Source organism: Coregonus lavaretus (genome assembly GCF_964263955.1).
Source record: "Coregonus lavaretus genome assembly, contig: HAP1_SCAFFOLD_1249, whole genome shotgun sequence".
NCBI classification, from domain to species: domain Eukaryota; kingdom Metazoa; phylum Chordata; class Actinopteri; order Salmoniformes; family Salmonidae; genus Coregonus; species Coregonus lavaretus.
Genome location: NW_028165089.1, coordinates 51075 through 123163, shown reverse-complemented (window position 1 = coordinate 123163; position 72089 = coordinate 51075). Strand labels below are relative to the sequence as shown.

Here is a 72089-nt window from a genome sequence, read left to right as displayed (position 1 = left end):
CAACGCTCAGGGAGGATTTAGAAAGGGACCAAACACACCTCCTGAAGATGAGCTATTCTCTCACTGTGCTAACCTACAACCTGGACACTGCTGTAGAGCAGGCCATGCATATCGATACACACAGACTAAAACACACACAACTGTGTGCACACTGTCAAACACACAGGCCATAGTAGTGGACACAAACTCACAAGTACAGAAAGACACATACATAAATGGAGTGAGAGACACACACGTTCATCTCTCTCAGCATAGCAAAACAGCAGTGATAATCTCATGGCATTAACTTGTCAGCTGGGGCAGAGGCAGGCTCAAACTGACAGATGATATTATATTAATTCCTCAGAATAAAACATCAGTAATCAAATGAGCCTAGCAACCATGATTAATGTATGACATTGTAATTAACACCTTATTTTCAATATAATTATATGCAGGGATAGCGCGTCTGTGTGTGTGTGTGGTGTGTGTGTGCATGTGCCTGTGACAAGCTCAGTCTCACTGCAGAATTAGACGTTCATCCAAGTTCTCCAAACGTCAAATTTCAAAGTGTTTTTGTTGCTCCTGCTGCTCGTTCCATTTCTCCAAATGTTAAGGGTTAAGTTTAAGCACTCATTCAGAATGGTTAAGATAAGGGTTACCACTGGGCAATCAGGGTCCTGGGCGGGACCCAAGCGCTTGATGTGTGAGACCGAGGCAGGAAGACCCGGTTCAGACTGGGGGGAAGGTCTCTGAATGTCCTTGAGTGGCCCAGCCAGAGCTCAGACTTAAACCCGATCGAACATCTCTGGAGAGACCTGAAAATAGTTGTGCAGAGACTCGCCCCATCCAACCTGACAGAGTTTGAGAGGATCTGCAGAGAAGAATGGTAGAAACTCCCCAAATACAGGTGTGCCAAGCTTGTAGCGTCATACCCAAGAAGACTTGAGGCTGTAATCGCTGCCAAAGCTGCTTCAACAAAGTACTGAGTAAAGGGTCTGAATACTTATGTAAATGTGATTTTTCTAAAAAACTGTTTTTGCTTTGTCATTATGGGGTATTGTGTGTAGGGAAAAAAACAATTTAATCAATTTTAGAATAAGGCTGTAACCTAACAAAATATGGAAAAAGTCAAGGGGTCTGAATACCGAAGGCACTGTATCTACACACTCTCCTCCTCTCACCTTTTCCCTTCGCACAACACATCAGCTGTCTGTGACCAGGTGAAAAAACCTTCCCAAGCCAAACCTTAATATCATGACCGCTAACCACTACACACAGCCTACATCATTGTCACCTCATAGACAACATAGCTACTAGAACTAACGTGTTAGTAAACCCGCTACAATCATGCAGTACAATGTGCAGTAAGCAACAAGCAGTTTTGCAGTTACACCGGCGGGCCCAGGTGGCAATACATTTATAAAACCAAAAGTGTTGGAAGAGTTCGAGTGTTGGACAGCCATAGCCAGCAGGCTAACATAGCATCCCTCTTTGTTTGAGCTGGGTGTTTGAGTAGGCTAAACTAACCTAGCTGCATTAGAATCTAGCTAAGTAAGTGAAAAGATATACAGTATACTACGAAATATAGCTAGCTCTCGCTTTCTTGCTTCTCCTTAATTTTGGAAGAAATTAATTTGTTCAAAACTGTTTAACTATTGTCTTTCTCTCTTTTTGAGTCAACTATTCACCACATTTTATGCACTGCAGTCCTAGCTAGCTGTAGCTTATGCTTTCAGTACTAGATTCATTCTCTGATCCTTTGATTGGGTGGACAACATGTCAGTTCATACTGCAAGAGCTCTGATAGGTTGGAGGAGGTCCTCCGGAAGTTGTCGTAATTACTTTGTAAGTCTATTGAAGGGGGTGAGAACCATTTATTTTGTATTGAAGTCAATGTACCCAGAGGAGGACAGAAGCTAGCTGTCCTTCGGCTACACCATGGTGCTACTCTACAGAGTGCTGCTGAGGCTACTGTAGACCTTCGTTGCAAAACAGTGTGTTTAAATTAATTATTTGGTGATGTGAATATATTTAGTATAGTTTTATCTAAAAAGGATAACTTTAATGTTTCACTATTTTTATGAAATTTACTGAGGAAAATGGTCCTCCCCTTCCTCCTCTGAGGAGCCTCCACTACTCAGATTACTGTGTCTGCACAGTTTCTAGCCATAGGCTGTAAAAAGAAGCCTCGAGCGCACAGCAAAGTTGATACATGACTAGAGAGAGACTGAATACAGCAAAGAGCTGATGTTTTTATAAGTAAGACCATGTTTAAGTTGTTATTCAGCACTGTCAACACTTTGTTCAACACTTTTATAAGCCATAAAATGTGTGTTCTTCCTACTTCCACACACGCTAAAACCAGCAATTCAGCTGCAATGAATGAGTATAGCAAAGTGTTTCAATAAGCTTGCGTTGTTATTATTAGTGGCTTGTGTCTTTTTTAAGAGAGGAATATTTCACTTTCTCTGGTCATAGGAGTAACAACATGATTTGGTGCATGAGGCAGAAATAATGCAGTGCAACTTGAGTTTCACCATCAGCTGGAAGACTGTGTCCCCTTTTCTCAGCGGAGGGAGAGCAGAGGGACGGAGGGAGAGCAGAGGGACGGAGGGAGAGCAGAGGGACGGAGGGAGAGCAGAGGGACGGAGGGAGAGCAGAGGGACGGTGAGTCAGGTGAGAGGCAGCCTCACCCCTGCTCTTTCCCTCCACTCAGACTCAAAATGTTTAAAAACAAATTATTATGCTCACTCAGCTGTGCCTCACAAGTAATACAACAAATGATATATTACCAGTGTGATAATATACCTACAATTATTTAGAAATATAATTTCAAAGTGGTCTGAGAAGAACATTGGCAGGGCAATTCAAGCATAGCCAATATGCAGTGATAATGTATTGGGCCTATAGTCTACTGCACAAACCTCATTGCGACAGAACTGTTTTTAATAGGTTAATGTTGCATAGGTTTATGTTATTTTTTTATCTGAGCGGTAGATCTCGGCTTGCTTTTGGACTCAGATAGTGATCTTGTCTCAGAAAAGGTTGGTGACCACTGCTCAAGCAAAACCCAAGCCTGTGTGTGTGTGTGTGTGTGTGTGTGTGTGTGTGTGTGTGTGTGTGTGTGTGTGTGTGTGTGTGTGTGTGTGTGTATATATGTGTCAGACAGTAGCATGGTAAGTACATGCAGATGATAGTTAGCAGGCTGTAACCTTTCAGGTCCTATTTAAATGTAAATCAATGGATTAATTGGAGCTCCCTCGTTAAGACTTCAGAGTCGTCAACACCACCTACACCAATTACCCTGTCAACGAGCTGTCACCATCACAACGCAATATGACATGAGACAAGAACACACACACACCACGATAGGTACACACACCAGTACACACAAGAGGAGCTACGGTGCGGCAGGAATGAAAAGGTCTAGTAGTTCATATAAAAGGAGTGAAGTGGGGAAGAGAGGAACTGTTAGACCAGTGTGTGGCCTACACTTCTCTCCCTTTGACAAATGCCTCCCACCCTGGACTTGAACAGGCAGTGGTGAAAATGCATCTGGGGGTGGAAGAATTCCTCTTGGACACCCTCAGTTGTGTGTGTGTCGTATGGACCCATCTCACATACAATATCCTCTGTTAAAGGTGAGTTCTCATCTGTGCATCATCTCAACCTTTAAAGGTTGGCTCCTATGTTCCTCTACAGGTGTGTATGACTGTGTGAGAGAAAAGGTATAGATTTCAGCGTCAGTCGTGGGGTGATAGACACAAAGGCAGAGCTGCTGTAAAGAGCCATGTCACAACTTCATCCTCTAGGTCCAGGAGAGATCGAGAGATGGAAGGAGGGTTAGGAGGAAGAGGTGAAAGGAAGGAAGAAAGAAAGGGAGGACTGAATAGGGAGGGATGCCATGGGGTCTGTGAAACTGAAGAAGAACTACCAAGAAATAGATCTAAAATAACTACTAAATCTCTCCTTAGAAGACCTCTAGTCCAGGGTTATGTTCATTAGGTGATGATACCTGAACTTATCCAGAACATTCCGTTTTATTTTCAGTTTCAAAGCTTTGTTTCTCATTTATTCTTACTGAACACAGTTATGGTTTTTCTGACTCAGAGAGAGAGAGTGTGGTTCTTGTCTTCCTCAGGTCTTTCCTCCACCATCCCTCCATCCCCTCTCCCCCAGATCTCTCCTCCTCCATCCCCTCTTCCCCAGATCTCTCCTCCTCCATCCCCTCTTCCCCAGATCTCTCCTCCTCCTCCTCCTCCTCCTCCTCCCCCTCTTCTCCAGATCTCTCCTCCTCTATCTCCTCTTCCCCAGATCTCTCCTTCTCCATCTCCTCTTCCCCAGATCTCTCCTCCTCCATCCCCTCTTCCCCAGATCTCTCCTCCTCCATCTCCTCTTCCCCAGATCTCTCCTCCTCCATCTCTTCTTCCCCAGATCTCTCCTGCTCCTCCCCCTCTTCCCCAGATCTCTCCTCCTCCATCCCCTCTTCCCCAGATCTCTCCTCCTCCATCTCCTCTTCCCCAGATCTCTCCCCCTCCATCTCCTCTTCCCCAGATCTCTCCTCCTCCATCCCCTCTTCCCCAGATCTCTCCTCCTCCATCCCTTTTTCCCCAGGTCTCTCAGGTTGACCAGTCTCCACACATGGCTGGTCTGGGCATGCTCTGTTGTGTTTGGCATTCAGACTGGAGAGACGGCTAAAGGCCTGATCACTGAGGCTTGACCGGCTTTAATCAGCTGAGGACACACACACTGCTCACCCCAGAGTGATGCATGTACTGAGGAACTAACTGCATCCTTGGGTCCTACTTGTTTTCCGGCTGGTGGAGACAAAAGGAAAGGTCTCTCCTCTTGTTCATTCTGTGATCTGTCCCTTCCGCCACAATTCAGCGTGACGGTGACATTTTCCCCCGTCTGCTGATTGGACAGAGTGGGGTGTGTGGAGAGGCGCGTCCTCTCACCATGGAGGTCATCATCTCTTTCTCCCTCTCTCCACCTCACTGCCTGTTCTTTTCACACATAGATCCCAGTGGAGCGTTACCTACAGACCTCATTTTAAGATGTAGAAGACAAACAATGCAACCAGCACACATCTCACAGCAAGGTCAAGGACACACACACACACACACACACACACACACAGTTGGAAGTGGAGGTTGACAGTGTCAGCTGAGGGATACAGTACTGTAGAATGTTACTTCTCCATCTGTAACCCTGCTGCACATTCTGATTAATGGTTGTTGAAGCGTCAACCTAAAACGGACATCGCTCTGCAACATTTCTTGCTGGTTGCTTACCTCAACATTTCTCTATAAACCACAGACATCCACATCGCTGTTCCAGGAACATGTGAAAGCTAAACACAGGCAACACATAGCAGCCACACAGGCCTCAAAGGGGCAATACAGGCAGAGGAGGATACACAAGCCCTGCAGCCTCAATGGACTACTAATGAATAACAGTTTTGTCAGAAATCACACAACAGACAATCAGAGCTACAAAGGCCTCCCTTGTCTACCCCTTACCTCCCCCTGTCTCCCACTTACCTCCCCTGTGTTTGTCAGATAGAGCCGGTCTCCCCCTGTTCTGGGTGAGTGTGAGGTTGTGTCCTGCTGTCATAGCTACACCACTCTCATCCATCTCTGTCACACCCCCCTCTACCCTGCACCCCACCCAGCACTGGGGGTCCCCCCAAACAAACACCACTACATTTCTATCTCGAACCCCTCCATCCCTCTCGTTCTACCTTCCACTCCCCCTTCCAGCCTTCTCCTTCTCCCCCCTCCATCAACCCTCTCCTGTGTTGGGGCTGCATTCCTTGCCTGTGGTTAGCAGCTTTGAAGTCAGCAGCACCAGAGCAGCAGAGCCTGCTGTAGAGAGGTAGTGCTTGGCCTGCTGTCTAGCACCAAGCCTAGCCCCAAGCCCTGTCAGCCTCCTCTGGAAGATCACCTGATAAAAGATCAGTTGGAAAGCTAACAGGCTTTGGTGAAGTGAATAGGCGCTCCTGTGGTTTACGAGGCCCATGCAGGATCTGGAGACAGACAGCACTGGGGCAGGGGGCCAGGGGCCCTCACACACACACACACGCTGGTGTGGTCTGGAGACGATTGTTCTCTTTTCTCTTCCCAGTGGTGTATTCCTGGGTTAGACTGGCTGAATGGACTCTTTAATAAAATCTCTATGTTTTGGATCTGAACTCTGTGTTATGTACTGTAGATGGCTTCTCTCTCCCTCTGGAGCCCCCCAGCCACTGCAGACTGGAGACAGTGTTGTTGCTGTGGGCTGCAAACGCTTTAATTAGTTTGCTTCAGTAGAATGGGGTTGAGAGCATTCTGAAAAGTCAAATATCTCTGGAGGGGTATTTATATTCCTCTGTGCCTGTTGTTTATTTCTGTGTTTTTGGGCTTCTTGCCATCTGCATTCCCCTCAAAAGCACACACACACACACAGCAGAATACATTCATATTTAGTCTACAGTCACTGAGAGGGATTTATCTGAACTCTGTCTCAACACAACAGTCGGAGTTCTACAAATGTGATGGCTGGAGGAGAGTTATCGATCTGACACAGATCACTATCAATCAATCTCCTTTACTTATGCCATGGAGAGTTGCCCTGGGGCATCAGACATTGTAGGTTCAAGGTATCCTAAATGTACGGGGCTCAGAGTATACCTAAAGCTCTTAAGGCTACTATAATGGTACCAGGCTCAGAGTATGTGAAAAGCCTTGCCTGTTAGGTGGTTGTGAGAGAGTATTTGACAGGAGACTTGACCTTGTGGAACCCTGAGCTGTAGAAAACTGCTGCTCTGATCCAGGCTCATGCTGGAGTAATCTAGGTATATTATATGTGATCAGGCCCATGGCAGTAATCTAGGTATATTATATGTGATCAGGCCCATGGCAGTAATCTAGGTATATTCTGTGTGATCAGGCCCATGGCAGTAATCTAGGATATTCTGTGTGATCAGGCCTATGGCAGTAATCTAGGTATATTCTGTGTGATCAGGCCCATGGCAGTAATCTAGGTATATTCTGTGTGATCAGGTCCATGGCAGTAATCTAGGTATATTCTGTGTGATCAGGCCCATGGCAGTAATCTAGATATATTCTGTGTGATCAGGCCCATGGCAGTAATCTAGATATATTCTGTGTGATCAGGCCCATGGCAGTAATCTAGATATATTCTGTGTGATCAGGCCCATGGCAGTAATCTAGATATATTCTGTGTGATCAGGCCCATGGCAGTAATCTAGATATATTCTGTGTGATCAGGCCCATGGCAGTAATCTAGATATATTCTGTGTGATCAGGCCCATGGCAGTATCTATGTATATTCTGTGTGATCAGGCCCATGGTGCAGTAATCTAGGTCCATAGAAACATTCAAACTGGGGTTTTACGACGGAAACAACCCTGGGTCAGGTACATACGTGGAGGAGAACCAGTGTCCTCGTCACTGATCGAGAAACCATAAACTGGCATGCACAGGGTGTGTCACAGGCTTTCTGATAGCTTCCATGTGGGAGCTGAGCTGACCTCCCTTTAGGAACAATATAATTCCAGGATGAAAGGGCTTTGACAAACCTGGGAATGGCAGAAGTCCCAGGGGGGTAAGCCGTGTGTCTGTGTGTTATTGTAGGTGAGAGTGATATTCGCCCCTTGCTAAGGTGTCAAACCATAACCAGTCCAGGTTATATAGGCTAACAAATCCCAAGAACAAACGTCCACTCTGCTCCTGACTAGAAAAGCCTTAGTGAAAAGTTATGTTGGCTAAGGAGACCCTGCGAGACTAAACTGAAGGATCCTCAGAATTATAACTGCCTCCAATGGCAAAATGCTCTCTCCAGCTCTGGGCCTGACAGGTTGGGTAAATGCCAGCCAACACAGAACCCAGAGGCAGTGGAGGTTAGACACACACACACTTACACAAGAAAACACACCGGGGAGTGAAGGTTAGGGGGAGATGGACCCAACACTAAGCCAGGGTGACAGAGGAGGTTAGAGGCGCTAGCAAGAACCACAAAGACACTCTACTGCAAGCAAAAACTGTGCTGAAGTTCAATCTAGAGGAACTTTATCACTGGTGTTAACATGCGCATGCCTGTGCTTCTAGAGGTTCTGCCACTTATATAACCAGGACCAACAAACACAGTGATTGAGGGAGTAGAGTAGGACTGTGTGTGTGCGTGCGTGCATGCTTGTTGATTGAATGCCACATTTGTTCTATCACTCCCCACCCAATCACTAATCATTTTCCCCTTTGGTCTCTGATCTCTCTCTCTCTCTCTCACACACACACACACACACACACACACACAAAGAGAAAGACACACGCACACTGATTCAGGCACGCATGTTAGGCTTTGATTCCATAGGACCATGAGCTATTGGGCCAGGCCTGCGTCATTCAGACCGCTACAGACTATTTGGTCACTCCAGACTGCTTCAGTCCACTACTAGACTGCCAAAGATCACCGCAGAGCATTAACTGTGAGTCCATTATAATCTATTTCTGACCACTTTAGGCTACGACTGGGACGATACCAGTATTGCGATACTCGTTACTAGTATCATGGCAAGAAAACAAAACATGAAGTGGATTTCACTTATTTAGGAAAACAGCCCTAATGTTGGAAACAAACATCATTATGTTGTTGTCCAGAGTCACATATATTTTATATCACATATTATTTTCCAAGCTATAGCACACAATATTTTACATACAGCAGGTTTTTAAAGGACCAAAAAATCTGTTACGCGTTTTCATTTTTGTCATGGAATAAATATTGCGCTACTGGTATCGTCACAGCCCTACTTTAGACCAATTCAGAAACCGCTTCAGTCCACCTCAGCGCTCATCGATGAGGAGAGAAGAAGCACCAGTAGCTCTGGGCTCTGACAGGGTCTGTGTCAGTGTGTTTACGTGTATTTTCTCAGAGGCAATCAGTAACCCTTTCTGTTTGAGTGCGTGTACGTCCAATGCAACACAAACATGTCAGAGCCTGTATCCTTCAAACTAAAGGCCACGTGTATGAGTAAAGCCAGTGTATGAGTAAAGCCAGTGTATGAGTAAAGCCAGTGTATGAGTAAAGCCAGTGTATGAGTAAAGCCAGTGTATGAGTAAGGCCAGTGTATGAGTAAAGCCAGTGTATGAGTAAAGCTAGTGTATGAGTAAGGCCAGTGTATGAGTAAAGCCAGTGTATGAGTAAGGCCAGTCTAAGGCACTGCATCGCAGTGCTAACTGTGCCACTAGAGATCCTGGTTCGAATCCAGGCTCTGTCGCAGCCGGCCGCGACCGGGAGACTCATGGGCGGCGCACAATTGGCCCAGCGTCGTCCAGGGTAGGGGAGGGAATGGCCGGCAGGGATGTAGCTCAGTTGATAGAGCATGGCGTTTGCAACGCCAGGGTTGTGGGTTCGATTCCCACGGGGGGCCAGTATAAAAAAATTATAATATGTATTCACTAACTGTAAGTCGCTCTGGATAAGAGCGTCTGCTAAATGACTAAAATGTAAATGTATGAGTAAAGCCAGTGTATGAGTAAAGCCAGTGTATGAGTAAGGCCAGTGTATGAGTAAAGCTAGTGTATGAGTAAAGCCAGTGTATGAGTAAAGCCAGTGTATGAGTAAAGCCAGTGTATGAGTAAAGCCAGTGTATGAGTAAAGCCAGTGTATGAGTAAGGCCAGTGTATGAGTAAAGCCAGTGTATGAGTAAAGCTAGTGTATGAGTAAGGCCAGTGTATGAGTAAAGCCAGTGTATGAGTAAGGCCAGTCTAAGGCACTGCATCGCAGTGCTAACTGTGCCACTAGAGATCCTGGTTCGAATCCAGGCTCTGTCGCAGCCGGCCGCGACCGGGAGACTCATGGGCGGCGCACAATTGGCCCAGCGTCGTCCAGGGTAGGGGAGGGAATGGCCGGCAGGGATGTAGCTCAGTTGATAGAGCATGGCGTTTGCAACGCCAGGGTTGTGGGTTCGATTCCCACGGGGGGCCAGTATAAAAAAATTATAATATGTATTCACTAACTGTAAGTCGCTCTGGATAAGAGCGTCTGCTAAATGACTAAAATGTAAATGTATGAGTAAAGCCAGTGTATGAGTAAAGCCAGTGTATGAGTAAAGCTAGTGTATGGGTAAGGCCAGTGTATGAGTAAAGCCAGTGTATGAGTAAAGCCAGTGTATGAGTAAGGCCAGTGTATGAGTAAAGCTAGTGTATGGGTAAGGCCAGTGTATGAGTAAGGCCAGTGTATGAGTAAGGCCAGTGTATGAGTAAGGTCAGTGTATGAGTAAAGCCAGTGTGAGACCTCTTTGTGTGCTCATGTGTATATTTTCTCTCTTTGTGTCCGCTGTGTAAGGCATGAACTCACCTGAGCTGGCATTCTGAGAGACCCAAACTGCTCAATGCACACTCACACACACACACAGACACACACACACAGACAGACACACTAGTGCTGAGCGATTAACCAAAATTGTTATTTTTCGTTTTTTAAACAGCTCATTGACCGACGTCCTTTCAATTCTTTTTATTCCATTTCTGGGTTTTTTCTTTCTGTGAGCTCGATGTACAGTTTCTCTAGAGATAAATCAGATCAAGCCTGAACTGTGCGATGTAGTAGGGAGCTGTATTTTCCAACAGGCTAATATTCTACATAGTTTAGAGCAGAAAGCGTGGTAATTTACTACTAATTCATTGTGCGCGCGCCTACTTGTCCGGTCTGTGTGGAGGCTGTATTCAAGAGCATCAAAAGAACTGCAGGCGACAGCCGACTGACTAATCTACAAATCACCTTGCATCATAAATAACACTCATTATTTGTAGATCAGTCAGTCACAATTGACCCATGATACATTGTGGTTTTGATCCTCTCGAACGCGGCCGGAGAAAGAACTTGCGATCAAGAGGGATAGAAAGCAGTTGCTTCGATAGGTATCTCTACCTGAAAATACATGATCTAAGACGTTAAAATAAAATATGCCTTATTTATTTTGAAGAACTACTACAATAGTGAATTTGTCAGAGAGCATATGCAGCAGCTCTATAGAGATGAGATGACTTGGAATGAAATAATCATCAAATAAAAAAATGTTTTTATTAAAGTAAATTAATGTGAATAAATAATGGTAAATAAGTGATAAGCAGTAATGGGCAGTCACTACTGGGGCTGTTACGGTGACCGTATTACCGCCACACCAGCGGTCACGAGTCATGACCGCAGTCAAATTCTACGTGACCATTTAGTCACGGTAATTAGGCTTCTCCAAGCTCTGATGCTGCTGATGGTCATTAGTAGCCTACCAAACTTGCTAACTGCCTGGAACTCAGCACTCTATTGTCCCTCTAATCACTCTGACATCAATGCAAATTTAATCGAAAATCTAATCAAACACTTCATGAGAGCCCATGAACTCATGTTGCACAACATTTCTATAGGCTATGCAATTGCGTGAGAAAACAGAGTTTTGATGGCCTCTATTAAAAAGAGGAGGATCCCATCAACTTTCTATAAGCAGCTCGTGAGTTTCAAGTTTGGGGAAGATAATTTTCACCATAAAAATGCACCTTTATAATAAAAGCATTACATGCATAACCGCATTTGTGGTAACTCTTGAGAATGGTGTTTTCCTGCTAATGGAACATTCGCGCTTATAGCCTACTGCCGTGTGCACATTGCTGCGCTTATAATGTGAAGAAATAGCCTAATAGTTGATCAACATTTTAAGCTAAATGTTCTGATCTGTTGCATCAGCCTCATTGCTTAAAACATTTTTTGGGGATCTATCGCATCCCACAACTGTCCCAAAGTATGTTTGCAATATTTGTTTTCGCACAGAATAGAATAGGTCAACTTTTGTACTATGGGGGATATTAGATTGAAATAGGCTAGTGCTTTTACTGTTCATTAGGCCTACTCCTCTTGTTGGCTGACGAAAAGTAAATGTGGACAGTTCTTCCAATATCTTCAATATGCGCCTCGGAATTGGATAAGGATGCGCACAGTTGCATCCCCGATGTGTCTGTCTTCACTTGTAGTCTGTGAGAAAGACCCGATCACATGACAGAGAGTCATGTGAGTGAGAGGTGCTTCGCAAGCAGCCGGGAGAAGGGAATGATAATTATTACAGTGGGGGAAAAAGTATTTAGTCAGCCACCAATTGTGCAAGTTCTCCCACTTAAAAAGATGAGAGAGGCCTGTAATTTTCATCATAGGTACACGTCAACTATGACAGACAAAATGAGATTTTTTTTCTCCAGAAAATCACATTGTAGGATTTTTAATGAATTTATTTGCAAATTATGGTGGAAAATAAGTATTTGGTCAATAACAAAAGTTTCTCAATACTTTGTTATATACCCTTTGTTGGCAATGACACAGGTCAAACGTTTTCTGTAAGTCTTCACAAGGTTTTCACATACTGTTGCTGGTATTTTGGCCCATTCCTCCATGCAGATCTCCTCTAGAGCAGTGATGTTTTGGGGCTGTCGCTGGGCAACACGGACTTTCAACTCCCTCCAAAGATGTTCTATGGGGTTGAGATCTGGAGACTGGCTAGGCCACTCCAGGACCTTGAAATGCTTCTTACGAAGCCACTCCTTCGTTGCCCGGGCGGTGTGTTTGGGATCATTGTCATGCTGAAAGACCCAGCCACGTTTCATCTTCAATGCCCTTGCTGATGGAAGGAGGTTTTCACTCAAAATCTCACGATACATGGCCCCATTCATTCTTTCCTTTACACGGATCAGTCGTCCTGGTCCCTTTGCAGAAAAACAGCCCCAAAGCATGATGATTCCACCCCCATGATTCACAGTAGGTATGGTGTTCTTTGGATGCAACTCAGCATTCTTTGTCCTCCAAACATGACGAGTTGAGTTTTTACCAAAAAGTTATATTTTGGTTTCATCTGACCATATGACATTCTCCCAATCCTCTTCTGGATCATCCAAATGCACTCTAGCAAACTTCAGACGGGCCTGGACATGTACTGGCTTAAGCAGGGGGACACGTCTTGCACTGCAGGATTTGAGTCCCTGGTGGCGTAGTGTGTTACTGATGGTAGGCTTTGTTACTTTGGTCCCAGCTCTCTGCAGGTCATTCACTAGGTCCCCCCGTGTGGTTCTGGAATTTTTTCTCACCGTTCTTGTGATCATTTTGACCCCACGGGGTGAGATCTTGCGTGGAGCCCCAGATCGAGGGAGATTATCAGTGGTCTTGTATGTCTTCCATTTCCTAATAATTGCTCCCACAGTTGATTTCTTCAAACCAAGCTGCTTACCTATTGCAGATTCAGTCTTCCCAGCCTGGTGCAGGTCTACAATTTTGTTTCTGGTGTCCTTTGACAGCTCTTTGGTCTTGGCCATAGTGGAGTTTGGAGTGTGACTGTTTGAGGTTGTGGACAGGTGTCTTTTATACTGATAACAAGTTCAAACAGGTGCCATTAATACAGGTAACGAGTGGAGGACAGAGGAGCCTCTTAAAGAAGAAGTTACAGGTCTGTGAGAGCCAGAAATCTTGCTTGTTTGTAGGTGACCAAATACTTATTTTCCACCATCATTTGCAAATAAATTCATAAAAAATCCTACAATGTGATTTTCTGGAGAAAAAAAATCTCAATTTGTCTGTCATAGTTGACGTGTACCGCTGATGAAAATTACAGGCCTCTCTCATCTTTTTAAGTGGGAGAACTTGTACAATTGGTGGCTGACTAAATACTTTTTTCCCCCACTGTGTATTCAGCCCAAGGGCACAACGGCCACTGGCCGCAAAAGGCATGGATTGTTTTAGGGGGCATTACGGCCACACAAAGGGGATGCAGCCGGGAAATTCGAGGCATTATCAAGTGCTTGTCAAATTGTGAATGAGAGACTGATGAAGTGTGTAGAGCCTGCGAAAAAAACAAAGCAGACCTCATGCCTTTCATGCAACTTTTTTCAAATCATCATTAGAGTTGCATCATGCAGCCTTAGAATGTATTAAAAATCAAAACATATAGCCCAACGTTTGTATCATAACTAAAGTTACATAAATAACTCTAAATTAAGCATATAGGAATACCTGTTTCTTTGCTAAACGCCACAGCCCTAGTCACTACCATCATGGGACTTGTATTAATTGTTTTATTCTGTGTTACAGCATTCAACCCACATAATGCATAGTGCATTTAATGTTCCCCAAAAAAATTGAAACCGAAAACCATGTTTAAAATGTGTATAATCAAACCGAAATTACCTCAAAAAGCACTATTCGCTCAGCAATGTATGAGCAGTATTGAGCAGTCCTGCCGTTTCCCTCCACAGCTAAAACCGTCAACAAACCGAGACCCATTCCCTGCTCGCACCCGGGCTACCACCAACCCCCCAGTCCTGCTGTTTGCCTCCCATCCAAGCCCCCCTCCCATCCCATCCAACCCCCAACTCAATATTAACTCAATATTACACAACACTGCATCATTAGCTATACTACTGCTCCCAAAACAACCACAGCCTAAAAAAAGACCCAAAACATGCGCAAATATCTACACATCAAAAAGTGACACAGTTACAACTCCATAATGACCAGAGCCCATATTGACAGAGACCCAGTACTGGCCCGTCGTTGTGTTACAGATGATCAGGCTAATGAACATCAGTGTTTAGTTGAAGGGACCAATTTGTCTCTCTACGCTAGTCTAAACCACTTCCAAAGCCAATGTCCGCCTTGAAAGGGGAATCAATGTGTACTTTAAGAGAAAGTAGAGTGCTCTATCTCACATAAACCAAGACAGGGCATTCACAGCTGCAGAAACTAGAGATAACATCACATGAGCCGATAGATCAGCATCGCTCAGAACTGCCAACAGTGTGTATGTGTGTGTGTGTGTGTGTGTGTGTGTGTGTGTGTGTGTGTGTGTGTGTGTGTGTGTGTGTGTGTTCATGCCAGGCAGAATTAAAGTTACTCCTCAGCTTAACTGGCGGCTTGTTAAAATACCCCACTGCACTCTGGCTTTAATAAAATGTGCTAAGTAATCAGGGTGTGTGTGTGTGTGTGTGTGTGTGTGTGTGTGTGTGTGTGTGTGTGTGTGTGTGTGTGTGTGTGTGTGTGTGTGTGTGTGTGTGTGTGTGTGTGTGCGTGTGTGTGTGTGTTAAGTAATAAGGGCTAGTGTGTGTGGGGATTGTGTGTCTTGGTAAATCCAACAGGAATGTAAACCCTTGTCTGTCTCAGAGGAACTGGCGAACAGCTGCTAACACACACACACACACAAACACACACACACACACACAAACTGTGACACACATCCGGCTGGCTGCTGAGCGCCCTGTGTTTGCTGTTTTAAGCTCAAATTAAGGTTGTAGGAATTTCACACTGATGGTAGATATCAACTACATCACCTGCTTCAGTCCAATGTAACACCAGAGGACAGTGTCACTCCACCAGTGGACTCCTATAGTGTCATTTTCTGTCCTCAAAACTGCACAGAACTCCCTTATGAAAATGTGAAGTGTCTCATCATCTCTCTGGCTGAGGCAGATACAGTCTATTAGATGATCTAGATCCACCTGGATGAAGTGACCTTCACTGATCAGACAATGTTATATTACTGACAAAGAATTTAAAGTCCTTTTATGTCTATTGAACTTTGCTTCTAATGCAGAAATGCATCCATGCACACACACCAGAGGGATCACTCCAGATACAAGGCGAAATTCGATGTTTGTGCAGATCCCCAGGACGGAAACGTTGTCAAAATTGGCCACACATATTTGTTTTATTTGATAAATGCCCCGCACTGAGATTGAACCCACTGGGATTGAACCCACTGGGATTAAATCCACTGGGATTAAACCCACGGTCTATGGAGCTGGAGCTCACGGCTTATACCACACCGCCATCCGTCCACAACAATTTAGCAAGCCCAGTCGGAATTAATGCCTAAAGTTTTAACCCTATCTCGAACCTTAATCCTTCAATTAACCAGTCAGAATGAATGCATAAACTTAACCCTAGAGTTGTTTCTGTTGTAAGCCTAACCCAAAACCTTAACCCAGTCGGAAGACTGTTTCTTTGTGCCTAAATGTAACACGTTTGTCACCGAACGTCGGCAGATTAAGTCAGATTACTCATCAAAAACAGACGTTTGTCCAAGGACGTCGGGACATGAAGTCAGACTGATATCTTGTGCACACACACACACACACACACACACACACACACACACAAACACACACCAGGCGGCAGTATGCTAAAGCCCTTGTAGTCGGACGAAACTCATATTTTATTTTGAAGCCTCACTATGAAAACAATCCCTCAGCTTCACACACATCTCTGAACAAACACACAGAGCTATAGCACGAGATAATTATGACAGTTAAATACAACACCCCACATAATCTGGTACAGACCATTTGGTACAGAACATCGTCACGTGTTGTACACGGAACGAGGGATAGCTCGGTCTGTTGTTTTGAAAGTGTTCTATTCAAAAGGTTTGGTTACTAGCTATCTTTTGAATTTGGAATCTGCGATGCGGTTAGCATCAGTTGCTGGGACTGCTACATCTGTCTAGGGAGAGCTGAGTAGCAGCTAGCCTAAATGCTAACTAGCTATCAAGCTAGCAAGGTTTCCTTGACTGGGACCGCGGATTGTCCTGGGCTTGTGCCTGTCTAAATCCCTGCTGAATGTTGCTGTTTAAATCTGCCCTGCGACCTGCCCTGTCTGGAACTGCATGGAGTACCAGCGTTAGCCTACGTTGCTACCATGGCATCCAAAACCAAAGGTGGGAGTCATGGAGAGGACAGTGTTTCTCTATCACAGGTGAAATATATTTGAATTGAACAAAAAGTGTTTTACAAGCAGTTGTTACAACAGGAAAATAGCTTCCAGAGCTTTGTCCAAATACTGATGGACTCAACTAACAAAATAATGGACCATCTGACCAGAGAGATCCAGGACCTTAAGAACAGTTTGCAGTTCTCCCAAGGAGAGGTGGATGTCCTGAAAGAGACTTGCAGCAAGATGACAACAAACTGTAAGTCCTCTCGAGATGACATCAGCACTGTCTGTGAATCATTATTAACAATGACTGGGAAAACAGACTAGAGGGACAATCAAGGAGGAATAACATCGTTGTGGATGGCATACCAGAGTCTTCGCATGAGAACTGGGCCGAGTCTGAGGAGAAAGTAAGACAAAATATCATTGAAAAGCTGCAGATGGATCATATGAAGATTGAGGTGAAGCTGCACTCCCAATGGAGGAATGAGAGAGCCTAGCTTCCAAGTCAGTAGCTTCAGCCCAACATCACACACACACATGTATTTATTTAGTCTCCATATTATCTCCGATAAGCTACCAAGGAAAGGGCTAAAAATAGCCCATATTAATACATGTAGCCTTAGAAATAAGGTTAATGATATCAATAACTTGCTAACTTCGGATAACATTCATATACTGGCCATCTCTGAAACTCACTTAGATAATTCCTTTGATGATACAGCAGTAGCAATACAGGGATATAACATCTACAGAAGAGACAGGAATGCCTATGGGGGAGGTGTTGCTGTATATGTTCAGAGCCATATTCCTGTAAATCTTAGAGAGGATCTCATGTCAAATGTTGTTAAGTGTTGTGGTTGCAAGTTCACCTGCCTCATCTATAGCCTCTTCTTTTGGGGTGCTGCTATAGGCCACCAAGTGCTAACAGTCAGTATTTGCCAATAATTTCAATGACTATTTCACTAGTAAAGTGGAAAAACTCAGAAGTGAAATGACAACATTGAACAGTGAACCATCATATTTTTGTATAAAATATCTAATAATGAAAGAGAAGAATTGTTGTTTTGAATTTGGTCAAGTTAGTGTTGGAGAGGTGGAAAGACTATTGTTATCCATCAATAATGATAAGCCACCAGGTATAGACAACCTTGATGGGAAACTATTGATAATGGTAGGAAACTGTATTGCTACCCCTATATCTTTAACCAAAGCCTAAAGGAGTGTGTGTCCACCTTTGTGGAAGGAAGCTAAAGTAATTCCACTGCCTAAAAATAGTAAAGCACCCTTTGCTCTAACAGCTGCCTAATCAGTTTGCTGCCTGTTCTTAGTAAACTGATGGAGAGGATTGTGCTTGATCAAATACAATGCTATTTTTCAGGGAACAAGTTAACTCATAACTTTCAGCATGCATATAGAGAAGGGAACTCAACTTGTACTGCACTGACTCAGATGACTGATGATTGGTTAAAATAAATGGATAATAAGAAGATATTTGTAACTGTATTGTTAGATTGCAGTGCAGCTTTTGATGTTATTGATCATAAATTGTTATTGAAAAACTCACTTGCTATGGCTTTACATCACCTGCCATCACATGGTTGGAGAGTTATTTATCCAATAGAACCCAGAGAGTGTTCTTCAATGGAAGCTTCTCTAAAATCAGATATGTACATTGCGGTGTCCCTCAGAGTGGTTAACTTGGGTGTTGCTCTTCTCTATTTTTACAAATAATTTGAAACTGGTCTTACACAAAGCTAGAATGACTATGTAGGCCGACTACATGTCAGCACCCAAAGCCAGTGAGTTCACTGAAATTCTAAATAAGGAGTTACAGTCAGTATCAGAATGGATTATTAATAATAACTGGTCTTAAATACATCTAAAACTAAAAGCATTGTATTTGGCTCAAAACATTCTCTAAGAGCTAAATCTCAACTGGAGTTGTACATAAAGGGTGTGACCATTGAGTAAATTGAGGAAGCTAAACTCCTAGGTATAACATCGGATGGTCAATTGTCATGGGCAACTCATATTGACAAAGTTGTTGTGAAGATGGGGAGGGGTATGTCTGTTATAAAATGAATGCACAAAAATCAACTGTACTAGTTGTTCAGGCTCTGGTCTTTTCCCATCTTAATTACTGTCCAGTAATATGGTCAAGTGCAGCAAAGAAAGACCTAGCAAAGCTGCAGCTAGCTCAAAACAGAGTAGCGTGCCTTTAACTGCACATGCAGAACTAACATCAACAACATGCATGCCAGTCTTTCCTGGTTGAGGGTTGACAAAAGATTAACTGCTTCTCCTAGTTTTTATGATAAATATTATTGTGACAAAAATTCCCGATTGTCTGCATAATCAAATAACATTCAGCTCAGACACCCATTCACAGTCCCCAAGTCCGAAACAAATTCATGGCAACGCACAGTTTTATACAGAGCCATGATCGCATGGAACGCCCATCTCCAATTACTCAACCAAACAGCAAAATTACCTTTAAAAAACAACTCATGGAATGGCGGGGACTGTTACGGGACACACACAAACACACACAGACACACATTATTTTTTAATTGTATTTTTTAAAATCTTTTTTTAGTTGCATTGTTTGTACAGTTGAAGTCGGAAGTTTACATATACTTAGGTTGGAGTCATTAAAACTCGTTTTTCAAACACACAAATTTCTTGTTAACAAACTATAGTTTTGGCAATCTACTTTGTGCATGACACAAGTAATGTTTCCAACAATTGTTTACAGACAGATTATTTCACTTATAATTCACTGTATCACAATTCTAGTGGGTCAGAAGTTTACATACACTAAGTTGACTGTGCCTTTAAACAGCTTGGAAAATTCCAGAAAATGATGTCATGACTTTAGAAGCTTCTGATAGGCTAATTGACATCATTTGAGTCAATTGGAGGTGTACCTGTGGATGTATTTCAAGGCCTACCTTCAAACTCAGTGCCTCTTTGCTTGACATCATGGGAAAATCAAAATAAATCAGCCAAGACCTCAGAAAACAAATTGTAGACCTCCACAAGTCTGGTTCATCCTTGGGAGCAATTTCCAAACGCCTGAAGGTACCACGTTCATCTGTACAAACAATAGTAAGCAAGTATAAACACCATGGGACCACGTAGCTGTCATACCGCTCAGGAAGGAGACGCGTTCTGTCTCCTAGAGATGAACGTACTTTGATGCGAAAAGTGCAAATCAATCCCAGAACAACAGCAAATGACCTTGTGAAGATGCTGGAGAAAACAGGTACAAAAGTATCTATATCCACAGTAAAACGAGTCCTATATCGACATAACCTGAAAGGCCGCTCAGCAAGGAAGAAGCCACTGCTCCAAAACCGCCATAAAAAAGACAGACTACGGTTTGCAACTGCACATGGGGACAAAGATCTTACTTTTTGGAGAAATGTCCTCTGGTCTGATGAACCAAAAATAGAACGGTTTGGCCATAATGACCATCATTATGTTTGGAGGAAAAAGTCTTGCAAGCCGAAGAACACCATCCCAACCGTGAAGCACGGGGGTGGCAGCATCATGCTGTGGGGGTGCTTTGCTGCAGGAGATGGCATCATGAGGAAGGAAAATTATGTGGATATATTGAAGCAACATCTCAAGATATCAGTCAGGAAGTTAAAGCTTGGTCGCAAATGGGTCTTCCAAATGGACAATGACCCCAAGCATACTTCCAAAGTTGTGGCAAAATGGCTTAAGGACAACAAAGTCAAGGTATTGGAGTGGCCATCACAAAGCCCTGACCTCAATCCTATAGAACATTTGTGGGCAGAACTGAAAAAGCATGTGCGAGCAAGGAGGCCTACAAACCTGACTCAGTTACACCAGCTCTGTCGGGAGGAATGGGACAAAATTCACCCAACCTATTGTGGGAAGCTTGTGGAAGGCTACCCAAAACGTTTGACCCAAGTTAAACAATTTAAAGGCAATGCTACCAAATACTAATTGAGTGTATGTAAACTTCTGACCCACTGGGAATGTGATGAAAGAAATAAAAGCTGAAAGAAATAATTCTCTCTACTATTATTCTGACATTTCACATTCTAAAAATAAAGTGGTGATCCTAATTGACCTAAGACAGGGCATTTTTACTAGGATGAAATGTCAGGAATTGTGTAAAACTGAGTTTAAATATATTTGGCTACGGTGTATGTAAACTTCAACTGTACACACAAACACCATATACTGTAGTTTTGACTGTTAAATGTATTTACTGTTAAATACTACGTTTCAAGGTGTATGTAAACTTCCGACTTCAACTGTATATCATTGTATTTTACATTTGTGTGACTTTTCTTGTCCCTCAGTGTTTCAGTGTTTTGTTGCTTGTCATGTTTTGTGTTTTTGTGGACCCCAGGAAGAGTAGCTGCTGCTTCTGCAAAAGCTAATGGGGATCCTAATAAACAAATAAAATACTATTTGAGGCCTATACAAACATACACAGACCCTCCCAAAAATCACAAAAATAAAAACATACACAGGCACGCAGTACAAACAGAAACACACACACACACACACATAAACACACCCTGCAAAGACAAATAGAAGATGCTGCGTCACATCTAAAAGAAAACACGCTCCATGAAATATTCAGTGAAGTAAAGCCTTTCTCTACATCTGACTCAGAGTTACAAAAACACACACAAATAGGAGAAGTAGTTCTGGAAACCTAAACATATCCCAGTGTTAGCGTAGCCACTCTGCTACCCACCGCACGCTACACTGGCCCCTCAACACTCATCTGTCTGTTAACACTGGGGGCTGAGCTGCGCACTGGGCCCCTCACTGTCGCTATACATGGGGGGCTGTGTGTGTGTGTGTGTGTGTGTGTGTGTGTGTGTGTGTGTGTGTGTGTGTGTGTGTGTGTGTGTGTGTGTGTGTGTGTGTGTGTGTGTGTGTCACAGTGCAGCTGTCACAACCAGCGTAACATAAGCCCTTATTAGACTCCATTAGCAGTCAGTGAAACTAATAAGAGATTGTCAAATACACCCAAACATTCACACTACTCACACTGACAGGAGAGAGAGACAGAGACAGAGAGAGACAGAGACAGAGAGAGAGTGAGAGAGAGAGAGAGAGAGAGAGAGAGACAGAGACAGAGAGAGAGCGACAGAGACACAGAGAGAACGACAGACCGAGAGACCCAGAGACTGAGAGACCCAGAGAGGTTTGTCTGTCTTCCTTTCACTTGTTTCTCTCCAGAGAATGGGACAGGAAGGGAAGGAGCTTCTCTCTTTCTTACCATTGACACCAGAACTTGACCTAGGAGATTACCTTTGATCTTCAATTAAACATGACTCATTCATCCTTCCACTCACTCATACATAGAATAGTGAATGTACTGAAAGTGGATCAATATCTTCACACAGCGCTCAACACAGAAAACATTCCCTTCTGAAAAGAGAGAAGAGGAGTAGATGGTCTCTTGGCGTTCTGAGCTGTAGTCATTTCTCTGGGCACAGTTCTCCAATTGGAACAAAAAGTTCCCCTTACACACACCATCTCATCATATCACCATATCTTTGCACACACCATATCATATAACATAATCTTCTCCAGGCCTATTTCCCAGCCCTCCACCCATGTCAAAACACCCAAAACACCAGCCCAGATCCCCATCATGTCCCAGTCCTCAGCAGCACACACCCTTTCCTCTGATATCCCCCTCTCTTCATGGCCTCCAACAGCAGACAGACCCACAGAGAACTGGTCCTTCCTCCATCCTGATGAGGTGAGAGAGGAGGAGCTCACTGATATAACTACTGCAAGCTGGGCCCTCTACCAGACACACACAGAACTCCTCACCAAATCCTCATACACACATCCCATACTGGGCTTCTAGTGGTTAGAGCGAAGGCCAGAGATGGCCGATAGATATGAGGTGTGTGTATCTGTGTAATAGATCAGAACTTTATCACAGCTGAAACCGTGCTTTCAAAACATAACAAGGTACTATATACACTCAGAGCCTATGTTCAGTATGGACTAGGAATGTATATTTCAGCAATGGAGAGTTAGGGAGGTGAAAGAGAGATAAAATAAGAAATAAATAAAAAGAGAGGGGGAAGAAAGAGGGGGAGAAAAAACCAGAGGGCAAAAGAAAAAAAGAAATACAGAATACAAAAGTAGTACAGGGAGTAGTAAAATTGTCTTACCTTGGCAGGAGCTCCCTCTCTCCTCATAGCCGACGTTACACAGACACTTCCCTATGGGCACTAGCCACTCTCCCTCTGTACTACAGTACATACGTGGTGGCTCCTGCTCCTTGGAGTGATTGACACACGAGCCCTTCACCTCCACCAATGAATGAGAGTCCATGGGCACCGTATCAGGGAAGGAGGCCAGGTTCCTAACGATGAACGGGCACTTCTTAAAGTACACCCTGACTGACACCAGCGCCACACACGCCCCCACATCCTGGAACGCCAGGTAGAAGCCCTTCTTGGTAACAGGCCCCACCTCCCGGACCTCCGTGTTGAGTTTCAGGATGCGGTCCCCCAGGTCCATTTGGGTGAAGCTCTCATCTGCAGCGATGGTGTCGATCTTGGAGAACTGGTGTTCTCTGAAGCGGCTGCCCTGGTCCTCGTCTGTCTCCATGTACAGCAGGTTGAAGGTCTCCTTGCAGGTCCCCAGGACCAGGGGGATGGAGTTACAGTCTCTCAGGGTGAACTTTAGCTCCACGTAGATCTTCTTGGCTGACTGGCGTGGGATCCAGTTGGTCCTCAGCCAGTTGTTCTGACTATACTCCATCACGTTACACACCTGGAAGGTCCTGATGGGAGTGTAGTTCTCGTCTACTCCGCTGATCTCCTCCCACTGAGAAGAGAGAGAGAGGGGGAGGGGGAGAGGGAGGAAAGAAAGGGGGAGAGAGAAAGAAAGTCATTCCATTTCTTTATTCTAAACACACCAGGATAATCATGCATCATGTAGTTTAGTCTCCCTGTCCCAACGGTTAAACTTTGAATCAAAGCTGTGATGAATAGGGAAACACTTGAACAATGGTTATTATTGTGGCTAAAGTGACACTTATTTTAATGTATGGCTTTAAATTACATTATTCTCCATCAGTCAGTGAGTGGCTGAATGAATGAATGAGTCTCTCCTACACACAGATGTCTGCTCTGGGTAAGTGGAACTTCATTTTAGTTATGAACAGAGTGTGTTTTCTATTACAATAATAGTGATTTACTTGGCAACCAACAGCATTCATAATTTCTCTTATTTTATCCGTCCCCCATTTCTCTTGCTCTGTCAACAACCATAACTTCTCTGCGCTCCCTCCCTCTCTCTGATTGCCTCTGTTGAAGCCAGGTATTATTTTCACACACATCTTCTACATATGGAAGTCTCTTTACAGAATTAGAGAGGATTCTTTCTCCTCCTTCCACAGACCTTTAGCTTTCACTCATAAGGCACAAGGGTACGAACAAACCTTGCTCTCTCGCTCTGAAAGGAGATCACTGTGGGATCTAGGGAACAGGGTTTATAGTATTATGAGTTTATGTGTCTTCATGTAGAGCGATATGATGCAAATTGAAATAGATCAAATGTAATTGTTAGTGCTGGCTCTTTCCACTAATGCTGTCTTTGTGTGAGTTCTCTGGTATGCACACACAATGGAATAGGATCACACACACACACAGGCTTGCCAGCGCGGTTAGAGAGGGGCGGTTGAAGCAGAGGTTAGAAATGAAATCCAGGTGGCAGCTCAGAGTAACTGAGACTTGCAGTGTGTGCGTGTGTGTGTGTGTGTGTGTGTGCGTGTGTGTGTGTGTGTGTGCGCGTGTGTGTGTGTGCGCGTGTGTATGTGTGCGCGTGCGTGTGCGTGTGTGTGTGTGTGTGTGTGTGTGTGTGTGTGTGTGTGTGTGTGTGTGTGTGTGTGCGTGTGTGTGCGTGCGTGTGCGTGCGTGTGTGTGTGTGTGCCTGTATCATCCCATTCCAGAGAATTACTGTGCTTTAAACCACTGCTGCCAAAACAAATGAAAGTTCTTATACGATGTGCTGATCATACACTGCAGAATAACATATTACATGGACCAGCCCCTGCCATACATTACATCATTATGACAGACTTCACCCTTCCCTCGCTCCTTTCCACTATTCCTTCCTCCTTTTTACTCTTTCTTCCTCTCTTTCTGCATGTCTTTGACACACACACATGCACAGCATGAGACGTCATCTCTCAACTGTACAGCCTCTCGCTCCTCTCTAGCTGTGATGATGACATTGGGCTTGTATATACTATCTCTTTACAGCACTGATACCAACCAGGAGGGGGAGAGGGGATAGAGAGAGGGGGAAAGAGGAGAGAGAGAAATGAAACGGTTAAACCAGCAGTTGGCAAAGCCCTAACACGACTCCCCTGTGTGCACTGGCTATGAAGGCAGGCCAACAAGCATGCTCACACACACACACACACACACACACAAGCTGCCAGCTAGCTGAGTCGCTGGCAGCGGGGTAGTGAGAAAGGAGAGGTGGTGTTTCAGATAGGGAGATATGAAATAACGTTATAATCCTTCTCCTGATCACGTTACAGTGGAATTACATTAGTTAGAAAAGACTGACATGTCTACAGCCCTGTGGTAGTATCATATACATGACCCCTGTGATTTAGCCTTCACAGACACACACTCACAACACACACACACATACATACAAGTGCATATACTCTCACACACAAGTTTCTCAGTTTCCATACTCATCCTCTTAATTTAAATGCCTGTGAGGTCAGAATTACAGTTACTGGGTTTCCATTATTAAAAGGAGAGAACGAGTGTGTGTGCTCCAGAGAGAAACACACCGAGAGAGAGAAAGTGACAGAGTGACTGACAGAAAGTGCTCTATGTGGCCAGTAGCAGGCCAGTGTCAAGCAGTGTTAGGGGTCTAAAACTAGCAACACCACTTTTCTATATGTCAGGACAACTCTCTCACACTAATTGATATAAAACAACATTCAGACCCTACCCCTGAACTCTGACCCCTGTCCCCAGGTCAGGGGGGGGGGGGGGGGGGAGTGGACATAACCCTGGCTGATGGGAGTTGCAGGGCTCTGTGATCTGTGCTGTAGGTAGAGCAGGCTGCTGCAGTAAAACCAGGGGGAACCTGAGACACTGAGGCTGGTCCACATAATGATCAGACACTCTGACCAACTGACCAAGCAGCGGGCTTCACAGGCCACTTCAAAGGCCTGAGGGACACAGCTTCTGGCCAATGACATTTAGATAACAGATATATTTGTACATAATTTTGATGTTGCCTTGTTTTCAACCATCTAAGGTATTTTCTGAACATAAAATTGAAACAATGTATATTATTTACAGTTTGAATCAATGTATTCAGGGGTTAGAAATGTAATGGGGCCTGACTGCTGATATCAATGGCTGTGACCCAACAGAGAGGTCAGTGGTGAAATCTGAAGCTTCATTGATCTGACTAATGTCCAATAAGGAGTCCGGTTCAGCTGCTCGATTGAGACAAGTAATTTCTTTCTTTATTTTTCTCTCTAATTTGCATTTACATTTTAGACATTGAGCGGACGCTCTTATCCAGAGCGACTTACAGTTAGTGAGTGCATACATTTTCATACTGGCCCCCCGTGGGAAACGAATCTACAACCCTGGCGTTGCAAGCGCCATGCTCTACCAACTGAGCTACAGGGGACTCCATTCCCACAGTGTGGTAGTAACCAGAGAAAAAACAAGTGCAGAGCATCTTTAGTTTCCTGATCTGGCTCACCATGACAGAACTCAGAAGCTTTTCATCACAGCTTTGACCAGAGAGAAACCATAACATAACCCCCCCCCCCCCCCCCCCCCCCCCCTACAGCCCTACAGTCCCCCTCTATAGCAGGCCCTCTCCAGGCCTCACCATGTGCTAATCTCTCGTTTACGGACAGGCTTTTCTCTTCTCTCCCAGTGCAGCTGGGGGCCTCTCACTCAGTCAGTCAGTCAGTTTGTATTTGGGGGAATATGGTGCTATGGTGACTAAATGAGTTTGGGTATTACAATACATGGAGACTGAGGAGCGGTGGACGCTGGCCAAAAGAGCTGTGCCATTAGGCTCTGGACTGGAGAACAGTAATGTAGTGTGGATAAGGCGATGCCAAGAGTGCATAGTATGTACAGGTTTTTGTAGGCCCAGACCTCAGGCTCCCAGCACCATATAGAGTTTCTTATTATTCCAGACTTGATATTCAGTGGGAGACGAGTTCCTCCTCTGATTCCTCAGACAATGTGGAATATATCTGTAAATTGGTGGGGGTAAATTGTTAGGGATTTCTCCTTCCAAAGATGTGAAACATGGGCCTGCTGAGGGCACCATGATGATGAGGTCGTCCACATCTTAATCTACAATGAGTCATCAAGAACTCCTAATCGACACCAGAGTGACCGTGACACACACCCCAGGGCCATGACTGAATTAGAATGAGTCTAGGGTGCACAGTGGGGTTAGGGTGCTGTTTTTGCTGTAACACCGGAGCATTTTGTGCCTTAACACTGGGTATCACTTTGCTTACAGCGGCAGAAGACCAGGGGCCCATCTGTCACTGTCAGTGTGTGTGTGTGTGGCCCCATGCCACCGTATTTTGAGAAATAATTTCAGAAGGACTGGCTCTCAGGACAGAATGCTTATCAGCCGCCGTCAGCCAACGACATGAGTAATTACCCATGATTCACCTTGAGGACTTGATCATCAGCACTCTCTCTCTCTCCACCTTTCTCTTCATCCAGCTCTCTCTCTCTACCTCTCTCTTCATCCCCCTCTCTCTCACCGTTCAAGACCACAGCAGGCAGTGGTTTCTGCAGAATGATTCAGTAGTGTATCTATGTACTGTACCTTAGTTGAACCCATTCACTGCATGTTGAATCTGAATCTTTCTAACTTTACCTACAGGAGTTCCCACTCTCAAAGGTTATGTCAATTACCCAAACCTGGCCTCAAACCCGGTCCAAAATAAGCATGAAACATTAAAAGTCAGTGTTCTGTAAGTGTGTTTGGTTCAACCTTATAAAATAACCTCTAGGTTTTATAGTGCCGGTAGTTAATATATAGCTGGGGGAAACCAGGGCTGGCAGCTCTATAGAACAAATGAGTGGATTACCTTCAGCTCCAGCCAGCCAACACTTAATAAAGTTCAGAGGAGGAATTGGCTGCTACAGCCCACGAGGCCAGTCCTATAACGGGTAGACAAATAAACACAGTAGACCCCCACACAGAACCACACACACACGCAGACTCAGACCGTGGCATTGGTAGAGACACAGGAGGAAGTAGGTGGATTAGGGAAGGGAAGGCAGTCATGCAGTTTTGTGTTTTGATTGTTTTGTTGTACTACTAAGTTAGTAAGGTTTGATTGCTTTGTTGTACTACTAGTAAGATTTGATTGCTTTGTTGTACTACTAAGTAGGGCTGGGCGGTATTCCATATTTGACTATATATCGGTATTGATGCACAGACCGGTTTGGGTTTTTACTTTACCTTCTATAACAGTATTTGAATGTTTGGTTTGTTAAATGTGATATGCCGCGTGTAATGTCCATTTTTATAGTTTACACTGCTACTTAAGTCATTCCTCTCCGCTCTCTCTCCATGCCGCTTTCCACACAGACATAGCCCCGCCCCTTGCCACTCAAGGAGCACATTTGTTGTTGCTTGAACAGTGTTTTGATCTGTTTTGATCTAAATCGAAAGTCAAATCGCAATTGAAACATTTGGTAAAAAAATAAGGCTTCGTTTTTGTTGCCCAGTGTGGACATTATCTCAAATGAGTGCAGAAAATGCAAAAATTGATGGAAGTGCAGGAAATAATTTTTGGTTGAAGTTGAATTGAACAGTATAAAACAATCAGAATGGAGAAAGACCCATTGAAATCACTTAGAATGTATGTCTTGCCACAGTAGGGTCACGCCCTACTCATAAAGCAAATTTAGAACTTGTATTATTTATTATTCAAAAACATCAAATACCGTCAAATACCATCATACCTTTAAAATAAATTGAAATACTGTGATATGATATTTTGGCCATATCACCCAGCCCTACAACTAAGTTAGTAAGGTTTGATTGCTTTATTGTACTACTAAGTTAGTAAGGTTTGATTGCGTTATTGTACTACTAAGTTAGTAAGGTTTGATTGCTTTATTGTACTACTAAGTTAGTAAGGTTTGATTGCTTTATTGTACTACTAAGTTAGTAAGGTTTGATTGCGTTATTGTACTACTAAGTTAGTAAGGTTTGATTGCTTTATTGTACTACTATGTTAGTTAGGGCTTTATCGACATGTGTTGTTGTTCTGTTTTTGCCGACAATCCAAACCATATTACAAGCTGATCCTCCTCCTCTTTAACAAGACAAAGAAACACAATCTGTCTCCCCAACCCATATGGTGAGCCTATCACATACTTAACCTATGGATAGGTTAATCTCACTGGATTTAGCTTCTAATACAGGCATAGGTTAACACCACTTGATTTAGCTCATAGGATTACAGAAAATAAGATAAGCTTGTATTGTTTGTTTCGAAATGTCCTTAGCACCATTAAAACCTACAAATCTGCTCAGAGGACAGAATGCTGACAAGACACGATAGAATGTAAAGACGTGTGTAAACCATGATACATTTGTCTACTACTCACCCCGTGTGATGGGTAGGAGATCCATCCCAGCTCCCCCTGGCTGGCTTTGGAGTCCAATAGGTTCACTGTAGAGAGGAGGAGAATAACAACAGGGAAGTGACTATGGGAAAGCAGGTAGTCCTGGCACCACTGTGGACATTTTGAATAGCTATTCTTCTGATGTCTAATTAGCCTCATCCTCCCTTCTCTCTAAACCTGGCCTTGGGACCTCTAGTCAAGAGCCATTACCAGGATAGTATTTACCCAGCTGCTCAATTCTCAGGACTCCTTAGAACACAGACACACACACCAGGACTGTTTCCCTCTGGGGACTTCCTAAAGCTAACCAAAACAGAGACAGCCTGCTGCGCTGTCCTCCATGATGAGGGTATCAAAGCAAGGGATGTTCTGGGTCTGTGGCGACCTGGAAGGCTGTTGAGCCACTGCTACAGCTGTGTGAACCGTCCCTCCTCTGTCCCTCCTCTGTCCCTCCTCTGTCCCTCCTCCTATAGTCCTGATACACATGTACTGCAGGGTCAGGAAACCACATATGCTGTTACGAATCTTTGGATCTACAATCCCTGTGCACCTGTAACTCTCACGTTCTAAACTTTATAATGGCATCTTTAGGTTTTCAGATAAATCATGGGCTCTGAGTGGACATATGTACAACATTCATTATTACACTGCAAATATGGAAATTATTAGATTATTTCACCAATTCTAGCTTTCAATTACAGTTTTTTACAATCACTTTGGCACTAATTTCAGAACCTTGACGTCATTTTTCAAAACTCTAGACACAAAACTCAAAACGGTCATCACTTGTAACACAGGCTGTCCAATGTTCAAAACATTGCATTGTGCATTCATATCTTTAAAGAATTATTGCACTTGCACAATCATTGGTTCCAAAAACAAATTTATTGTGAAATACCAATGAAACGTTAATTTAGATCACCCACACACAAGCAACCGATAGTTTCACTGTGTCATTGTTCGTACAATCATTAAATATTGTAGTACAAAATAGGTGATACATGTTTCATTATGGTACTACATGTAAATACATCCCTGTAAAAGTACTGCAGTAGTAGAGAGAATACCACAGAAACAGTGGAATCATTGAACAAAATCTGAAATATATTGATGAAAAACAATACAGTACTGTAAAACATCAACTTGCTTGCTTGTACTGTAAAAAGCAAAACATAGGGGTGATTACTGTACTTCTACATTTTCATCAACTCTGTCTTGTGGTTTTGGCCACAGGTTCTCATCTACATCACAATGGATGTTTTCATTAGCCAAACATCTTGGGAAAAACCTTTGGCCATGGCGAATCCAGGCCTGACACTGGTCTGCCGTGATGTCATTGCATGCGTCATCCATGGCCTGGAGAAGAGTGACTTGTTCATGAGGGCGCCTATCATAAACCTTCCATCTCCATGTGGAGAAATATTCCTTAATCGGGTTAAGGAAAGGAGAGTATGGGGGTAAATACAGGGTGGTCAATTGTGCATGGGCCTGAAACCATGCTTGCATCATATGAGCATGGTGGAACCTGACATTATCCCACACAATGACATAGGTCACGCCATCAGCTCTACAGACCTGATCGAGCTCATCAAGGAAGGTTACAAGGGGACCATAGAAACGGTGTCTGATAAAGAATGATGATGAAATATTACATCCATAGATAATGTAGTCTAATTGGTTCATGCTCCACGCTAATTGGTGACAATGAATCTCGTTACTTTGAAACTTTCATGATCTAAACATGGAATATTGTTTGTCTGTTTCCATACAACTATGCATTAAGAGTAATGCAACAGTTACTTATCATTTTGAGCAGTTGTATCAATTGATAGTTGGATAATTGTAATGAAATGAGTAGACACTCATCTGAAATGTAATGTGTGAATTGCCTTTTGAAATAGTAGTACTTTGATGTTAAGTTGTGTCATATTGAACAGGTGACTTTTGATAAATGAACAAATGATCTTAGTTTTATGTGTATTGTATCCAAGCAATTGAAAAAAGTGTTAGAGTTTTGAAAAATGTGCATTTTGATCATTGGTTGTGAGTTTTGTGTCTAGAGTTTTGAAAAATGACGTCAAGGTTCTGAAATTAGTGCCAAAGTGATTGTAAAAAACTGTAATTATTTAGTTTTTCTCAAATTAATTTAAACATTTGTCTAACGATCACAGACAGCTATGGTTAGATTGTGTGATCTGAATGGTGTTATTAGACATACACAACATTACCAAAAGTATGTGGACACCTGCTCGTCGAACATCTCATTCAAAAATCATGGACATTATTATGGAGTTGGTCCCCCCTTTGCTGCTATAACAGCCTTCACTCTTCTGGGAAGGCTTTCCACTAGATGTTGGAACATTGCTACGGGGACTTGCTTCAATTCAACCACAAGAGCATTAGTGAGGTTGGGCACTGATGTTGGGCAATTAGGCCTGGCTCGCAGTCGGCATTCCAATTCATCCCAAAAGTGTTCGATTGGGTTGAGGTCAGGGCTATGTGCAGGCCAGTCAAGTTCTTCCACAACGATCTCGACAAACCATTTCTGTATGGACCTCGCTTTGTGCATGGGAGCATGGTCAAGCTGAAACAGGAAAGGGCCTTTCCCAAACCATTGCCACAAAGTTGGAAGCACAGAATCGCCTATAATGTCATTGTATGTTGTAGCGTTAAAATGTCCCTTCACTGGAACTAAGGGGCCTAGCCCGAACCATGAAAAACAGCCCCAGACCATTATTCCTGCTCCACCAAACTTTACAGTTGGCACTATGCATTGGGGCAGGTAGCGTTCTCCTGGCATCCGCCAAACCCAGATTCGTCCGTCGGACTGCCAGATGGTGAAGCGTGACTGATCACGCCAGAGAACACGCCAGAGTCCAATGGCGGCGAGCTTTACACCACTCTAGTCGACGCTTGGCATTTTGCATGGTGATCTTAGGCTTGTGTGCGGCTGCCTGGCCATGGAAACCCTTTTCATGAAGCTTCCGACGAATAGTTATTGTGCTGACGTTGCTTCCAGAGGTAGTTTGGAACTCAGTAGTGAGTGTTGCAACAGAGGACAGACGATTTTTACGCGCTTCAGCACTCGGCGGTCCCGTTCTGTGAGCTTGTGTGGCCTTCCACTTCGCAGCTAAGCCGTTGTTGCTCCTAGACGTTTCCACTTCACAATAACAGCACTTACAGTTGACCAGGGCATCTCCAGCAGGGCATAAATTTGACGAACTGACTTGTTGGAAAAGGTGGCATCCTATGACGGTGCCATGTTCAAAGTCACTGAGCTCTTCAGTAAAGCCATTCTACTGCAAATGTTTATCTATGGAGATTGCATGGCTGTGTGCTCGATAATTGTATGCACCTGTCAGCAACGGGTGTGGCTGAAATAGCCAAATCCACTAATTTGATAGGGTGTCCACATACTTTTGTATATATAGTGTAGGTGGGCCTATGTCAGCGAATACAGCACGGCTTGGAACGCTGCTCATCCAATCAGCATCCAAACAACCCGTTTTATAATTACTTAGACAGAACACATGATAAGAGCTGTGACCCAGGGCCTCTGGTGGGCTGCAGTGCCGCTAGCGGAACAACAGAGCAGGGAAAAAGCCAATTTAATCTTGATTCAATCTTCCTTCAAGATCTGTGTTTTCTAGGGAGGTTGGGATCAGATATCCTGACTAAGAAGTGTTTGAAAGGAGAGTGAAGCTCTGTGTCAGTCTCTATGGCAGGGTTCCTCAACTGGCTGCCCGCGGGTAGTTTTATTTGTCCCCCCATGTTTTACAAACATTGTTGGACATAAAAACACCAGGAAATCAGCTCAAAGTTATTTAATTTAGGAAATCTGTTCCCAAGTATTCCCACGCATAACAGAGAGACACATTTGATCATATACAAATGTAAGCAAGGTTTGAAATGATTATGTTTTAGTCAAACATTATATCTGTTTGAGCTTCTTGAGGTCAAATTGCAGTCTACAAATTAATTGTAATTATGTTCCAGCCCCCGACTATCCACTCAAGAAAAAAATCGGCCCGCGGCTGAAGCTAGATTATGATTCCTGCTCTATGGGGAGTTCTGAAAATGCTCCCAATGGGGAGAGGAAATGATATCGATTTGCTACCTCACTTTCCACTTTGCACAGGATCGAGGATAGTACAGAGTGGAGAAGAGAGAATATAGGAGGAGAGAGGAAAATAAAGACTATTAGCACATTCCAGAATGAAGCCCACAACATTGAGGCTCACCTAAGTTCTAGCTAAGCAGCGCCCGCACGCACACACACACACACACACACTCCTTTTAGAGCTAATAAAGCTATCTGCTCCTGCCAGATTATAGCAGTGCAGCATCCAGCTCCATTGGTTTCAATTTACATTTCTCAACGAGCCAGGCCCCATCTCAAATTGAGCCGAGCGAGGGATTTTGAGAGCAGAAAATTAGATGGCTCTATCTGAAACTGCCTCTCCAGCTGCACGGGCCGGAAATCACCACCAAAGTCCCACACACTCACACACACACGTGTACATGCACATACAAAGATCCACATGCGCACACTCATTACACAAACACACACACAAATACATGCACAGACACTCACACAAAACACTCACACATAGACACACTCTCTCGTCAGTGTGTCTACCCAGTCAGTTAGCCGCAGTGTGTTTCAGAAAGCACAGTCTTTTCATGGTAACTAACAGTAAGGAACAGTATTAATAGCAGTCTGAGTAGGCTACTGCTGGTCTCTGGTCTGGGAACAAACAACGTGGGGACATTCAGGTGTGTCAATATGGGAAAGACAGAGACAGACAGTAGAACCACAGGCCCAATAGTTCCATCTGGTGTAGAGAATGAGCTTTTATTGATGATTTCAGCTCTGCAGTAAGGTGTACACAGGGCTGTAGGCAGACAGGCTGGGCAGTGAGCACAGGGTCTGCAGGAACACATCAATATGATATAGGAATCTTCTAGTCTACCAAGGCTGGCACAGAATTTAGGGAACAAGCCTGTTGTGACTGCAGGTTGTGTATGTGTGTTAGGGTCTGCGGTAGTCTGTCTGCAGCCAGGCACATCTGCAGGTTGTGACTGTGTTCAGAGTGAAATGTTCTCCTCCCATGATTTATTCACACCGAGTGTTGCTGTGTCTGATGCTGCTGCTGGTTCCCCTCTCACAGCTCATGCATGCAACTAGCTCACAGTCTCACGTCAGAATTAGACGTTTATCCATGTTTCTCAAACATCCAATTTCGAAGTTTTTCCAAACATCAAATTTCAAAGTGTTTCAGGTTAAGTTTAGGCAGTAACTCCGAAATCTTGAGGTTAGGTATTAACTCTGAAAGTTTAAGGTAAGGGTTAAGGTTTGGGATAGGCTTAAAACAACTTTCTATCGCTGGATTTGAACATGCAACCTTTGGCACCAGAGGCTCACTGTTGCCCCTAGTGGGCAACAGTGAGCACTGTCCTGTCCCGACTTCCTCAAACATGGGTGGAAGTCGAATACTGACTTGTATCACGGGTGACCTGGCTGCATACACGCATGTACACACACTATTTCTCTAATAATCACATACAGTGCATTCGGAAAGTATTCAGACCTCTTGACTTTTTCCACATTTTGTTACGTTACAGCCTTATTCTAAAATCAATCTCCACACAATACCCCATAATGACAAAGTAAAAACAGGTTTTTAGAAATGTTTGCAAATGTCTTACAAATAAACTGAAATATCACATTTACATAAGTATTCAGACCCTTTACTCAGTACTTTGATGAAGCACCTTTGGCAGCAATTACAGCCTCAAGTCTTCTTGGGTATGACGCTACAAGCGTGGCACACCTGTATTTGGGGAGTTTCTCCCATTCTGCTCTGCAGATCCTCTCAAGCTCTGTCAGGTTGGATGGGGAGCGTCGCTGCACAGCTATTTTCAGGTCTCTCCAGAGATGTTCAATCGTGTTCAAGTCTGGGATCTGACTGGGCCACTCAAGGACATTCAGAGACTTGTCCAGAAGCCACTCCTGCGTTGTCTTGGTTGTGTGCTTAGGGTTGTTGTCTTGTTGGAAGGTGAACCTTGGCCCCAGTCTGAGGTCCTGAGCGCTCTGGAGCAGGGTTTCATCAAGGATCTCTCTGTACATTGTGCCGTTCATCTTTCCCTCGATCCTAACTAGTCTCCCAGGCTCTGCCGCTGAAAAAAATCCCCACAGCATGATGCTTACTCCACAATGCTTCACCATACAGATGGTGCCAGGTTTCCTCCAGACGTGACGCTTGGCATTCAGGCCAAAGAGTTCAATCTTGGTTTCATCAGATCAGAGAATCTTCTTCTCATGGTCTGAGAGTCCTTTAGGTGCCTTTTGGCAAACTCCAAGCAGGCTGTCATGTGCCTTTTACTGAGGAGTGGCTTCCGTCTTGCCACTCTACCATAAAGGCCTGAATGGTGGAGTGCTGCAGAGATGGTTATCCTTCTGGAAGTTTCTCCCATCTCCACAGAGGAACTCTGGAGCTCTGTCAGAGTGACCAACGGGTTCTTGGTCACCTCCCTGGCGGCCAGCTCTAGGATGAGTCTTGGTGGTTCCAAACTTCTTCCACTTAAGAATGATGCAGGCCACTGTGTTCTTGGGGACCTTCAATGCTGCAGACATTTTTTGGTACCCTTTCCCAGATCTGTGCCTCGACACAATCCTGTCTCAGAGCTCTACGGACAATTCCTTCGACCTCATGGCTTGGTTTTTGCTCTGACATGCATTGTCAACTGTGGGATCTGTCAACTGTGGTAAATTCAATTGATTGGACATGATTTAGAAAGGCACACACCTTTCTATATAAGGTATATAGAAAGGTGTGTGCCTTTCTAAATCATGTCCAATCAATTGAATTTACCACAGGTGGACTCCAAGTTGTAGAAACATCAAGGATGATCAATGGAAACAGGATGCACCTGAGCTCAATTTCCAGTCTCATAGCAAAGGGTCTGAATACTTATGTAAATAATGTATCTGTTGTTGTTTTTTATTAATTTGCAAAAATGTCAAAAAAACTGTTTTCGTGTTGTCATTATGGGGTATTGTGTGTAGATTGATGAGGAAAGAAATTAATTTAATCCATTTTAGAATAAGGCTGTAACGTAACAAAATGGTGAAAAGGGGAAGAGGTCTGAATACTTTCCGAATGCACTGTACATTGTGAGATATTGGATAACCTATAAACACCACCTATACATCACTTCACACTGCAATACCTACAGTAGTGATGCGCAGGTTGACTCATAACCCGCAGTCCCAGCGGTTATATCTGCGGGCAGACAGGTTTAGGGTCATTAAATATCGGGGCAGACAAGTTTAGGGTCATTCAATATTGTGTGGCTGAAAGGCAAGTGGGTGGCAGGCGGGTTGAATAAAGAGAAACAATCTTTCAAAAAAATCAATAAATGTATAATTGTCGTGCAATTTATATAAGCTACATTGAGGTTTTTATTTTAGGCTATCTGGTATTAGTGCATAAGCCTAAACTTCAGGGTTTAACTGTAGCGCGCCAAATAGCCTACACAGCCAATCGCCAAATAATACTGTAATGACCCTGGGTTTAAAAGCGCGGATATCGACTCTGCCACGGGAGCATGCTTTTGGGGCACAGTCGATGGCGCGTTGGAGGTTGAGGGTTTGAGACCTGCTCCCTGCCTGTTTCATTACATTGGTGTCAGAAGTGATCGGACCTTGCGTCCACGAACGTACGTGTGCTTGGCCGGTGAGCGCGTTCCTGTAAGACATTGAGTTGTAGGCTAGCGCGAGGACGCGCACTTTGAAAGGAGGGAATTGTGTAACGACCCTGGGGTTATAAACGGACATTGTCGAAGTTTAATTCAATAAGACAAAAGCTGCAAAAGGAGAGTTGAAAATAAAGACAAGATAGGGCCTGAAAAGTAATGTTTGGAAAATATTTGGTGAAGTGGTCAAATATGATGATAGCAGTGCCGGCTATGTTATGTGTGATGATTTTGAGGCGCTATACAAATTCGACAGTCTCAAATAGGCCTATGGCATGTCAAGGGAACTGTAGCCTACTGTTTGGATGGGTTAAATGGAAACTGAAATCTGGACACTGACGATAACCTCTCACATAGCCTTAATAATAACTCCTGCAGAATTAAGCATTTCTTGCAGTAAAATGATATACCAAATGTAGGCAAGATTTGGACTTGGGAACAGGAGTGGAGAAATATTATTTATTGCTTCATCTTGAAAGAATGCAATGCTCAGTTAAATACCATCTGTAGAGGTGCGGTCTTCATCATAAAATCATCATAATAGCTGATAGTATTTCAACCACTTAAAATATGCATCGAAGCCGAACTGAAACCTTCTCAGAAACATGTTGGGTCGTTTTCCTGACAACACGTTTTCCTTACAACGGTCAATTTGAACATTTTGCACAGAAAATCTTTCCCGTTTTTTTTTTTTTTGTTGCCTTATTGTATTTTCCCCCCAGTCCCTAAACCTCTTTGCTCTGCGAAAGAAAAAACTTTACCGATGTCAACTAGATTGAAGCATTCATCCTATCGAGCTATGACATTCTGTTGTACAATGGTTTATTTAGTCTTCTAGGGCAACATATGACAAAAGGGAAGATACATGTATCTAATTATAGACAAGTTGACTAACAAATAGTCGACCAAAAATGACGGAAATTATAAGCAGAAACATATCAAAATCAGTCCAAAAAAATCCAGCACCCCCTGTCAAAAAATCGTTATGCCGTCCTTGACTGTAGCCTATAGCGTATTTTCTATATTTGCGGGAGCATGCGTAAGCACATTTCCAGACCCCCTGAAAGGTACCATCGCTCACAAAGCTCTACTCCTCCCAGCGGGGCTACTGCCCCGGCCTCTGCGGGCAAGGCCTCCCTGCCACCGGCTAAAAATACCACCGCCTCCCGGCGCCCGGGTGGGGAGAGAAACTACCGCGCATCACGCAGCCAGACTCACCACTGTCGCCTATTCACACACGCACGCGCTCCCGCACACATAGGCTACACGTAGGCCTACCAAGCCTTTCTTTCATTTTATGCTGCGCACTCACTGCTCAAAGAGAACATACACTGAGAAAATACACTGATCCGTTGGTGCAAGAATCCCCCTTCAAATCAAGCCAATAGGCCAACAATATTTGATTTGATTTGATTAGACAATATCACACAAATTCTGGCCAAATTATCCCCCCTAAAATTAACAATCCTAAAAGCGGCCGTATTACTTTCTACTCCTGGGGTAGACTAATTGCAATACGGGACACAGTGTCGTAGCTCACCAAAGTTCGCCCATGACTATGGCTTTAGACCCGCACAGCTAAATGGCAGAAACATTTATTTGCTTCTGTAAACAGGAGTGTGTATAGCAGGTAGCCTGCACAGATAGGAGAGGAGATATGAAATAAGAGTCACCGCTATAACTCTGTGTGTTGTGGATTACAGGGACATACTGTTTTATGGGAGGGAGTTTATCCATTGTCCTGCTACTAACCTTGACTAATAGCATGTGGGCCTATACACATTTGATCAATGTCATAGCCTATTGAAACCATGAATATATGGACATGGTGATACAATTCAGTATATAGGTCGCGCCCTATTCACAGCAGCTTTTTCTCCGAACAGCCAATAATTCAAGTTGAATTATGAGTCTATATAGGCAGGCCTACGTTAAGGGGTATTTCACAGTTCGTTGTTCTTTATATTGATTTATTTTACATTTTCTTTATAAAAACTACCATTACCTTATGTGGAAAGTGGAAAAAATCGCGTCACCAAGTTTTGGTCCATCACAGAATAGTCTGACCTCGCAGCAGGCCTTCGCCTTAGAACACTAACAATCTAGCATTCATATGGCTTTTAAAATAGTACAATATCCTGCAAAAACTTTAACAATATATTTATCTGCAAAAAGCAATATATTTTTCTTATGTCAGTTCAAATTGGTTTTAAGTGCCATGGGTTTTGAAGATCTCACGAGGTCCTGATGAAACAGCCTCAGATGAAACAATAGTGACGGTATAATGATGTGGCGAAAAATATAGCATGGAAGTACTGAGAACAACTTTGCTAAAATTGTCTAGTGTTGCAATAGGTATAAGTTAATTCAAACGAAACAATAAAACAATTAATATATATAGGCATAAGTAAATAAATAAATGAACATTTATAATGTTGAAGGCCTGATGGGGTAACTTCAGATCCCTAAAATCTATTTTAACATTAAAATGCTGGTCATGCATAAGGCGAAGCATGTGTGTGATGTTGAAATTGTACCTTGCCGACGTTGTTGAAAACTATTATTTCATAAAATAAACACAAGAGTAGCTAGAAGTTAGCAATAACAATAAACAATACATGTAGGCTAATTAAAGAGTATTGTCATCATCATGATCATTAGGCCTATAATTAATGAGTTTTATGAATAGCCTGATATTGTGTAATTATCGTTAATATAATTAACATTATGAACTTCTAAATCTTGAGAGGAAGCATAAAAGGTGACAGAATCTTAGTCATTTAATAGGCTAGTTTTAAACTTCTAAAACGTCCATATTTTCCCTCGCCCTTACAACATGACTATGTCACCTGCTTCACAGTTTATTCTGAGCGTTCACAAAACACACACGGTCAAGTTGTCCTAAAGCTATCCTATATCACTGTGTATTATTTTAGGATATGGGTGTTATATAATGCAGCCCAATGAGCCATGCAAGTCGTTGTTCCGCTACAAGCACCAAAGTAGGGCGTTACGGATTGAACAGTTGTTGGACTGTATTACTATAGTCGATTTACGACTTTGTATGCTCTGAAATGATAGATATGATATCTGGCAACAACATGCAGCGAATATTTCCAATAGGACGGTAAAGGATGTCCTAAAAAGAGTAGCCTAAATCACAACTGACTCTCCGTCTGGACACGTTGACCAACAGACAGAGGACACGTAGCCTACAAATACAAAATACAAAAGTACAATAAATACATAAGAAGAGGGCAAAACAGAAATGTTCTAAAACTTACTTGCAGTCGATCCTTATAGATATACATGTCTGACCAATAGTCTAGGCCTATATTCTCTGTTCTGTTCAATAACAACTATATGGTCAATTAATAAAAGAGGTAGGCCTAATTGTAATTTTCAACCTATAAACATTTTCTTCACAAATATGTAGCCTATTAAATAAATGTTGCCCTGCAAATATAGATGCATAGCCTATAGGCCTAACCTAAATGTTGCGGACAAAGCTATATAGGCTTATAAAATAAGATCAACTTTTATATAGCCAAGTCCCCATTTTTAGTTCTGCACTCATAAAAGTAAATAAACCAGATATGGTGGCTCCATGTTCTTTGAATTTTAAAATTAACGGAGAAAATGTGGCTTTGTGCTAAAAGTTTTCTTTATGAAAGGGACTTATGCAGTGTAGCCTGTAAAGGAAAGGAGGGGGTTCTGATTTAACCAGGCCACGATGACACCGTACCTCGAGCACAAAAACAGCATCAAACAGGGAGACGATTCCTCTCTTCTCTCATCCTCCGCAGAGTGTGCATTTTCTGTTTCTGATAGAAGTGTTTTTGATACTTCTATTAGAAACAGATAGGCTAGAGCGTGAGGCTTCACGGTGAGAATGGCTCGATACTGACACTCTCTGGCAGACAGACCGGGTGTTGCGGATGGCCATACATTGCACGATGACATACTTTTATAAACAATAAGCTATAGGCTACGAAAAGAATAGGTAATTAGCAACGGATATATAGCCAATTGTTATTAGATTATTCTAGCACCACAGGAGACACTAATAACTTCATAAACAATAAATAATGACATAGCCTACATAGGCCTAAACAATAATAAGGCTAACAAAAATAGAGCGACTAGGCCTATATTTGACTTGACTATACTGTGTATGTCGACGTCTGGCTTGCCGAAATCGAGCTGTGTGGGCTACTGGAAATAGTGAGGTGAAAAAAAAGTGCAAAACAGTCAAAGCAGACATCGATAGACTAATAACATGTGCTGTAGAATCGAAAATATCAAAGATTAAATAATCCCCTCAAAATATCAGACGTTTCTAAAAACAAACCACATAAATTGTGTCCGGTCAATCCCAATATGCTGCCCAGAGACCCATACATGTAATTAGGCCTACATCAAATCGAAAAACAAAAGTCACTTCATAATCTCCACGCTTGGTTTATTAACTGTTTGTATAGCCTATGGCCTACATGTGAATTAGACAACAATATAGGCCTAAAGATGAGATGAGGCGATACGCGCCTCTACCCAGTAGTTTACATGCATGGAGGAATAACTGATTTGTAGCAATAGTAATTCCTTGCCGTTATAATACATTGATCATGTTAAAGAGCTATGATATGGATTGAAATCTAGGCATTTTTATTGCCCAAAGACAAAAGTAGTTTTATGTGGCCTTAACTTTGACCTCTCGCGCTGGCCCATAGACCTAATCTGTCTGACCTTTGAGCATTATTCGTTGTTCATTTTGATACCATATTCTCAAGCCATTTTTTTATATTCAAGCGTTGTCCTTTCCTACAAGAAGAACACAAAAGTGATGCTGTGGTCGCCTATGGTGTAGGCTTCGTGCTGTATACTATATATATGGCCACGCTGTTGCAACAAAGAATAGGCCTACGGGGGAAATGCTGTCTAGTCGCTCGCATGTTTTCGGTTGTGTGCCTTCAAGGTCTTAGGCTATTTATTCACTTCAATTGTTTATAGCCTATATGTTTACAGTTCAATTATGTCACAATTCGTAAGGGAACAGATGTTCTATAACATGTTCTATAATTTGAATTGATTATGCCTATAACTAATGCGAAGCCTATTTCCATGTAATAACAAGTCAATAATAGCATGACAATAAATAGCTTCATTTTACTGAGCTCACCCTTTGATTAGTATTTGGCTTTGTCTCACTATTGACGGTCCAAGTAGCCTACAGGAATTTCTCAATCAAAGAGCAATTACAGAGGAGCCTTGCCATTTGGAACTATAGGCCAATAATTTCATAACTTGACCGTGTGCGTGCATGCGTGCGTGCGGTGCGATAATAAACAACCTGTCGAGAGTGTGTGCGTGCGGCGCGATAATAAACAACCCGTCGAGGTCGGCCTATACAAGGAAAAGTAGCCAATGGGTTAGTCAAGCATTGGACATATCGAGTGGATGAGTCCTTGCGAATAGCGCGCTATGGGATATCAATCAGGAGAGTGTGCGTGTTCCTTCGAGCACATCTCCACAAAGTGGGGCATATTTATATAATCCAATAAACTATCCGTGTGAATGAATACTAATTCATATGAATAGGCTGCATTTTCTAAATACACATCTATTTAGACTAATGTATGATCAGCTTGGGTTAAGAGGAGCGGAGGTCCACTGCCTGCCTCTGGTTCTTTACTGTGCGCTACAGCGCTTGAACTGCCTGCTTCTACTCGGTATTGTTGTTGTGGGACAAGAGCCTACATGGGCATTCGTGAGTTATAATACCAAACATCAAAATCTACACTTCTGCATTCACGTTTCAAAATGTATTATTCTCACAATTTGGAGAAGAATTGTGGAATACCAATCGTTAATTCCAACCTAGATGCACGGACACCCCAGTGTTAAATGCCTAAAGCTGATTATCGTGATCCCCCATCCAATACCAGTTTCCATCGATTTACCAGCCGGCCAAAGCTCTTAATGAGAGTTTAAAACGCCACACGGAGTCCGTGCATCAATCCTTCTATTACATTACATCCATTTTGGATCAACACAGAGTGGGTTAAAATAATTACACAATCATTTAGAAATGTGCTAATATGCCGCAGTGACAATGTTTGGACATTATCGAATGGTCTAACATGACATGCCCTGGCTGTCCCGTCCATCCACAGCATCAGTGCTGTCAGAACAACCTTAAATGTCTGGGGTCCAGACTGCAAGACGAGCCGCTGCAGCCTACAGCTCTCTCTCTCTCTCTGGGAGCGAACACATAGCCTATCTCCCCTCTCTAACATGGATCTTTACCCTTTCTCTTTTTATATCCGACCCTCACTCACTCTTACCTTCATTGGACGGGTGGATGATCAGAAGTGCTGGACAAATAAACGACAAGATGAACAGAAAAATACAAAGTAGTAGTGGTTTCGCGCGCGGTTTGCAATCCATGATGGCAGGCAGTTCAGAGGGCAAGACAGCGCGAGGTACATAACTCCGTGAAGCATGCGCCACTGAATGATGTGAGCTCGCTCTCCCGTTCAGGCACGAGGCTCCGGTTCAACTCGGCTCCGGGGCTGATGTCAACTTTGACACCGGAGAATGAGGAGGAGTCTGCGCTCTCTCTGTCTTGCGTTCTCTCTCGCTCTACGGAACGGAGACTGGCTGGAGCGGGGGGCTTCCATTTTCCGCAGGGTCCTACAGAGCTAAATGGATTATTAAAGAGACGCTCAAGTTCACAAGAGGTCATTTTCCGACAGATTATTAGAAGTAGCAAGCAGCAGTCCAGCAGCATTATCTCCCCAAGCATTAGCCCCAGCAGTCCTGCAGCAGTCCCTCTCCAAACATTAGCCCCAGTAGTCCTGCAGCAGTCCCTCTCCAAACATTAGCCCCAGTAGTCCTGCAGCAGTCCCTCTCCAAACATTAGCCCCAGCAGTCCTGCAGCAGTCCCAAACAATGGCCCCAGCAAAACACACAGCTCCATTCTCAGATTTGACTGATTACAATTGAACTTACAACAGATTTATGTGTGAATGCATAAATACACTAAAATGATAATAAATATATTACTTTTCATATTCTTAAGTCATCAAGTTTCCAATAAACTCAAGTAAAAAATTAGAGCAGGGTTTCCCTGTTTTGGCTATCTTTCTAGCCCAGAACTAACACATCTGATTACTCTTAAAGCCTTAGTTGATCAGTTGAATCAGGTAGTGCTGCATGGGCTTTTGGGTCCAGCCCTTCATGCACCCCATTGGGTCCCCAGGAGGAGCAAGATTGGGAAACCATTAGTTAGTGAGCCCTTGTTGTCGTGGTGTGGTGTGGTGTAGCATGTCCTGCTTGCTGAGGCCCCTGACACACTGATCCACAGTGACAGGACTGCCCTGACTGCCCCTACCGCTGTGACGTCACACACCCCGAGAACCCAGCCCAGGATAGCTGCAGGGTGGAGGGAGAGAGGGAGGGAGAGAAGAGAAAGACAGAATCACTGCTTCAGAGTCAGCATTTGTCAATACAATATTACACAACCCAATCTCCAAATAAAACACCAAACCGTGGCCTAAATGCAGAAACAGAATTACACCATGGCTTAACGTTTTAATTACACTATGTGGTGCCATATCTTAGCCGTCACAGAATTATGCCATGGCTTGACATTTTAATTACACTATGTGGTGCCATATCATAGCTGTCACATAATTACGCCATGGCTTGACATTTTAATTACACTATGTGGTGCTGTATCTTAGCTGTCGGTCAAATTTAGCAAAGGTGACTCTAAAACGTAAGTTTAGGTATTAATTACAAATGGTTAAGGTTTGGGAAAAGGCTTAAAACAAAAAAAATGAGTGCCTAGCGCTGGGATTGAACACGCGACCTCTCAGAGCTGGAGTCTGAGGCTTACAGCCTACTAGATGCTAATAGGCGCTGACTTTGCCCCTAGTGGACGGTAGCTCCTGGCGTATTCCATAAGAGAATGGGCTGATATTATACTGAACAAAAATATAAACGCAACATGTAATGTGTTGGTGCCATGTTTCATGAACTGAAATAAAAGATCAGACATTTTCCATACACACAAAAATATTATTTATCTCAAATTTTGTGCACAAATTTGTTTACATCCCTGTTAGTGAGCATTTCTCATTAGCCAAGATAATTCATCCACCTGACAGGTGAGGCAAATCAAGAAGCTGATTAAACAGCATGATCATTATCCAGGTGCACCTTGTGCTGGGGACAATAAAAGGCCACTCTAAAATGTGCAGTCTTGTCACACAACACAATGCCACAGATTCACATGGTGATTGCAGGAATGTCCACCAGAGCTGTTGCCAGAGAATTTAATGTTCATTTCTCTACCATAAGCCGGCTCTAACGTCATTTTAGAGAATTTGGTAGTACGTCCAACCGGCCTCACAACGTGTAACCACGCCTTCCCAGAACCTCCACATCCGACTTCTTCACCTGCAGTAGGTCTGAAACCAGCCACCCGGACAGCTGATGAAACTGTGGGTTTGCACAAGTGAATAATTTCTGCACAAACTGTCAGAAACCGTCTCAGGGAAGCTCATCTGCGTGCTCGTCGTCCTCACCGGGGTCTTGACCTGACTGCAGTTCGGTGTCATAACCGACTTCAGTGGGCAAATGCTCACCGTTGATGGCCTCTGGCATGCTGGAGAAGTGTGCTCTTCACGGATGAATCCCAGTTTCAACTGTACCGGGCAGATGGCAGACAGCGTGTCTGGTGTCGTGTGGGCGAGCGGTTTGCTGATGTCAACGTTGTGAACAGAGTGCCCCATGGTGGCGGTGGGGGTTATGGTATGGGCAGGCATAAGCTACGGACAGCGAACACAATGGCATTTTATCGATGGCAATTTGAATGCACAGAGATACCGTGACGAGATCCTGAGGCCTATTGTCGTGCCATTCATCCGCCGCCATTACCTCATGTTTCAGTATGATAATGCATGGCCCCATGTCGCAAGGATCTGTACACAATTCCTGAAAGCTGAAAATGTCCCAGTTCTTCCATGGCCTGCATTCTCACCAGACATGTCACCAGTTGAGCAGGTTTGGGATGCTCTGGATCGACTTGTATGACAGCGTGTTCCAGTTTCTGTCAATATCCAGCAACTTCGCACAGCCATTGGAGAGGAGTTGGACAACATTCCACAGGCCACAATCAACAGCCTGACCCACTCTATGCGAAGGAGATGTGTCACGCTGCATGAGGCAAATGTTGGTCACACCAGATACTGACTGGTTTTCTGATCCACGCCCCTACTTTTCTTTTAAAGGTATCTGTAACCAACAGATGCATATCTGTATTCCCAGTCATGTGAAATCCATAGATTAGGGCCTATTACATTTATTTAAATAGACTGATTTCCCTATATGAACTGTAACTCAGTAAAATCTTTGAAATTGTTGCATGTTGATTTTAGCCTAGTAATTATTGGTTCAATAGCACAACAATTTGGAGCAATTTCTCTCAGGATGTCTATAAATTCAGTGGTTGGCTCTGGGCAAGGTATTAGCCGTGTGTGACATGAGGATTTATTGCAGGTTTAAGACATGTCCCCTCTCATCATAAATTACCCTCTACATACATCTCTCTAACTCACATATTACACACACTAGGAGATTCATAATATAACAAAATCTATATATATGAATTTCAGTGAACAGTAATTGTCAACATATTTTTGTGTACAGGGTTTATGTACTATTGAGTTCACTATGGACTACTCTACCCATGTCAATTATAAATGGTGAAATAATGCTTACTTATTTTTCAATGTATTTGATTGTATCTCTTACTTTACATTGTATTGCAACGTTTTAAATGTACTTTAAATAATGTGTTATTTAATCTGACTTATCATAATAGGTTAACTGCAATTTATGTTGCAACAAAAATAGAAATCATGGTAATGTGGATTTAACAAAGTCAAATATATTGATTAGCTTGTAATCTAATTATACAAACAGGGAAGGAACATAACGTTTATTCTGTAAAAAAAATATCAATTGTATGTAACATTGAATGTTGTCATATAGTTTAAGCGTAAGACTTATCATGAAAGAAAACACATATAGATGTATTTGTTTCCTAAGTGAGCTTTAATATAAGGGATGTGACTGATCATCCGGCTCACTCCCTCTCTGTGTTTTAGTCAATGCAACTCTGTGAAACTCCTGCTATTTATAATGAATCTGTTTTCTATTGTAGTTGGACTGGAAAGAGAATGAGCTACGTTCCTTTGCATGGACTTCCCCTGGATTACAGTCAAATAAATCTGTTTTTCTTTTCAATGAGTGTCAGTCCATTCCTGAACCCCCTCCAACGGAACAAGGCGGTAGCTATGAGGGGAATATTGATTCAGAGAGGCGAATGTAAGTGCTGATGTGGCCTGACGTGCTGCACTGCAGCTCCTAATTGACAAAACAGATGTGGCTTAATATCAGCTTTGAAGCTGCGGGCAGATTCTTACGCGATATATACAAATATACTGTATATAATGCCTATATATACAAAAATATACATTACCATGTTTACGACTGTTTTAGTACCCTCTTCCTCTCTGTGGCCACCAGTGGTACATTCTTTAGAAACATACTGTAGATCACTGGGCAGGCTTCTAGGCAGGCTGGGGTACTATACCCTTTAGGTTGGGTACATGCTCCACACACTCATCATGCCAAGTATAATGTCCTATAGCCAACGCCAGGGTCAATATCACCATAAGGTGCCTTTGAGACTTCCCCATTTCCCCCCCAAAAAGCTGAGATTTTCCATTGAACTTCATATTCATTGTATTAAGTATATGTTATGCTGTTAGAAATGCATATTGGTCAAGCTCCCACACTTTTTATAAATTAACTGCAAGCAGACAATTTACATGCAAACAGCAAAATATGTCCACCCTGTCATGGACAATTTCAAAGCAGAATAAATACATTGTAATTACATAGTGATTATAAAACGTACATTTTCAGAAAACTATTTAGTCACTTTCTCAACAATATATTTTAGTTTATGGGAAAAGTATTTGGATAATAATGAAATTATGGCAAACTATTTGTTTCTCTATAAAATCTGCGAGAGTTGCACTTTCTTTTCTAAATAAAATCTAACAAAAAAGATATCTGGTCAAACTTTCAAACAATACTATTTGGCCCTCATTTGTTTATAAAGGAATCACACAAAAGATTTTGCTAACTTGTGAAAATAATTTGTTTATTTTCATAGAACATGAAAATAACAGGGTGGACAGTGACATGACAGGGTGGACCCTGGGCATGACAGGGTGGACACGTTGTGAAATGTCATTGAATGGCCTCATAAATGCAAGGAACAATGCAAGAAAATGATGTAAAAAATGCCTTTTCCCATGTAGGGGGAAATTACAAGTTGAACAGACTGTTTTTGATCCACTCTACCTGCATGCAGCCACTGAATAAAGATGCCCAAAATGAGACATTAATGTGGCCTTCTAGCGTTAAACTCTGTACATCATTCTGCACAGTGAAAGTCAAACATTCAACTGTAGAACAAGAAGAAAAATGTTTTTTAAGTGGAGAACAGTTGATTTGAAAAAACAGAATATTACAGAAAGATCACTTGGACGCATCTCCAAACAGTCTCTCCCTTTCTGCAGAGACATGGCTCAGTTCTGCAGTTGCTGTTCCACATACTTCCATGCAGACACTTCAATCTGTACAGAGCGCTTGTTCAGAGCCTGTGGTTCTGGTATTAGGCAAAGTACCTGCCAGTCATGGTACCAACAGATGTCGTCCCGAAGACTTGGCCATTTGAACTTGTTTATGCCATGGCGTTGCATACACTTAACTTTCACACTGTGCCCTTCTGCATCCATGATGATACCTGGGTATGCTTCATTGTCATAATTAACGACGCACCACTCTCCAATGTGCTTTACCTCAATTATTTCTGGTCTCCTAGGATTATCTGGTGTCTTTCCACATGCTGGGGACTTGTCAGATGAAACAGGAACATTAGCTAGAGTGACCTCTTGAAGGTTAAAGCAGGGGCAGTCCAAAATACCTTCCTCCCTTTTACACAGACATGAAATGTCTCTGTATTTCATTTGGCCGGGTGTCAGACTGATAGCTTGGTGGATTGGACTGGCCCTGTTTCTGGCTCTGGCTTGACTTTTTGCCTCTCTCCATTTCTTTATTTTTGCCCTCTTCTCTCTCTCACTGAGCTCATTGACACCCTTCTTCTTTCCAGTCTCTCTGTCTTTTTTCCATTTGACCCATTCTTTCTCAAGGTACTTTCTTCTTCTGTCTGGGTCAGCATCACGACGTTCCCGATATCTCCTTGCTATCTCAGCTCCTTTTGATCTCATTCCTTGAAAAAGACGATTCAAAATGTTCCCTTACACACTTTAATTGGCAGTCCCGGTAAACTAGGCTTGCATTATCAAACTAGGTTTGCTGATACCGATATCGCCAAAAAAATTGTCCATATTGTCCATTCTTACTATGTATAGCATGTACTGTTATAAAATGTGTGTAATAGCTGTTGTAATATGTGTAACATTATCAGTATGTGGCCTAAACTATGCACATGTCCTTCCTGTCATGAACCATGTCCACCCTGTCATGGAAGGCTTGCTGACAGGTTGAACAATGACAGGGTGGACATTTTTGGCTAATGTTAGCATTTAATGAGCACATGGTGGACCTTCACTTAGCAACATACTACAGTTAGCAAGCTGACTGTGTACTGTTTTACAAATATATTTCAAAGTTCTGATAGGTTTTTCTATCAATTGATATTTCACTATGACAGAGTGGACATGTTAAGCTTGACAACATCCAACTACACACATAATATGATGAAAATTATGAAACATAAGTGTAAATACTTACTCTGCAACTAGACACTGCTTCAGCCTTCATTGAAGAAAGACAAAATGCTCGTAGTGATGTCACTGAAAACATCAGTGGGTTTCTTAAAGGGGCAGTTACCCCATAATGACAGGGTGGACAGCAATTTCAGGAACACATGCAAAATGTTCAATATGATTATGAAAATACAATATACATGATCAAAATTACTTGTTTTATCAAATAACTTATTGTGGACAGTAAAACCATGTAAAAAAAAATTGGATTTAGTATCATTTAACAACTTATTACACACACTGTAGTTAGCAGAGCAGTGTGTGGGACATGCCAAAATCACGTACATCCAATGAAAATAATTTAATAAAATGAAGGAAACACTTTTTTAGAGACTTATCATTCTACTGATATGTGTGCAAATGTTTGGCCACTTATAATAAGACCTCAGACTTTCATTATTCTGCTACATTTTCATGATGACTGAGTGAGTCTGATGAGGACACCAAAGGCACCTCATAGTGATATTGACTCGCCACTCATTTTTGCTACTGCCTATTGCCACATGTTGTAGAGGGAGTTTCTCTACTTTAGCTGTGTGGCAACCATATCATTAGGAATTAGAATACTAGTTTAATAAGATCTCTGTAGAGCACAGTAATGGTACTTTTGGTCATTTTACTGTACTGGAGTTTGTATTTTAAATGTGGTACTGTATCTATAAGATGTGAGGTAATAGAACTTAAGCAGTAGAACATTAAAGGTGCCAGTTGTTCTTCATACTGGTCAGCAATGGCTCACCTTGACCACTGGTTGTAATAGAACCACAGAGTTGGACGGTATTAGTTATAAACAGTATTAGTGGTATTAGGAGCAGCCAGAAGGAGAGGCAGGGCCGGTTGCTGTCTGAGTTTGTCTCAGTCTCGGCTCTGGGTTTCAGAACGGGATTCTCTGTGACAGGATTGGTCCGGAGCCCAGATACCCCACAGGGACATTCCTACACCATTCATACTCTCTACACCCGACCTGGCTGATATATCCTGTCAGACTCCTGATCTGATCGTAGGGAGAGAGAAAGAGAGAAACAGAGAGAGACAGGAAGAAGAAGAGAGAGAGGGAGAGAGGAAGAGAGAGAGAGGCAGGGCGGGACTGTCGAGTAGAGGACCCCAATGGAACAATCTGCAGAGAGAGTAAACATGTTTGCCTGCTGATTTGAGAGCAGAACACACACACACACACACACACACACACATCAGCTAAACGGCTAAACAAGGAGGCCAATCATCAGAGCTGGCAATTAGAAGGAGGGAAACAACATTTGGTCATCTTGATGGTGTTGAGGTTTCGTCTTGAGGAGCATTCTCTCCACAGCTCCATGTGTGCTGCTTATTATAGCGTGTGAAAGTGGCATGGAGAACTTTACATGGCAGAAGTGCAGTGGAATGACCCTTATGTTATAGATGGGCGTTATACCTTTTCAAAACATGAACGTGGAAATTATACAGAAAATACTATATTAATATCAGTGGTTAATACACTGCTCAAAAAAAATAAGGGAACACTAAAATAACACATCCTAGATCTGAATGAATTAAATAATCTTATTAAATACTTTTTTCTTTACATAGTTGAATGTGCTGACAACAAAATCACACAAAAATTATCAATGGAAATCAAATGTATCAACCCATGGAGGTCTGGATTTGGAGTCACCCTCAAAATTAAAGTGGAAAACCACACTACAGGCTGATCCAACTTTGATATAATGTCCTTAAAACAAGTCAAAATGAGGCTCAGTAGTGTGTGTGGCCTCCACGTGCCTGTATGACCTCCCTACAATGCCTGGGCATGCTCCTGATGAGGTGGCGGATGGTCTCCTGAGGGATCTCCTCCCAGACCTGGACTAAAGCATCCGCCAACTCCTGGACAGTCTGTGGTGCAACATGGCGTTGGTGGATGGAGCGAGACATGATGTCCCAGATGTGCTCAATTGGATTCAGGTCTGGGGAACGGGCAGGCCAGTCCATAGCATCAATGCCTTCCTCTTGCAGGAACTGCTGACACACTCCAGCCACATGAGGTCTAGCATTGTCTTGCATTAGGAGGAATCCAGGGCCAACCGCACCAGCATATGGTCTCACAAGGAGTCTGAGGATCTCATCTCGGTACCTAATGGCAGTCAGGCTACCTCTGGCGAGCACATGGAGGGCTGTGCGGCCCCACAAAGAAATGCCACCCCACACCATGACTGACCCACCGCCAAACCGGTCATGCTGGAGGATGTTGCAGGCAGCAGAGCGTTCTCCACGGCGTCTCCAGACTCTGTCACGTCTGTCACGTGCTCAGTGTGAACCTGCTTTCATATGTGAAGAGCACAGGGCGCCAGTGGCGAATTTGCTAATCTTGGTGTTCTCTGGCAAATGCCAAACGCCCTGCACGGTGTTGGGCTGTAAGCACAACCCCCACCTGTGGACGTCGGGCCCTCATACCACCCTCATGGAGTCTGTTTCTGACCGTTTGAGCAGACACATGCACATTTGTGGCCTGCTGGAGGTCATTTTGCAGGGCTCTGGCAGTGCTCCTCCTGCTCCTCCTTGCACAAAGGCGGAGGTAGCGGTCCTGCTGCTGGGTTGTTGCCCTCCTACGGCCTCCTCCACGTCTCCTGATGTACTGGCCTGTCTCCTGGTAGCGCTTCAATGCTCTGGACACTACGCTGACAGACACAGCAAACCTTCTTGCCACAGCTCGCATTGATGTGCCATCCTGGATGAGCTGCACTACCTGAGCCAATTGTGTGGGTTGTAGACTCCGTTTCATGCTACCACTAGAGTGAAAGCACTGCCAGCATTCAAAAGTGACCAAAACATCAGCCAGGAAGCATAGGAACTGAGAAGTGGTCTGTGGTCACCACCTGCAGAACCAGTGCTTTATTGGGGGTGTCTTGCCAATTGCCTATAATTTCCACCTGTTGTCTATTCCATTTGCACAACAGCATGTGATATTTATTGTCAATCAGTGTTGCTTCCTAAGTGGACAGTTTGATTTCACAGAAGTGTGATTGACTTGGAGTTACATTGTGTTGTTTAAGTGTTCCCTTTATTTTTTTGAGCAGTGTATGTGAAGTCAAGCTGGCACATCTATTTCTGGCACATCTAATTGTATTTAACTTTTTTGAATTCTCAACAGAACAATACAGCAAAATAAACACCAAAACAAAGGCAACTCTACCCCTCCCCTAAGAATAAAAAATAAAATAAATAAACCTACACAAAACATTACATTACTGAGAGACAATATCTACATCTATGTACATCAATCTACAAGCCCATATCCACCAACCCCAATGGAAGTGTTTTCATATAGTCCAGGAAGGGTTGCCATAGTTTCACAAAATGGTTGAATTTATTATCTTAAAGCATAAGTAATCTTTTCCATAACAGTACACTTATTAATTTCAGAGAGCCATCTTGTAGTTGAGAGGGGAATCTGACTTCCATGTCAATGCAACACAGTTTATCGCAGTGGCGAGGGCTATTTCTGTAAATATTGATATTGAAATTGTTCCTTACATTCACGTTCAGGGTCAAGTGGGAAAGATGCCTCCATAATTAAAGCCAGGGTATCACAAACATCATGCCAGAAGGCTTGTAAATCAATACACTGCAAAAAGGCTAAACAGCGCTCTATTCTCTTGAGTGTGTGGGGGGCTAAAACCTACAAGCTAATGAGGAATTTGGCTACACCACAGAGACCAGGAGAAATTCCTTTTGTGGATCTAGTTAATCTCGTTCAGACTCACCACAATCCAAAGCCTTCAGTGATTGTCCAGAGGTTCAAGTTTAACTGCCATTTTCGGAAAACAGGTCAGTCTGTTGCTAACTTTGTTGCTGAATTACGTGAACTCTCTGAACATTGTGAGTTTGGGGCTATGTTAGAGGACATGTTCCGTGACAGATTAGTCTGTGGCATTAATGAGGACAGCATACAGCGCCGTTTGCTGGGGGAAGCCACACTGACTTTCAAGAGAGCATTGGAACTCTCTCAAGGGATTGAGATGGCCGCTAGTAATGCTAAAAATATTCAAAAGGCCAACAGTGGAAGTTATGCAGTGCATCAGGTGACAAAAGAGGCGGCAGGAAAAAGGGGAAAAGCAGTGGATGTTTCAGATGTGGGGGAACACATTATACAAACAACTGTAAGTTCAAGGATACTGTCTGTCACAATTGCAACAAAAAGGGACATTTAGCTAAAAAATGCAGGGGTCCTAGGAGCAAGCCAGAAGTTGGGAAGACTGGGCAGGGCAAGTTCACAGCAACGAAGCCACAGTCAGCAGCGCAACACCTAAAGAGCACAGAGGAGGAGGAAGAGCATTGTTCCTACAACATGTTTAATGTGAGTGAGCCGTGCACAGAGCCTATGTATGCTACAGTGGAGGTAGATGGAAAGCAGATGAGGATGGAGGTTGACACGGGGGCCTCTGCCTTTGTCATCAGAGAGGAGACCTACAAACAAATGTGGGGCTCAAAACAGGCTTCCGCCCTCACACTGGCAGGGATCAGACTGCGTACGTACACCGGGGAGACCATACCATTGCTGGGGGCTCTACAGTCGTGGTCAAAAGTTTTGAGAATGACACAAATACTAATTTTCACAAAGTCTGCTGCCTCAGTTTTGATGATGGCAATTTGCATATACTCCAGAATGTCATGAAGAGTGATCAGATGAATTGCAATTAATTGCAAAGTCCCTCTTTGCCATGAAAATGAACTTAATCCCAAAAAAACATTTCCACTGCATTTCAGCCCTGCCACAAAAGGACCAGCTGCCATCATGTCAGTGATTCTCTCGTTAACACAGGTGAGAGTGTTGACGAGGACAAGGCTGGAGATCACTCTGTCATGCTGATTGTGTTAGAATAACAGACTGGAAGCTTTAAAATGAGGGTGGTGCTTGAAATCATTGTTCTTTCTCTGTTAACCATGGTTACCTGCAAGGAAACATGTGCCGTCATCATTGCTTTGCACAAAAAGGGCTTCACAGGCAAGGATATTGCTGCTAGTAAGATTGCACCTAAATCAACCATTTATCGGATCATCAAGAACTTCAAGGAGAGAGGTTCAATTGTTGTGAAGAAGGCGTCAGGGCGCCCAAGGAAGTCCAGCAAGCGCCAGGACCTTCTCCTAAAGTTGATTCAGCTGCGGGATCGGGGCACCACCAGTGCAGAGCTTGCTCATGAATGGCAGCAGGCAGGTGTGAGTGCATCTGCACGCACAGTGAGGCAAAGACTTTTGGAGGATGGCCTGTTGTCAAAAAGGTCAGCAAAGAACCCACTTCTCTCCAGGAAAAACATCAGGGACAGACTGATATTCTGCAAAACGTACAGGGATTGGACTGCTGAGGACTGGGGTAAAGTCATTTTCTCTGATGAATCCCCTTTCCGATTGTTTGGTGCGTCCGGAAAACACCTTGTCCGGAGAAGACAAGGTGGGCGCTACCATCAGTCCTGTGTCATGCCAACAGTAAAGCATCCTGAGACCATTCATGTGTGGGGTTGCTTCTCAGCCAAGGGAGTGGGCTCACTCACAATTTGGCCTAAGAACACAGCCATGAATAAAGAATGGTACCAACACATCCTCCGAGAGCAACTTCTCCCAACCATCCAAGAACAGTTTGGTGACAACCAATGCCTTTTCCAGCATGATGGAGCACCTTGCCATAAGGCAAAAGTGATAACTAAGTGGCTCGGGGAACAAAACATTGAAATGATGGGTCCATGGCCAGGAAACTCCCCAGACCTTAATCCCATTGAGAACTTGTGGTCGATCCTCAAGAGGCGGGTGGACAAACAAAACCCCACAAATTCTGACAAACTCCAAGCATTGATTATGCAAAAAATGCGCTGCCATCAGTCAGGATGTGGCCCAGAAGTTAATTGACAGCATGCCAGGGCGGATTGCAGAGGACTTGAAAAAGAAGGGTCAACACTGCAAATATTGACTCTTTGCATAAACGTAATGTAATTGTCAATGAAAGCCTTTGACACTTATGGAATGCTTGTAATTATACGTCAGTATACCATAGTAACATCTGACAAAAATATCTCATAACACTGAAGCAGCGAACTTTGTGAAGACCAATACTTGTGTCATTCTCAAAACTTTTGACCACGACTGTAGAGGTGGACATTGCATACAACAGCCAGGAAGCGAGAGCACGGCTCCTGGTGGTGAAAGGGAATGGGCCTAGTTTACTAGGGCGTGACTGGCTCACCAAAATACAACTGAACTGGGATGAGTGACTGAGGATGTCATTCAAAAGAACCCTAAGATTTTCAAAGATTAACTGGGCACACTGCAGGGCACTGCAGTTCAGCTGTTTGTGGATCCTCAGGCCGAGCCTCGCTTTTTCAAGCCCAGGACAGTGCCTTACGCCATGAACAAGAAAGTGGAGGATGAGTTGGAGTTGCAGCAGGAAACAAACATCATTACTCCCATTCAGTTCTCCCGCTGGGTAGCTCCAATCATTCCCGTTCTGAAAAATGACGGCACGGTGCGTATATGTGGGGTCTACAAACTCACCATCAACAGTGTGGAGGGTGGAGGACCTGTTCGCGATGCTTGCAGGAGGTAAGATGTTCTCAAAGCTTGACATGAGTCACGCCTACCAACAGCTCCTCCTGGACGAGGACTCAAAAGAGTATGTCACAGTCAACACGCACAAAGGTTTGTTCAGGTACAACCGCTTGGTTTTCGTAGTGACGTCCAGTCTAGCCATTTTCCAGAGGACAATCTGCTGCAGGGGATCCCTCATGTAGCAGTGTACCTGGACGACATCCTGGTTACAGGGGAGACGGAGGAGGAGGACCTCCACCACCTGGACCAGGTTTTAAAGAGATTCTCTGAGGCAGGGCTGCGCCTGAAGCGTAGCAAGTGCACATTCCAAGCACAGAGTGTGACATACCTAGGTCACAAGATCACAGCGCAGGGTCTGTGTCCTGTGGAGGACAAAGTCAGGGCAATCAAGGATGCTCCAAACCCCAATATGGTAAGTTCCTCCCTGAGCTGTCAACAGTGTTGACTCCACTTTATCAGCTGCTCTACAAATACTGTAAATGGAAGTGGGGGCCAGCACAAGAGAAAGCTTTCAAGGAAGTGAAAGTACTACTACATTCAGCACAACTGCTCGTTCATTTTAATCAAGACAAAGAGATCATCCTGTCATGTGATGCCTCGCCCTATGACGTCGGGGCAGTACTCTCTCATCAGATGGAGGACGGGTCAGAGAAACCCATTGGATTTGCATCACGCACGCTAACGAGTGCTGAGAAGGGTTATTCACAGTTAGACAAGGAAGGTCTGGCCATAGTTTTTGCTGTGAAATGCTTTCAACAGTACCTCTAAGGTCGTCATTTCACCATATGCACTGACCACAAACCACTGATGAGCCTTTTCAGTGAATCAAGATGCAATCCTCCCATGGCTTCAGCAAGGATACAGCGCTGGGCCCTCACACTGTCAGCTTACCAGTACACTATCGTGTATAGAGCGGGGAAGGACAATGCAAACGCAGACGCGCTCAGCTGTCTCCCGCTACCAGAGATGCCCGCCACAACTGTGGTGCCTCCCGAGACAATTTTCCTAATGGAGAGATTGTCAAACTCACCTGTGAATGCCAAACAGATGAAACAGTGGACAGACCGGGATCCTATCCTGGTCCAAGTGAAAAGATTCCTTATTCAGGGTTGGCCTCCTGTCATAGATGATGATGGACTGAGACCTTATGCAAAGCGCAAAACTGAGCTGAGTGTGCAGGATGGCTGCATACTCTGGGGGTCCAGAGTGGTTGTTCCGCCCCCTGGCCATGCACAAGTCATGGATGAGGTCCATGAGGGTCACACGGGTGCCTCCCGGATAAAAAGTTTAGCCAGATCCACCAGAAGATGGCGCAGCCCGCGCCACTACATCTGTGGGAGTGGCCTGACCACCCATGGTCCAGGCTGCACATAGACTTTGCAGGCCCTTTTGTGGGCCAAATGTTCCTTGTCATGGTGGACGCGCATTCCAAGTGGCTGGAGGCTCACATCATGAGCAACATCACAGTGACCACAACCATCGAAAAGCTTTGGCAGGTGTTTGCAACCCATGGTCTGCCTGACTCTCTTGTGTCTGACAATGCAACAACATTTACCTGTGACTTGTTCCAAGAATTCATGTGGAGAAACAGGATTCACCATGTCCGCAGCGTTCCGTTTCACCCGGCTTCAAACAGCTTAGCGGAGCAGGCTGTGCAGACACTGGAAGAGGGGCTCAAAAGGATGACTGGGGGAACCATCACAACTAAACTCTCTCGGTTCTTGTTCCAATACTGCATCACGCCACAAACAACAACAGGACAGGCTCCAGCTGAGATGTTGATGGGCAGAAAGCCAAAAGCTCACCTGGATCTACTGTGTCTGGACATCATAGCATGAGTGGAACGGAAGCAGGAGAAACAAAAAGAGAGACATGACCACCACGCGAGGGAGAGACAGTTAAAACCCAATGGCACTGTCTACATTCTGAATCAGAGTGGTCCAGTCTCCTTTGTGGTCAAGACACCAGGACCACATCCACCTGCGCTATGACAAAGAAAATACCATGTTTTCAGACGGAACATCTGCGGGTGGTAGCATACAAGTTGAAACTCCACAGGAAACAGTATCTGAGGAACAGGGGCATTCAGTGGTTCCAGCAGAGGGTGATGGACTTTCTCTCACGACCCATCTCCACTGGGACACACCTTACCTGTGTCTCGTGGCACACCAGGATTACTGCGCAGATCACAGCGTAGTCACAAGCCTCCTGAAAGACTAACTCTGTAGTTGAGACTGAGAGACTCGTGGTGTTAGTGTTTGTTCGGAACAGCAGACCTAGTTGAAAAGAAATAAGTCATTCTTTGTTTGTTTACATTTACAGTAACACTAGCAGAAGTTCTGTGTGTTCTGAAGAAAAGAAAACACTGATGTGGTTCAAACCTTCCAAATTAATGGGGGAGAAGTTTTATAGTGTGGACACTATATAAATAATTACAATGAATATGTATTGTACTTACCTGCAGTATAGTATGATTCCTATTCATGTGTGCATGGTTATTATTGGCATTGGCATTGACCGTGACATTTCCCCTTCGATGATGTCATCAACCAGAGTCGGATCTGTACAATGCGACTCTACCACATGTTGAGTGGGGTGTATCGTTTTGCTGTATTTGTACCGTTTGTACATGGCTGTACACCTTTTATTTCTTAGGTTGAAAGTAAAGTAAAGTAATATTGAAATGCGTGTGGGCATTCCTTGTCAAGTTACTAGACTAACAAATAACGTAAGGCAGATCTATCCATCTAGTCAAGTCATTCGCCTCCTTCTGAACCAAGACAGAGTAGTTAAGCTTGTACAAATGTCTTAAGTAATTATCAACTGTAATTCCTAGATATTTGGAACCGCTGTGGCGACCATCTGAAAGGACCCGTCTGTTCACAGACGCTATAATCAAAGCGAGTCAGTGGAAGTATTTCACTTTGGTCTATGTTGACTTGTAACCTGATATAGAGCTGTATGTACCCAATAGTGTCTGTAGTTTTAAGAGGGATCCAGTCGGGTCAGAGAGGAACAAAATAATGAGCTCTTGTGCGTTATCTGACTGACCTGAAAGCCCTTTATGTCACGGTCCGTTCTCATGGCCTCCTCCAGGGGTTCAATGGCTAGCACAAAAAGGAGTGAGGAAAGTGGACAGCCCTGTCTACCTCCTCTAAAGTGTGGGAAAGTAGCTGACATCATGCCATTAGTGGTGATCTTGGTATAAAGTATCTTGGTTTATGGTATAAAGTCTTAACCCAGTTGAAAAACGAAGGACCAAAGTCAAACTTAGCAAGGATCTTGAATAGGTACGGCCACTAGCCTATCAAAGGCTTTTTCAGCATCTAGGAGATAATGCAATACTAGGATAGCCCCTCACACTGGCCATGTGGATTACGTTGAACAACCTGCCTAACCTGGAGCTCAAATGAACAATAGTAGAGATAATTCTTCACCCATCCTTATATGATATAAATCAAAAACAAAACAATTCCAATAGAGGGTGTCTTGATCCTAACACACATTCCATGACAGGTCGCAAAATAAAAATACAAGATGTCATGGCTCAGACATACAGAAGGGTCTAGCAAATTACAATGTCTCTGAGGACAATGTCTGTCCTAAATAACTCTCTGGTGAAAACACATAGTTATTTTACATGGATTTTGGGATCTTACCATATTGATCTGTTCTTAGCAAGTAAACTGTAGTATAATCCAACAAAGCAGTCCTACCGGTTATGCAAGTAATAAGGCAGGCTAGTGGGATACAGCCCAGCTAGCAGTGAAATTAGCCCGGTCAGCTAGCCAGTCAATCATGTCCTGTGCCGGTCGCTTGTAGTCTGCAGAGAAAAGTTGCGACTTCCTTGGGCGTTTTGAGGAATTTTCTCTGTCCGCCATGGATGATTCTCATCATTGCAGGTTGAAGCAGCGTTTAAGGAACGTTCTTGGAGGTAAGTCATTTTTTCACCTGATCAAATTCCTTCCTGCGTTTGACCATCCCAGGGCTCATGTCCGGAAATAATTGATTTGCCTCCCCATTGTGTAGGATCGCTCCCTTCTCCTTGAAATGTTTGGCCGCGAAGTGAATAACTTTCTGTCCTGGTACCTCAGGAACCGGACGAGGAACGGTTGTGAGTTCTGGTCAGGGGAGGGTGAGGGCCAAGGGACCTGTGTGCCCGTTCGATGACCAGTGGCTCAGCAAAATATTATTTGCCCAGAAGGGAGGGGATAATGGCGGCAGAGAAATTGACAGGGTCCGTCCCCTCAAAGCCCTCAGGGAGGCCTATAATCCGGATGTTGCTTCGCCTACTGTAGTTTTCCAAATGGTCGACCTTGTTCATGGTATTCGTTGTCTTTGCACAGTTTTTGTAAGACAGTTTCCATGTCCTCTAGCTTGTCCTCAGCAGTGCTGATACGCTCTTCAGCTTCTTCTATTTGTGAGCCTAGCATGTTGATTGATTCTGACAAACATGAGATGGAGTTGTTGATTTCAGCCAGCTGTGCTGAGATGGAGCCGCTGACCTCAGCCGTTTTAAAGTGAAGTTGTGTTGTGAGGGATTCATTGCCTTCTCGGATCACTATGAGGATGTGAGCTAGCCTAGCTTCTTCCTGAGATGTCGTGGCGTCATCTTGGGTTTCCGAGGAGGCCATGGTCAGACGATCATTCCTCTTCATTTCTTGGTCTCCTTTGCCTATTTTTGGTCTAGTAGGCATATCACCACTCTTTGCTATGGTATGGTAATCAGTATGGGTGAAGTTATCAAGTTTTAGGATAGTTGTAAAAAATTTGAGAGCTGGGGGCCTCCCGAGTGGCACAGCGGTCTAAGGCACTGCATCACAGTGTTGCGGCGTCACTACAGCCTGGGGTTCGATCGGCTGTGACCGGGAGTCCCATAGAGCGGCGCACAATTGGCCCAGTGTCGACTAGGTTAGGGGAGGGTTTGGCCGGGGGGGATTTACTTGGCTCATCGCACTCTAGCAACTCCTTGTGGCGGGCCGGGCGCCTGCAGGCTGACTTCGGTCGTCAGTTGAACGGTGTTTCCTCCGACACATTGGTGCAGCTGGCTTCCGGGTTAAGCGAGCGGGTGTTAAGAAATCGCGGCTTGGCGGGTCATGTTTCGGAGGATGCATGACTCGACCTTCGCCTCTCCCGAGCCCGTTGGGGAGTTGAAGCGATGAGACAAGATCATAATCACGAAAATTGGGGAGATAAAGGGGGTAAAATATATAAATTAAATAAATATGTCGAGAGTTCTCGGTCACGCTTCTTCCTATCTTTGCTGCATCACGTGACCCCCCTAATTGTAGATTTTGACACAGTACAATGCATTTGAAATAATTGTGGCTCGTGTATGACAGAATGTGACAGCCTGTGACAGAATTCCCTGCTATCCTGAGAGACAGGTGTCTGGGCCTACTGTACTCTGTAATAAGGCCTCAATCTTACAGTCTCTCTCTCCCTTTATTCATCTCTCTCTCTTTCTCTCTCCACTGTCACTTTCTGGTGTGAGTGCCAGTATTGTCTTGGACCCATCTCCCTCTTCATCTGCTATAGGATTACTCCAACACACACGTCTGGGTTGGCTCGTCAGCATCGCCAGCCAAAAGGACCAGACATATGGAGGGAGATAAGAAAGCTGTAAGAAAATCTACAATTTTGGGACGTATTTTGATCTTATCCTAGGCAGGACTACAGTATTTGAAAGTATGCCATGTTTTCCTGGAGTCATGTAGTGTCTTTGCCTTTACTCTTGCTACCACAGTCTGTGAGGAGCACCCTTCATATCAAATACTCTCTCAGGTCCGTTACTGACCGCTCTGCATGCGGAGACATTTAACTGAAATATTCAGGAGAAAATCTTAATTTTACAGCTGATGGAGTGCAGGCCTCGACCTCGTCTAATGGTGTGTGTGTGTGTGTGTGTGTGTGTGTGTGTGTGTGTGTGTGTGTGTGCATGCGTGCAATGTGGGCGCCTGTGTGCACATATGCGTGTATTTTTGTCTTCTTTGTTTGTGTGTGTGTGTGTGTGACACAGCTTCTGTAATAGCATCTAATTGTAAGTGGATCTGTTGAACTACTCTCATTGGACATCTGTGTCGTCTAGACTGGAGGCAGCAGGGTGTGTCTCGCACACACGCATGTGCACGCACGCACACATCATACCTGTTCCTGCTCCCTGCCAGACTGAGTAAATTATCCTTCATTAATCATAGCTGGTAGTAATGTTACCTGAAAGAGAGGCAGAGCAACAGAAAGCAGGCAGCACGCAGAGTGACGCTAACCAGTCCTACTGCAGGATATGTACTAATTCTATTACATAACATGATCATCTCAACACATGCTCATTACACTACAGTCTCTGCATACACTACATTATATACTGTTCTTGTAATGCAGCTGCTCATATCATAAGGTCAATGGAATAACCAAATAATATAATCACTGTATTGTGTAATACAGGATTCGTTTAGTTTTTAAGTGAAACAGACCATATCAAATTGATAATGCCAGATTATTATTATTATTGAGGAAGCAGATTATTAACAGGACAGACATTTTTTCATTCATTACAATATTCTAATTTGGTGATTAACGTTAACCTTGTTGGAGACATGAACAAACATTGTGTTAGCTCCCAGAGAACATGCCTTGGCTTTAGCTCAGTGGGCTATCACGGTCAGGGCTGAAATTGTGTTCAATTGAAATTGGTGTGCTTTGTAAAAGTTTAACTGCATGAACAAACTGTTTACAGGCCTTAGGCTTTAAACTTCTAAACATTGTTATTAAAATTGATGACGTGAATATAAAAGTAACCTTAGTTTCCTCACGCTCTGCCATGATTTGGCAGGAGAACAATAATATGAGCTCAGTTGAGAATAATCTTATCAACCAATAATAGTGTGCTGTCATGTGAGTGATTATAGGGTGCTAACGCTACACAGCTCAAACCGCTAGCTCATCAGGCGAGATCACAGACGAGGGCAGAACTGCCACCACGAGAAACACTTTACACATCGAATGACAACTTAACTCTGCCCTCATGTAGTCGCTGACAAAATCATCTAATCAACAAACTGCCTTTTCCTGAGAGCGTAGGAGTCTTTCTTTATCTCTCTTTTAACTTTTTATCTCCCTATTGTCACCATTGCTCTTTTTCTCTGTCTGACTTTCTTGCTCTTTTATCTGACTCTGTGAAAGGAAAACTCCACTATCTCTCCCTCATTATCTTCTCTTCTCTAACAAATTAGTTTCTGTCACAAATCAGGTGTGTCAGACTCCATTAACTCAGACAAACCTGCAAAATTGAGAGGTATTTGTGCGTGCTTGCATGTCTGCGTGTTTTAGCCAGATGTTTATCATCAGTGTGATTATGACCACAGAACCCCACCGTTAGTAAAATTACTGGATTCCATTATGTGTCATGGCTGAGTGTCATTAACAGTAAGCTATGATCAGTCTCTCTTTATTACAGGAAGAAAGGACCACTCTAATGACAGCTAGATGACCACATCCAAACTTTGTCTCATGTCAGTTAAGCATCTTCACTGGCCCTTTTATAATCCTCCAGTCATTCAAGTGAGAAGACGGTTTGATGGCCATCCTGAGTAGTTTATGATACCTCTATGACAGGGCCCTGGCCCGGTCAGGGATATCAACATAGAGGTTGGAGTTTCTCTAAAGAATAGCTCAATTCAACTTTTAAAACGTATTCTAACTTCCAAAGTTAGCCAGCAGTTCAATTGATCAAGGGGGAAAATCCAAATCTTATGCCGTTTTCAGTCTTTAAGCTGTATTGAAGGAGTCAACCACTATTTGGCAGTTCGACATGAAGCAGACTCATTGGATATTGACACGGAGCCACCCCTGACACTAGCCTCCACACTCAATTTGAATCAGAGATGAATTGTCAGTGAGGAGAGGGAGGGAGGAGAGATAGGCATCCAGCTTCATGACAGAGAGGCCATACAAACACACTGATCCATTCACACATACATGCAAGCACACAGGCAAACACATACAGATACACATTCACACAAAAGGGTGGGGGAGGAGCAGCAGGCATACAAAGTGGTCAGACAGAATGGGGACACACACGCTTGCTAACACACACGAACACGCATGCACCCACAGGCACCCATTTTTTGCTTGTACACTCAGACCAATATACACAGGCACATATACAGCCCACACCACACCACTGTCACAAATACCCCGTGTAGCACCACTTCACTGACGCTCACTGTTACCGTCACGTCATGTCATGTCCCACCCCCTCCTAACCCTACTGCACTACACTGCCAGCTACTGTAGACAACTACACATCATAAGTAGTGGTGGAGGTCGTCGGGTAAGCTTGGCGTCGGGTAAGTTTGGCTTTATACATAGCTTGGGCTTTGTCGAGTAAGGCTTAAACTATGTATTTAGATTGTAGTTAGGTATTGTAGGTAGGTATCGTGGGTTGTTGTATGTAATTATTGTAGGTTAGTACTGTATTCGACGGTGCCGGGTGTAGCACGAAGCTAGCTAGCTAGCTAACTCACCACCTGGACTAGCTGGCGAGTAGCTATTAGCAACGGTATAGTTGTTTCACGCCTGAGAGTGCTTGTAATTACACCAGCTGGCTGCCTACAATAATTACATACAAGAACTGCCTACCATTCAGCTGTTTTCTAACCTCATTGTCTGAACCGTTAACGTTAGGTAGCAAGTGGCTACTGTGCTTGAAATTTTGCTAGCTTGTTGCTACCTGGATAGCTACTAGTAAACAATAGCTGGAACGACCGAGCGAACAGACGCGAACTGGCTGAGTCAATTCAGTGGCTAGCTTTGCACTTGGCTAGCTAACAGTAGCTGCTAGGGGTAAGTCATAACCTACACTTGTGTTTAGTTTTTTTACATATTGATTCGTTCAAGGAATTCGGGACATGGGTGACTAGTTAACGTTAGTTTGGCTCTCTTTGTGTTCGTGCCGTGAAAGGAGGGGTTCTTCTTTGTCTGAAAGCAATGGCTAGCTAGTTTGCTAACTATTCTAGCTAACTAACTGGCTGAATAAGTTGACGACGGACTCGCTCAAGCTGTCGGGACTAACCCACAACGTTAGACACGGACACGAACGATCTGCTTGCGTGTTGATACACTGGTGGTTTGTTGTGGCTGAGTATTTGGCGCTAAACCGTGTTGTTGGAGACCGGCATGCTAGCTGGCTGTGGCGTCTTATGACGAGGTGCCCGGACGTTTTTCACGGAATAATACTGCACCTAGTTAGCTAGCTGAATAAACTAAGTTAGTCTATTCCTAGAAAACATTGAACCGCTGTAGTTTACAACAATTATAGTTTCTGAGGTGGAAGTTGGGAGAGTTATATTTGGGAGTTGTGGTGAGGGAGGCCCCGCTCTCTCCTTTCCCAGATGTTTAGTTCATTTCATTCCGATCTCCTCTGCATTATTGTAGCCATCTGCTGCAGCCTGTCAACTATGCCTCTGCCTATCCCTGTTCTCTCCTCTCCGCACAGGCTACACAAACGCCTCACACCGCGTGGCTGCTGCCTCTCTAACCTGGTGGTCCCTGCACGCACGACCCACGTGGAGTTCCAGGTCTCAGGCAGCCTCTGGAACTGCCGTTCTGCTGCCAACAAGGCAGAGTTCATCTCAGCCTATGCTACCCTCCAGTCCCTCGACTTCTTGGCGCTGACGGAAACATGGATTACCACTGAAAACACTGCTAAATAATAATAATAATAATAATAATATGCCATTTAGCAGACGCTTTTATCCAAAGCGACTTACAGTCATGCGTGCATACATTTTTGTGTATGGGTGGTCCCGGGGATCGAACCCACTACCTTGGCGTTACAAGCGCCGTGCTCTACCAGCTGAGCTAGAGAGGACCACTTCTCACTTGCTACTCCTGCTGCTCTCTCCTCGTCTGACCATGTGTTCTTGCATACCCCGAGAGCATCTGGTCAGCGGGGTGGTGGCACAGGAATCCTCATCCCTCCCAAGTGGACTTTCTCAATTTTTCCCCTGACCCATCTGTCTATCTCCTCATTTGAATTCCATGCTGTCACAGTCACTAGCCCATTTAAGCTTAATATCCTTGTCATCTATCGCCCTCCAGGTTCCCTTGGAGAGTTCATCAATGAGCTTGACGCCTTGATAAGTTCCTTTCCTGAGGATGGCTCACCCCTCACAGTTCTGGGGGATTTCAACCTCCCTACGTCTACATTTGACTCATTTCTCTCTGCCTCCTTCTTTCCACTCCTCTCCTCTTTTGACCTCACCCACTCACCGTCCCCCCCTACTCACAAGGCAGGCAATACGCTTGACCTCATCTTCACTAGATGCTGTTCTTCTACTAATCTCACTGCAACTCCCCTCCAAGTCTCCGACCACTACTTTGTATCCTTTTCTCTCTCCCTCTCCTCCAACACTACTCACTCTGCCCCTACACAGATGGTAATGCGCCGTCGCAACCTTCGCTCTCTCTCTCCCGCTACTCTCTCCTCTTCCATCCTATCATCTCTTCCCTCTGCTCAATCCTTCTCCCTCCAATCTCCTGATTCTGCCTCCTCAACCCTCCTCTCCTCCCTTTCTGCATCCTTTGACTCTCTATGTCCCCTATCCTCCCGGCCGGCTCGGTCCTCCCCTCCAGCTCCGTGGCTTGATGACTCATTGCGAGCTCACAGAACAGAGCTCCGGGCAGCTGAGCGGAAATGGAAGAAAACTAGACTCCCTGCGGACCTGGCATCTTTTCACTCCCTCCTCTCTACATTTTCTTCATCTGTTTCTGCTGCTAAGGCCACTTTCTACCACTCTAAATTCCAAGCATCCGCCTCTAACCCTAGGAAGCTCTTTGCCACATTCTCCTCCCTGCTGAATTCCCCCCCCCCCTCCTCCCTCTCTGTGGATGACTTCGTCAACCATTTTGAAAAGAAGGTTGACGACATCCGATCCTCGTTTGTTAAGTCAAATGACACTGCTGGTCCTGCTCACACTGCCCCACCCTATGCTTTGACTTCTTTCTCCCCTCTCTCTCCAGATAAAATCTTGCGACTTGTGATGGCAGGCCGCCCAACAACCTGCCCGCTTGACCCTATCCCCTCCTCTCTTCTCCAGACCATCTCCGGTGACCTTCTCCCTTACCTCACCTCGCTGATCAACTCATCCTTGACCGCTGGCTATGTCCCTTCCGTCTTCAAGAGAGCGAGAGTTGCACCCCTTCTCAAAAAACCAACACTCGATCCCTCTGATGTCAACAACTACAGACCAGTATCCCTTCTTTCTTTTCTCTCCAAAACTATTGAGCGTGCCGTCTTTAGCCAACTCTCTTGCTATCTCTCTCTGAATGACCTTCTTGATCCAAACCAGTCAGGTTTCAAGACTGGTCATTCAACTGAGACTGCTCTTCTCTGTGTCACGGAGGCTCTCCGCACTGCTAAAGCTAACTCTCTCTCCTCTGCTCTTGTCCTTCTAGACCTGTCTGCTGCCTTTGATACTGTGAACCATCAGATCCTCCTCTCCACCCTCTCTGAGCTGGGCATCTCCGGCGCGGCTCACTCTTGGATTGCGTCCTACCTGACCGGTCGCTCCTACCAAGTGGCGTGGCGAGAAGCTGTCTCCGCACCACGTGCTCTCACCACTGGTGTCCCCCAGGGCTCAGTTCTAGGCCCTCTCCTATTCTCGCTATACACCAAGTCACTTGGCACTGTCATATCCTCACATGGCCTCTCCTATCATTGCTACGCTGACGACACACAACTAATCTTCTCCTTTCCCCCTTCTGATAACCAGGTGGCAAATCACATCTCTGCATGTCTGGCAGACATATCAGTATGGATGACGGATCACCACCTCAAGCTGAACCTCGGCAAGACGGAGCTGCTCTTCCTCCCGGGGAAGGACTGCCCGTTCCATGATCTCGCCATCACGGTTGACAACTCCGTTGTGTCCTCCTCCCAGAGTGCGAAGAGCCTTGGCGTGACCCTGGACAACACCCTGTCGTTCTCCGCTAACATCAAGGCGGTGACCCGATCCTGTAGGTTCATGCTCTACAACATTCGGAGAGTACGACCCTGCCTTACACAGGAAGCGGCACAGGTCCTAATCCAGGCACTTGTCATCTTCCGTCTGGATTACTGCAACTCGCTGTTGGCTGGGCTCCCTGCCTGTGCCATTAAACCCCTACAACTCATCCAGAATGCCGCAGCCCGTCTGGTGTTCAACCTTCCCAAGTTCTCTCACGTCACCCCGCTCCTCCGCACACTCCACTGGCTCCCAGTTGAAGCTCGCATCTGCTACAAGACCATGGTGCTTGCCTACGGAGCTGTGAGGGGAACGGCACCTCCGTACCTTCAGGCTCTGATCAGTCCCTACACCCAAACGAGGGCACTGCGTTCTTCCACCTCTGGCCTGCTGGCTCCCCTACCTCTGCGGAAGCATAGTTCCCGCTCAGCCCAGTCAAAACTGTTCGCTGCTCTGGCACCCCAATGGTGGAACAAGCTCCCTCACGACGCCAGGACAGCGGAGTCACTCACCACCTTCCGGAGACATTTGAAACCCCACCTCTTTAAGGAATACTTGGGATAGGATAAAGTAATCCTTCTACCCCCCCCCCCCCAAAAAAAATAAATAAAAAAAGATAAGAAAAAAAATAAAATAAAATAAAATAATAAAATAAAATAAAAAATACAACAATATTTCAAAAAAAATAAAAATAAGGCTGTTACATTGTAAAGTGGTTATCCCACTGGCTATAAGGTGAATGCACCTATTTGTAAGTCGCTCTGGATAAGAGCGTCTGCTAAATGACGTAAATGTAAATGTAAAATGTAAAGGGTATGGCATATGTGACCAGTTGTAGTGTAGCGATTTAGAGGGAACAGCCTTGAACCAGCGACCCTCAAGTTACGGGGTGAGAACACAAGCACCACAAAAGGCCTCTTGGCAGAGGCACTGGTACACTCACATACAGAGGCTTTACTAGCATGACCATCTAATGATTACCACTGGATATTGGGTGACTTTGAGGTGACAGGGAGGAAGACAGTAAACCTAGCAGGGCTGGCCATGGCGTGTGCAGTCCAGTCCAACCAGAATAGATGAAGTGAGAGTCTGGGTGTGCCTCCCAGTCTGCCTGTCTGCCCTAGGATCACAGAGAGATGTCAGCAGTGCCAAACCATCCTCTCCCTTCCATCCACCCCTCTTCTCCAATCTCTACCATCCTCCTAGACACAGCAGAGAGAGTGCCAGGGCATCAGAACTTTCCACAAATCAGGGCAGACACTTCTTCACGCCATCCTCCCATCCATCTACTCCTCTTCTCCTCCCCTCCCATCCACAGCACAGAGCGTGCCAGGGCACAGAAGCCATCCCTGCACTCCTCTTTCCTCCCATCATCCCATCCACACCACAGAGTGTGCCAAGGGGAAAACCACCCAACACACACACAGAGCACAAGACCTAACCACACGACAGACAGAGACACACACCCACACCATCCTCCCATCTCTCCACCCATCCTGCCATCCTCTCGCACGGAATGTTCCCCTCTATTGACGAGCCAAGGGCTGCATCCAAACACCCCTCCATCGCGCTCTCTCCCTCTTCCCTCTCTCCCTCTCTCCCTTGCTCTCCAACTCTGTCAGAAAAGCTCAGTCATTAGAGCAGTGGGCAAACGGTGGCCTTCAGATCAGATATCCTTTTACTCTTCACTATATAGCAATAAATCATATATAGACAGCATATCATATCATGGACAACAGACCAGGCCAACAAATAGATCTCCTCTTGTAACTAATACAACTTCAGGGAAGTCTGACAGTTGAAATGCCTGCTGAAGACTTTAGAAGATACTAAGTTACTGCTCTATGTCCAACACTGCGTTTTTCCAGGGCACCACACACAAAGAGAAAACTGAAGAATTAATGCCAGTTATGATTTATTTTATGTGAATAATTGCTATGTCAACAATGTGGTGACTTTGGCATTCCCTGTTGTTCTTCACGTTCCATTCATACAGGTCCAAGGGGGAAGAGAGCTGAGTTAAGCAGAAGGCCAGGGCAGAACGACCCTAGAGGCAGACAGATCAACCACCAGATTGACACAGACACACACAGATCAGGACACCAGCTCACACACTTATACCTCTGTTCGTTTCACTCAGCTGGTACACAGGTAGCAACTTCATGCAGTGTAAAACCAACTGGGAGAGGTTGTGTGTGTTGTTTGATTTGTCGTTGATTACTGCAGAACAAATGAAAGCCCCTCAGAATTAACACAGCAAGGGATGTTCTGGCCAACAGATGGATGTACAGACCTATACTGTGTCCTGTATCTACATAATGTATACTGTAGCACTCTGTGGCATTGTTCATGTTCTGCTCTGAATGTAAACATTTATGTTAACATCCACTGTACATACCTGATTATTTTTTTGAGTGAAATAATGTCATTCAGACCAAGGCCCTCTATCCTGTCTTCCTCCACTCCCCGTCTTGTTCTCTCGGTGTCTGTCGACTGACCTTGTAAGCCAGAAGTGAGACAAAAGACAGAGAAACTACTTTCAATATGGCATTCAATATGAGTTGCTGCCTGGCAGTTACAACAATAAACTGACGACGATCGTTCAAATGGACCTTAATATGTCTCTCCAAGTCTCTGCCATTGCAATTTGTCCCAAAGCCAAAAAGGTATTCTGTGTCACCAGCTCCAGCAGCAAAACAACCACGTAGTCCATATCAGTATGGCTAAGAATGTCATAATAACTCTCTAATTAAGCATGTCTTTGATATCCTGTAACCCAGAGCTCTGAGGTGGGGGTCTCTAACGTTCTAATAACTGAGGTCAAGTAAATCAGATCAAGCCACCGTGAGTAATAACAAGCATGTTGGTAGCAGATGTCCTGCTCTGGTCACAGCGTTCGTCACAAAGCACAGCTGTTAACTTAACCACGTCCCTGTGGTTGACACACACACTCTGAGGTTGAGTTACTCACTCAGAAACTAGTAGTGTTTACTTAAACACCCCACGCTCAGGAAATGAACTCTCCCTGTTTGTGTGTGTGCCTACCTGTCTGCAGCCTTTGCTGTGTGTAAACTAAACTGTCATACCTCAGTGCATTGCTCAAGGTTGGCTAACACCAAGGAGAAAGAGTGAACACAACACTGTGAGTGGGTATGTGTCTGTAGGAGAGAGACAGACACAGAGACAGAGACCAAATAACCTTCATCCCGAGCCAGACTAATGGGTTAGGGGCTAGTAGGAGGCTGGAGTGTTGATGGAATAGTGATGAACAGCCCTTTCACTGGGAGAGAAAGGCAAGAGAGAGCGAGAGAGAGAGAGAGAGAGAGAGAGAGACAGAGAGACAGACAGAGAGAGAGAGAGAGAGAGAGAGAGAGAGAGAGAGAGAGAGAGAGAGAGAGAGAGAGAGAGAG

General features: G+C 44.2%; 1 protein-coding gene across 1 annotated transcript; it reads right to left on the bottom strand.

Moving 5' to 3' along the window:
* Window positions 1–22913: 22913 nt before the first annotated feature.
* Window positions 22914–43619, bottom strand: LOC311116277 (ephrin type-A receptor 3-like; the record flags this gene model as incomplete). Its single annotated transcript, XM_084191381.1, has 3 exons — window positions 22914–23574; window positions 29397–29461; window positions 43517–43619. Coding segments are annotated over 3 exons (829 nt in total), but the record flags the coding sequence as incomplete, so codon positions are not given.
* Window positions 43620–72089: the final 28470 nt, after the last annotated feature.